We start from the raw sequence: 72,089 nt of genomic DNA on the forward strand, positions 1-72,089 counted from the left end.
GAGCCATGTGCTCAGGGGAGGAGGCGGAGAAGAGGCGGGGCAGGGGTGGGGGTTTGGAGAAGGGGTTGGAATAGGGGCAGGGAGGGGGCAGAGTTGGGGGGGACTTTGGGGAAGGGGTTGGAATGGGGGCGGGGAAGGGGTGGGAAGAGGTGGGGCCTAATGGAAGGGGTGAAGTGGGGGTGGAGCCGGGGGCAGGGGGAAGGGCTTTTGTACCTTTATATGAAAAGGTGTCAGTGATGCGGCCCTTGGGCCAATGTACTAGTCCTCATGTGGCCCTTGTGGTGATTCGAGTTTGAGATCCCTGGGCTAGCACATAGGGCAGGGGTGTTGGAGTCAGGAGCTCTGGGTTCTATTTCTGGTCTACTGAGACAAAGTGAGTGAGGTTATATTAATCCTGGGACCAACATGGCTACAGCTACATTACTTACAGCTGATCCGCTGAGTGAATTTGGGCAAGTCACCGAGTCTCTTTGTGCCTCCGTTTCCCTCTAGTCTCTGTTTAGACACTAAAATCTTTGGAGTAGAAACTATTTCTTAGGTATTGTCTATGCTGAAACACTTTGTCAGTTTAACCATACTGATGTAGTGGAACCAGCAAAACCCTGTAGTGTAGACACATACTACAGTGACAAAAGGGATTCTTCCATTGCTGTAGTAAATCCACCTCTCTGAGAGGCTGTAGCACCGTCTACACTAAGGCTTAGGTCAGGTTAACTATTTCTCTCCGGGGTGTGAATATATTTTTCACAACCCCGAGCAATGTAGCTGGGTTGACCTAACTTGCTAGTGTAGACCAGCCCAAAGTGTGGCTGCAGTTATACTAGGGTTTATACTGGCATAGCTATACCAAATAAAAATTCCACACCCCTAATCAACATATCTCTACCAGTAAATTTTAAGTGTAGACCAGACTTTACTGTGTGTGTGCAGCACCTACCAGAGTGGGGCTCCAATCTGGGCTGGAGGCTGGTGGCTCTTACACTAGACAGACAAGAGAAGCAAACTTTCTGTCCTTTTTAAGACACTTTCTTATGGGCACTGTGATGTTGCACCCCATAATGCTTTATAGAAATATGCTTATGAGTGTAAACATGACATAACTGGAATGTTTTATGCTAGATATGCCATGTAACATATCTCCGCAAAGGTTATGATCTACTGAATGTATTCATCCTATTCGTATGCATGGATCATTTTTATATCTGAAGTTATGAGAGTTGGCTCTATGCTTGTATTTAAAGTGTTTGCTGTAGGAAGCACATAAGGCAGATTTGGTTAACACAGTGTGAAGGGGTTATTCAAGTAATTGGGAGTAGTTAGCTAACAATGGACTTTGAGAGCTGATAGATGCCAATCCACATCTGAGCTTTGCTGGGAACATTCAAACTAACATGTAAACAATGGTGTCAGCCTGTAAAGAACTGAGTCCTGCATGGACATGTGATTTGCCCATGTGACTTCAAAACTCCATCTTGTAGCTACGATTCTGCACAGGAGAACACAAGGGGTTTCCACCCACAAGAGAAAGACTATATAAGGCCCTGGGAAACCCCTCCATTTTGTTTTCAGCTGGCTCAAGAGATAACCTCTCGACCCCAAAGAGATGCCTGAAAGAAACTGGAACAAAGGACAGTAACTACGGGGGTGTGAGTGATTCCTGGACCCAGACTAGGAGGAAGTCTAGTCTGTAAAATAAGCTTACTGGAACATCTCTGAGGGTGAGATTTACCTGCATCTAATTTCCTCCTGTATTAGGGTTAGACTTGCGTGTTTTATTTTATTTTGCTGGTAACTTACTTTGTTCTATCTATTATTACTTGGAACCACTTAAATCCTACTTTTTATATTTAATAAAATCACTTTTTACTTATTAATTAACCCAGAGCTAGTAATTAGTTCCTGGGGGAGCAAACAGCTGTGCACATCTCTCTATCTGTGTTTTAGAGGGTGAACAATTCATGAGTTTACCCTGTATGGGCTTTATACAGAGTAAAGCGAATTTATTTGGGGTTTGGAACCCATTGGGAACTGGGTATCTGGGTGTTGGAGACAGGAGCATTTCTTAAGCTGTTTTCAGTTAAGCCTGCAGCGTTTGGGGGACATGGTTCAGACCTGGGTCTGTGTTTGTAGCATGTCTGGCACAACCAGGCAAGGTACTGAAGTCCCAAGCTGCCAGGGAAATGGGCTTAGAGGTAGTCTCAGCATAGCAGGTGGCAGTTCCCAAGGGAGTGTCTATGACCCACCCCGTCACAGGCAGTATTTATTGTTTACAACAATGCCCACCGAAAAACCTCGAAACAAATTAAATCTGTCCAACTGAAAACACTAACCGTACCCCCCACCCCATCAGGCTCTCACCTGCCTCCAGCACCCAGAGGAGGAAGGCACACCCTTTGCATCTGACCTTCTGGACCCTGTTTCCTCTTCCTTATATACCCTGCCCAACCATGTGGCAGGCTGGGACCTCTTAATCCTTTCCAGGCTGCTGTTTTTACCTTGCTACAGGGTCTCCAAGCACAGGTAGAACAATAGCAGGTCCCATGATCCACCACTGATGGCACACTTGAAGATGTGGGCTCACAGTTTGCTGTTACAGATGCAAGAGCTTCTGCATTGAGTGTAGAAGTTAGCTGCCAAAATTCAGTCATGGTAAAGGACTCAGGTAAAGTCAGGAGGATCAACCTTGGTATTACAGAGAAAAATGTTGATATATGTGCATTTGGTCACCCAGCCATGGCTATCAGAAGTGTGGTAGCATCCTCTGGAAGAGGCAAGAAAGTTTAGTGATTACAGCAAAGGTCTGAAAGTCTAAAGAACTTGGATCTTACTTCCAAGTTGTGGATCTTATTCTACAGTTGTGGGCAACAAGGGATGGATCACTTGATGATTACCTATTCTGTTCATTCCCTCTGGGACACTTGGCACTGGCCACTGTTGGAAGACAGGATATTGGGCTAGGTGGACCTTTGGTCTGACCCAGTATGACCGTTATTATGTTCTGCTGCTGGATTATTGTGTAAACTTTGGTCAAACCAGATTGGGTCTGGCCCTACACCAATTGCAAGCGAGGGGAGAAGGAGCAAAGAATCTCCCACTTTTTTGCACCTACATGGAGGGTACAGACATCACCTCACTCAAGGATGCCTCTTCTTTCTAAATATTCTCTTTTTTCTCTTCTTTATTTCTTTTTAGAAAAAGGCATTAGGAAATTCCATACAAAAATCTTCATGAAGAGGACATTATAGCCGTACAATTACATCAGTAGGAAAACTGTACAAAATGCTTTTAAATCTGCATCATCTGTCTTGGCATTACAATATAGTCGTTGACTATAGCATGGAAACTGGTAATTAAATATTTCTGTGGAACCCATGAAGGATTTTTCACCCAGAATAACCCAGGAAGCTTGAACAGAAAAAATAAAATTACTTTGCAAAGATCTTTAAAGAAATGAATCTGTTCTTCTTGTGGGTCTGGGAACTGTGACACAGCCACTGAGAGTAACATTATCGATAGGAGTTGATACTTCAGTGTCCGGTGTGGTCAAATAGAATATGCAGAAACATAGTAATCCTCCGGGCTTGCTTCATTTTAAACAAACAAATAAGAAATTGTAAGAGTTGGTCAGGCAATTGGATGGGAAGAGTAGGAGAAACGGCCCACAGAAAAAAGCAAAGGGAATTCAAAGCAGCAGGAAATAACATAGGTTGACACCATTATGAGCAATTTGAGGCAGGGACTTTCCTTGTCTCTATGTTTGGCCAACCTGGTTGAGGCCCCGAGGTGGTACTGCAAATATAAATGTTGATTAATAATAAGTGGTGTAGACCCTGATCCTGCAAATGGACCCATGTGGGTGGACTCTGCTCATGTGCATCCAGTTCCAGGATGGAAGGCGTGGTGGACTCAGTTGTGCCTAGCAGCCCAGCCCATAATAAAGCAGAGCTAACCCCACACAGGGAGGCATTATGCTATAGGAAGGCGTAAACCCTCCTGGAGCTCCCCAGTGCCCAGTCCTATGCCCCACCCGCAAGATCACCTGCTGCAAAGGCTCTGCAGGGCCATGTTCCAATCTCTTCACCTTTTTTAGTAACTCACATCCCTGAGGGCACTAAGAAGGAGTGGTTGGGGCTGCGAGGGAGGGAAGAGTCCTGCACCAGGCACAAGCCAGCCCTGTGTTTTGTCAAGTTAATGGCTGGAAGCTTGGCTCTTCTCCACACCTCCTTTGGTTTACTTTTGTCTGGCAGTTCCCGTGGCCTGTTTGCAGCAGAATTTCGGTTTTGCTCTCTGGTAGGCACTGTATGGCTGAATTAACATCTGAAAACAAATAGGCTTTTTTCCTCCCCCTAAGTCAATTACTCAGTGCTATTCCAGGAAGAGAAAGGAGGTAGAAATTCCCCCAGCTGCTAAATCGCTTTTTATGCTGGTCAATGCTTTCCATTTTTGCTGTATAGCAGGATGTAGTGCTGGGAATAGCAGAAGATTGTCCCCATCAATTTCTATTTGATCTCTTTTTTTTTTATCACACTGCCTTTTAAAGAACTTTAAAGAACCCTCCAGTTGGCAACGTTATATAAATACTATGTGGTTCACTGTGCCCTCCTGCACCTTCCCTTCTTTACATACCCTACGACAACATTGCCAAATAAACTGGTTCTTTCTCAAGCTCCAGCCCCAGCTATTGGGGGATATTTTGCTGTGATGACCAGATCTGCCCTAGCCTTACTTCCTTTGTCATCTTGCAATCTACTCTGAGCAAGGAGAAGCCTGAAATTGATCTGAACTAAAAGCTAAGCAGGGGCCTGCCTATAACTCAGAATGTCCAGTGGGCCGTGCCAGGTGTATAAAGTGAGGCACATGTATAGGTGGTTGCAGGAGTGGGCTCTCACCGTATAACTGGATTTACCGTATTGCTTTACTGACATCAGTGAGTGAGTTAATGGCCAATGTTAGGCACTGGTCCATGGGGACAGACCCCCTGTGCAGAGTCAGATGAATGGGACCTCACATGGGTCCAACAGCAGGAACAGGGCCTTAAAGGACACTTAGGGATGTCCAGGTCCCTCTCTCCTTTAGAACATAAGAACATAAGAAAGGCCGTACCGGGTCAGACCAAAGGTCCATCTAGCCTAGTATCTGTCTACCGACAGTGGCCAATGCCAGGTGCCCCAGAGGGAGTGAATCTAAAAGGCAATGATCAAGTGATTTCTCTCCTGCCATCCATCTCCATCCTCTGACAAACAGAGGCTAGGGACACCATTCTTACCCATTCTGGCTAATAGCCATTTATGAACTTAGCCACCATGAATTTATCCAGTCCCCTTTTAAACATTGTTATAGTCCTAGCCTTCACAACCTCCTCAGGTAAGGAGTTCCACAACTTGACTGTGCGCTGCGTGAAGAAGAACTTCCTTTTATTTGTTTTAAACCTGCTGCCTATTAATTTCATTTGGTGACCCCTAGTTCTTGTATTATGGGAATAAGTAAATAACTTTTCCTTATCCACTTTCTCAACATCACTCATGATTTTATATACCTCTATCATGTCCCCCCTTAGTCTTCTCTTTTCCAAGTTGAAGAGTCCTAGCCTCTTTAATCTTTCCTCGTATGGGACCCTCTCTAACCCCCTAATCATTTTAGTTGCCCTTTTCTGAACCTTTTCTAGTGCTAGAATATCTTTTTTGAGGGGAGGAGACCACATCTGTACACAGTATTCAAGATGTGGGTGTACCATGGATTTATATAAGGGCAATAATATATTCTCAGTCTTATTCTCTATCCCCTTTTTAATGATTCCTAACATCCTGTTTGCTTTTTTGACCGCCTCTGCACACTGCGTGGACATCTTCAGAGAACTATCCACGATGACGCCAAGATCTTTTTCCTGACTCGTTGTAGCTAAATTAGCCCCCATCATGTTGTATGTATAGTTGGGGTTATTTTTTCCCATGTGCATTATTTTACATTTATCCACATTAAATTTCATTTGCCATTTTGTTGCCCAATCACTTAGTTTTGTGAGATCTTTTTGAAGTTCTTCACAATCTGCTTTGGTCTTAACTATCTTGAGAAGTTTAGTATCATCTGCAAACTTGGCCACCTCACTGTTTACCCCTTTCTCCAGATCATTTATGAATAAGTTGAATAGGACTGGTCCTAGGACTTACCCTTGGGAACACCACTAGTTACCCCTCTCCATTCTGAGAATTTACCATTAATTCCTACCCTTTGTTCCCTGTCCTTTAACCAGTTCTCAATCCATGAAAGGACCTTCCCTTTTATCCCATGACAGCTTAATTTACGTAAGAGCCTTTGGTGAGGGACCTTGTCAAAGGCTTTCTGGAAATCCAAGTACACTATGTCCACCGGATCTCCCTTGTCCACATGTTTGTTGACCCCTTCAAAGAATTCTAATAGATTAGTAAGACACGATTTCCCTTTACAGAAACCATGTTGACTATTGCTCAACAGTTTATGTTTATCTATGTGTCTGACAATTTTATTCTTTACTATTGTTTCAACTAATTTGCCCGGTACCGATGTTAGACTTACCGGTCTGTAATTGCCGGGATCACCCCTAGAGCCCTTTTTAAATATTGGCGTTACATTAGCTAACTTCCAGTCATTGGGTACCGAAGCCGATTTAAAGGACAGGTTACAAACCTTAGTTAATAGTTCCGCAAGTTCACATTTGAGTTCTTTCAGAACTCTTGGGTGAATGCCATCTGGTCCCGGTGACTTGTTAATGTTGAGTTTATCAATTAATTCCAAAACCTCCTCTAGTGACACTTCAATCTGTGACAGTTCCTCAGATTTGTCACCTACAAAAGCCAGCTCAGGTTTGGGAATCTCCCTAACATCCTCAGCCATGAAGACTGAAGCAAAGAATCCATTTAGTTTCTCCGCAATGACTTTATCGTCGTTAAGCGCTCCTTTTGTATTTTGATCATCAAGGGGCCCCACTGGTTGCTTAGCAGGCTTCCTGCTTCTGATGTACTTAAAAAACATTTTGTTATTACCTTTGGAGTTTTTGGCTAGCCGTTCTTCAAACTCCTCTTTGGCTTTTCTTATTACACTCTTGCACTTAAGTTGGCAGTGTTTGTGCTCCTTTCTATTTGCCTCACTAGGATTTGACTTCCACTTTTTAAAGGAAGTCTTTTTATCTCTCACTGCTTCTTTTACATGGTTGTTAAGCCACGGTGGCTCTTTTTTAGTTCTTTTACTGTTTTTCTTAATTTGGGGTATACATTGATGTTGGTCCTCTATTATGGTGTCTTTAAAAAGGGCCCATGCAACTTGCAGGGATTTCACTTTAGTCACTGTACCTTTTAACTTTTGTCTAACTAACCCCCTCATTTTTGTATAGTTCCCCCTTTTGAAATTAAATGCCACAGTGTTGGGCAGTTGTGTTCTTCCCACCACAGGGATGTTGAATGCTATTGTATTATGGTCACTATTTCCAAGTGGTCCTGCTATAGTTACCTCTTGGACCAGCTCCTGCGCTCCACTCAGGATTAAATCTAGAGTTGCCTCTCTCCTTGTGGGTTCCCGTACCAGCTGCTCCATGAAGCAGTCATTTAAAGTATCGAGCTTTCTGGAGCTATATGAGATGAAGGGCAGCTTAATGGTTAGTCTGCTAGCACGGGCCTGTGGAAGAGCTAAGATCAAGTTCTTGTTCTACTAAAGACTCTCGGTATACGTCTACATTGCAATTAGATACCCACAGCTGGTCATGCTTGCTGACTCCAGCTCGTGGGGCCTGGACTAAAGTACTGTTTACTTGCTGTGTAGACATTCACATGGGGGACTTCCAACTACTCAGATGTCTGTTGGGAAAATAACACAGTGGGGTGCAGATTATCCAACAAGTTCTTGGAATGTGTTGGAGACCATTTTTTATTTCAAAAGGTGAAGAAAGCTGCTAGGAGAGAGGCTATTCTAGATTTGATTTTGAAAAATAGGGAGGAATTGGTTGAGAATTTGAAAGTGGAAGGCAGCTTGGGGGAAAGTGATCATGAAATGGTAGAGTTCATGATTCTAAGGAATGGTAGGAGGGAGAACAGCAAAATAAAGACAATGGATTTCAGGAAGGCAGACTTTAGCAAACTCAGGGAGTTGGTAGGTAAGATCCCATGGGGAAGCAAGTCTAAGGGAAAAAATAATTGAAGACACTTGGCAATTTTTCAAAGAAACATTAATAAAGGCACAAGAGCAAACTATCCCACTAAGTAGGAAAGATAAGAGGTATGGCAAAAGACCACCCTGGCTTAACCAGGAGATCTTCAATGATCTAAAACTCAAATAAGAGTTCTACAAAAAGGGGAAACTAGGTTAAATTACCAAGGATTAATATAAACAAATAATATAAGTATGTAGGGACAAAATTAGAAAGGCTAAGGCAGAAAACGAGATCAAACTAGCTAGGGACATAAAAGGAAATAAGAAAACATTCTACAAATACATTAGAAGCAAGAGGCAGAGCAAGTCAGGGTAGGCCTGTTGCTCAATAACGGGGGAAAGACAATAACATAAAATGACGTCTTTGTTTCGGTTTTCACTACGAAGGTTGGTGGCAATTGGACATCTAACAGTGAATTCCAGTGAAAATGAGGTAGAATCAGAGGCTGAAATAGGGAAAGAACAAGTCAAAAATTACTTAGACAAGTTAGATGTCTTCAAATCATCAGGGCCTTATGAAATGCATCCTAGAATACTCAAGGAGCTGACTGAGGAGATATCTGAGTCATTAGCGATTATCTTTGAAAAGTCATGGAAGACAGGAGACATTCCAGACAACTGGAAAAGGACAAATATAGTGTCGATCTATAAAAAGGGAAATAAAGACAATCCAGGGAATTACAGACCGGTCAGCTTAATTTCTGGACCCGGAAAGATAATGGAGCAAATAATTAAGAAATCAATTTGCAAACACCTAGATGATAAATAACAGTCAGCAATGGATTTGTCAAGAACAAATCGTGTCAAACCAACCTGATAGCTTTCTTTGACAGGGTAACAAGCCTTGTGGATAGGGGGAAGTGGTAGTTGTGGTATATCTTGACTTTAGTAAGGCTTTTGATACTGTCTCGCATGACTTTCTCATAAACAAACTAGGGAAATACAACCTAGATGGAGCTACTATAAAGTGAGTGTGACATTGCACTCTATATGATTTTATGAAAATATGCTAATGTAACTGGAATATGCTTCATGCAAAAGGTCTCTTTTACTCTGCCTGCCCTCTTTTGTGCATTGAGGACTTCAGGCTGTAGGTTTATACATATTTGGAAATCTACTCCTTTTTCGTTCTATTGTCATAGTAACAACAAACTACTTTCTGTGTTGTCATAATAATAGCAATGATCAGCTTTGCCCTTTATATTCTTCACAAACAGGGAAGCCGCTCTGTTAATCGGAAAAGACGACAAAACACAATAAATAATTGCAATGAATGCTGTTCTGTGCATGGCAGTGTTTATTATTTTGCATTCCTGTGTGCTCAAATGGGAGGGGAAGTGGTTTATGGCACTAGTTATGCTACGAGATTGAAATCCTCTGAGAAACAGAGCAGCTCCTCATGCAGATTTAGTTGACAGTGGCATATTTAACAATAGAAGCATGCTATATTGGAAACCATGGCAACACTGGAACACTATGCCCATGAGTGGTTTGTCGGAGGTAAAGACTGAATCTGGGACCTTTGGGTATAAAAATACGAACCTCTCCTGGCTGAGCCAAAAGCCTCATCTCTGTTAAACCAAGGCTGTAGCAGGATCATCAACTCTGCTTGTAGCCCGGCCACCGCTAGAGAGGGACACAGCACCACACTGAGTGGATGTGGGTTAAATTGCTCGTTTAAGGATGTCATGGGCCTCCCTGCCTTGGAGCTCTGGATGGGAGGAGCTGTGAGGTTCAGGCCTTCTCCTGCTGGGAACTCCTGGCCCTCTTTCTGGTGTCCACATATCAGCTTAGCTTCTCTGTCTCAGGATCAAACCCCAAATGGCCCCATAAGAAGGGTGTCCTGTGCTCAAGTACTTCCTGCCCATCTGACTGAGGTATTTGTGTGGCGCCCTCATCACCATAGTGTCAGAACACCTCACCCTGAATAATGTATTTCTCCTCTTAACCCCCCTGTGTGGTAGGCCACCACATTTATCCCCATTGCACAGGGGGAAAACTGAGTCACGGGGATACCTGAATGACTTGCCCAAGGTCACACAAGAAATCTGTGGTAGAGCAGGGAGCTGAACACTGGTTGTTTGAGTCCCAAGCAGGCACCTTAAATCCTGAACAATCCTTTCTCTTCAATAGTGAGTCATTCTTCCCCTCTGCCTCAAAGCTTCCCTCCCTCTTTTCAGTCTGCGGCAGGGCACCCTGCACAGCCAACACTTCATGTAGCTGTGTCGGTCCCATTTCAGATGGCTACATTCAATACCTTCCATTGCTGTGGTTGTAGCCATGCAGGACTTAGTAACTGGAAACCACCTTCACCAGACAAGGACACTCCACCAGAGAAGTAGATTGCATTGTGGAATGGGCCACCCAAATACCCTGAGACAACCTACTTCGAGATGGAAATACCTCCCTCTGATCACATACCCCTAGTTATCACCTATCACCCCACACGGGAGCCCATACTGGGTATCATCAACCAGTTACAACCCATACTCGATGGAGATCCCATCCTGAAATAAATCTTTCCTGAACCACCTCTTCTGGCCTTCAAATACGCCCCCCCAAACCTCTCCAAGCTCCTCATCAGAAGCAACCTCCCCACAGATCAGGGATTCTTTAAGATGCCACCGGACTCCTGGTGTTTTTGTGGCTACAGACTAACACGGTTACCCCTCTGACACAGATCAGGGCAACTCAAAGTGGTACTAGACCCTTCCAGAACAAGAGATGCAAAACCTGCAGACAGATCTCCACTGCTACAATGATCAATACACCCCCACAACACACCTTTTAAGATCCATGGGCCCTACACATGTCTATCACAACATGTGGTGTCCCTCATTCAGTGCACTGAATGGCCCAACAACAACTATGTGGGTGAAACCAGACCATCGCTACACTCTCAAATGAACTCACACAAGAAAATGATAAAAGACAAAAACACCCTGTCACCTGTGGGTGAAATCACTCTATATCTGACCTGTCAGTCCTCATCCTCAAAAGAAACCAGCACAACACTTTCAAAAGATGAACCTGGGAGCTGAAATTCATAACTCTTGTGGACACTAAAAATCATGGACTGAACATTAAAACATTTTGTAACCCACTAACTCCCTCTTTTTGTCCTCTGACTGCAGAGGTGTCAACAGGCTACTCTACCTTGAATGGTCCCTTACAACATGAACTCCTTATACTAAACTAGCCGTTCCACCTTGCATTTAGCTGTGACCCTGGGAGTACCTTTCCCAGACCTGAGGAAGAGCTCTGTGTGGCTCGAAAGCTTGCCTCGTTGACCAATAGAAGATGGCCCAATACAATATATTACCTCATCCACCTTGTCTCTCTACTGACTCAACACGTCAACTTGTGCCAGGATTCCCCATGGGCTTGCTGGGGGGAATGATGGTGTAGATAGTTGCTATCTTGCTAACCTGTCTCCTCCACTCCTTCCAAAGCTGCAGAGGCCTAACCCTGAAGATGCCCCATTTAGGGGTATTTGTGGATTATGACAGAGCCTGCAAAGGAGTTGGCACTCCCCTTTTGACTGACACATCAAATGCTGTTATTCCACATGCGGCAGAAGCAGAGGGTGGCATTGGGTCCATTATCATCACCATCCAAGAACACTAAAAGCATTAGTGCTAAGATACTCGACACTGCCTATGTGATTTGTACACCATTATAATGAATTAGAACTGGGTGTCCAAACCACTTATGCTGCTTCAAAAAATCTCATCCAAGAGGTTCAAATACCACTATAATGACCATGGCAAATTAACTTAAATAGAATGGACGTTAGCAATGAGAACACTTTTTTCCAACAAGCAAAGCACAGACCTGTGTTTAAAAGTCTACATCACATATAGATCTGCATTTGCTTAGATTTTGTCATGAGCTACTGTGGTTAACAGGTGTTGTTTGAATTCTGTTGCCCATTTATTCAATCTCTCCAAAGGGTTGTGTTTATTTATAATTCTCAGTATGATTTTACTGCTCACAGGGTGACTTCCTGCTGTTAATTCAACATCTCTAACTTCCCCTAGAGGGCAATGAAATTGCATAAGATGGAGGAGAGAGCACCCATTCCATGTTCCACAGGGTAAGGTAAGGTGATGAGTCATCCTTGAACTAGAGCCTGATTCAGCCACATGCGGGGATGAGTCATTCCTGTGCTAGGCTCCAGCCAATCCGCAAGCCAGGAACTGGTCTGATGACGCTCAGGGCAGGTATATAAGCCTCACAGATGAGCCAGCAGCTCATCCTGCTCAATGTCGCTTTGTGGGTTGGAGCTTTCCTCTGCCTGATAGTGGTGATAGATGCCATAAGTCTTGCTCTTGCTGCAACCCTTTGCTAGATTCCTGATTCTGCTTCTAACCCCTGGGCCATACTGTCCTTGTCATGGCTTCTGACTGGTGAGTAATATTTTGTTCTAAAGACACTGTAAAACTATTAAAAGGGTCATAAGCCCTCAAATATTGTAGACAAATGGAAAAATTACTAGAGACACCAAATATCAGGGGGTAGCCGTGTTAGTCTGTATCCACAAAAACAATAAGGAGCCTGGTGGCACTTTAGAGACTAACAGATTTATTTGGGCATAAGCTTTTGTGCGTAAAAACATCACTTCTTCAGATGCATAGCAAGCTCTTTTACTCATGAAAGCTTATGCCCAAATAAATCTGTTAGCCTTTAAGGTGCCACCAGACTCCTTATTGTTTTTGTAGAGACACCAAAGATGAACACACACACAAAATGGGAACACCTTTTGAAGTTGATCAGAAACTTCCATCGGCATCTTGATTGTGATCCAACAGATTGACTAGAGTTCTGTGCTATTGATAGGGTGACCAGACAGCAAGTGTGAAAAATCAGGACAGGGTGGGGGGTAATAGGAGCCTATATAAGAAAAAGACCCAAAAGTCAACACCGTCCCTATAAAATTGGGACATCTGGTCACCCTAGCGATTGACCAAAGGGACAGGTAGAAGACTTTTGCCTCTTCTAGGTCCCTCTGGAGCATGTGGCAGTTCTGTTGTGTGGATGAGCTGTCTCTCTGGTGTTCCCAAATGTAAGGGGACTGTTGCCCCCTTACTAACGTTCAGTGGGGGTGTTCTGGTTGACTAGCTCCCAGTATTAAACGCTCCAGGTCAGCCTCAGCCTCTGAGCCTGACTGACAGGGTGGGAAGGCTAATGAGGGAATCAGGAGGCTGGGGGCGGTCCCATCCTCCATGTGAGCTGGAATTGCCTGGGTCAGACAGAGTGGAGCTGAGCTAAGGAGAAGGCAGAGGCCCAAGCTGAGCTGGGGAGCAGAGCTCTGCCAGAGCCAGAGGGGCCAGAAAAGCAGTTCAGGAAGCAGGTCAGAGTTGGGAGCAGAGTCACAGAAGCAGCCCAGGGAGCGCAGACCCTGTGCTGGGAGCAGGGCTGCAGCCACAGAGCCAGGTGTGGTGAGCAACCGGGGCCAGCCAAAGAGGGGACCTTGGGCAAAGGGCCCAGCGCAGAAAGACACCCCCAGCCAAGGGTCCCTTGGGGGATCTTAACCCAATGGGGGGCTGATGCTGGGAAGGGTCCCACCACCCAAAGCCTGGAGGTGTGTGGCCACCACCATTGCAAGTGTCCAACCTGCAGCGTCTCTGCAGCACAGCCAGGGCCTGAGAAGGAGACCTGGGACCTCCAAGGAACTGACTGTGAACTGCCCTGATGTCTAGAGACACCGTTCGTGATGTTTGCTGCCACAGAGCAGAGTGACGTGTTTTCCTTTAACCTTTCCCATTTTTCCTTATTCTTTTTTAAATTAATTGTTAATTAAACAACTTGTATTTGCTTGAAATTTTATGGAATGATCAGTGGGTCAGGGAGGTGCCTAGTACAGAGAGAGCAGCCCGGAGTGGGGACACCCTAGTCCTAGGTGACCACAGTAGGGTTGGGTTGAGCCCCACAGGAATCCTTGTCCCAGCCTTGTCGGGGTTACGAGGACTCTGCCAGACAGGAGAGTGGAAAGGGAGTCCTCGATGGCAGGGAGGCCTCTGGGTAATGGAAGTGGGAGTGAGGACTCGGAGCCTTCTGCTAGCCCATTTCACCGGGGTCGTGCAGAAGCCAGGAAAGTTCCCCACAATAGCAGGACCATTCCCCTGCTTACACACGGTTGAGTGGCTTTTTATTTCCCTCTTCTAAAAGAGAGGGGGAAGCTAAAACACAATGAGACTACAATAAAACACCTCCCTCCCTGTTAATCCTTGATCATCTCCTCTCGTCCTACCATCCTTTCCCTCCACTTCTGCTCTTCTGCACAAACCATTGTTCATTCCCACTAGGGATTTTCTGAAGTGCTCTGCATTGACCAACTTATTGAATCAACTGGGAGTGTTATCACTGACTTCAGTGGAAGCCGAGTTAGGCCACTGCAGACAGATTTTAGAAAATCTCATCCACCCTCTCTCTCCCCTCCCGTTCTTTACAAATCCCTTATTTCCCCAGCTTTCTCTCCTTCCTTTAATTACCTTGTCAGCACTCACGCATTCTCCCTCCACCTATTCCTTTATGTCCAATCTCTTTCCAGCTACAGCTTTCACCTCATTATCCTTCTCGTTACCTTTCCCTGAATCTTTCGTTCTACGTGAAGACCTCTTTCTCTTATTACCCACCTTACCCTGTCAGGTCCTGGGTTAGCAGCACCCAACAATGCACCACGGATTGTAACAGAAAGGGAAAAATTTGAGGAATGGTGGGCTTATAGTTAAGATCCTGGATTGGGACTCAGATCTGGATTTAATCACCAGCTGTACCCCAACTTCCTGTGTGATCTTGAGTAAATAATACAATTGCTTTGTGCCTTTCCTCCCTCTCTTGTCTAGCTATATTGGGCAGGTACTGTTTCTTACTATGTGTCTTTAGGAGCTTACAGCAATGAGATCCTGGTCTGTTCAGAGCCTCTAGTTACAACTGCAATATAAATAAGAATAACTGTAGTCTACTGAGACTGGGTAGAATTTAGAGGCAGAAAGTAATTATCCAGGTTGGATATTTCTATAATCACTTATTGTAGGGCCATGGAGATTTTGCTAGGTCTTCCATAGAAGGCAAAGAAAGCCATATCCTCAGCTAGTGTAAATCAGCATATCTCTATAGACTTCAATGGACTTGTATCTATTTGCACCTGCTGCAGATCTGCTGGGGCAGAGACCAAGGGCCAGCTTACAGTGGTAAATTTTAGATGTTATACAACGTGTGGGCGTAACAAACAGGGAGAGGATGGAAAGAAAGATGCAGGTAACAGCAATGGATTCAGTGTATCACTCAGATGATTTTGTTGTGAATGGAGAGAGTGTTCTGGCTGGGTGTGTCAAATCACAGTGCATTGGTTGCAGAGGGGTAGCTAGAAAAAAGCTGCGGAGATGCTTGTAGGAGAAATGGAGGAGTGGGGAGACCGAGACTGGCATCATTCAGTGTGGAAAGGGGTTGAGTGACCTGATAGACTAGAGCAGATAAGTAGGAAAGGTGGAATTATGATGAGCCTTGGAGCTAGGGTTGTCAACCCCCTGGAATTGTACTGGAGTCTCCAGGAATTGAAGATTGTCATATGATGAAACTTCCAGGAACAGTGTCCCCTGACACAACTATAAAATGATCCCATGTGAGAGTGCAAACATCTTGTTGAACAAAGACCAAGTACTATACAGTCAATATTTTATATTTCCTCTTGTCCTTGTTAATTGCATTGTTAGGATAAGAATGTTCCCTGGATTTTTCTTTAATGACACTGCTTCTGAGGAAGATTTCCTAGAGCAGGAAAATAGTCTCATTTACAGTTAAAATCAATGACCAGAGACTCTACAGACTGCAAGAAGTTTATTTAAAAAATAAAAAGGACCAGGAAATGAGCAAGAAGGAAAGGATGTTGCATTATTTTAAAAGCCAGAAAGGCTGAAGTAGCTGGCAGCAGTTTCTGTTCTGAAGGCATTGTTTCAGGATGTTGGAATTATTTTAAGAAAGTCAAAGAAGATGGAAAACTCCTCCCTGTACTGGCTGGCTAACCCAGGCTAGCCCAGTTTGGCTTTTTGTCCCCCTCCAGTGGCTAGATTCTGTATGGCAGTTTGAGTCATTGTAGTCTGAGCTACTGATCATGGGTTTCTAGCTTTGGCAGTCAAGGCAGATGCTTTAATATCTAGAGGTCAGGGATCAGTCCCCATGGATGACTTGACCAGGGGCATCACTGTTGTAGCTTACAATGCTGGGTCACCTAGATTCTCATGAGCTGTAATGCACTTGTCAGAGAACAGACATGAACATCACAAAGACTCCTGCAGGTGCTTCCTCTATTCACAAATACATAGCCAAGGGCCATGCTGTACTCTGTCACAGCCCAGCTCTCCGAAAGGGGGCAGCGAGCCCACGGAATGCTGGCCTTCACCTCCTGGAGTTGCTGAATAATGACTCCTGCAGCCTACAAAGCCTCAGATCAGAGACTAGGAGCCCCAAGCCCATGGAGGGGCTGATACAAAGGTGTTGCCTAGTTTCCCCATCTCTTATGGTTGCCATTGCTCCTCTGCCTACACCTTTTCCAGCCTCAGTGGAGGTGAGGGTTGGAAGCTGATGCCACTAGTGATAGCATGAACATCCACCCAGAGAGATGCCTGGGGCCGGATCCAAAGCCCAGTGAAGTCAATGGGAGTGTTGCCATTTATTTCAATAGGCAGGTCCTTGGCTAAGTGGGCCGACCAGGTCCTAGCCCCAGGGCCATGCGTCCCTAGCCCAACAGAGATTCTGTAACTGTATCAAGTGAGGAGATTACAAAAAACTGTGCAAGGAGAATGAGAGGCTCAAATTTCCATCAGGCTACAAGTGTTGGTGCTGTCAAAGCAGCCCCATGTGGATGTCGGGTGGGTTTTCAAGTATCTTAAATCAGCTGTGATCAGAAAATGATGTTAGTTATGTGGGGGGAGGGATCTGATGCTCTGAAACAGCTTTACTTCCTATTCCATGGGCAGCAAGAAGGGGTCTTGCCAATAGAGCTGGACTCAGAGGTATTAATCTCACTGGCTGCAGGCACTTCAGGACCCTGAACCCAGCAGGGCTTCTAAAATGATTTAGAATCAAATGCAATAACCGGGGAGGAGGCGAAGGCATACATATCTTTCCTTGCTAATTTATTTTTCTCTTTCCTGGCTGAAGTAATGGGATATAAACTGATGCCTCTGATCTAGTAAGCTGTGCTACTTGGAGACAGAGCTGAGAATGCTGATTAACCAATCAGATTGCTTAATTCTTCCCATTTATATTATGGTGTATTCTGCACAAGATAAAGGAAAGCAGGCTCTGGAATGCCTCACAGCAGTGTTTAATGAACATATTAGACAAATGTCATAAAAGAGAACCTAACAAATCATAGAATCTCAGGGTTGGAAGGGACCTCAGGAGGTCATCTAGTCCAACCCCCTGATCATATAAAATAAGGACCAAGCTCTCTGCCTGCATACACCAGCAAACTGATGTCAGTAGGGCCTACAGGGGTAAAAGTGAAGGGAGAATTTGCCCTGAAGAATTTTCAGGCACAAACGGTAAAGGGTGAGGATGATCTTGTGGTGAAGGGACTGATGGGGAGGTGTGGGTTCAATCCCCAATTTTGCTATAGACTGTCTGCATGACCTAGTATAAGTCAGTTGATCTGTGCCCCTATTCCCCCTTCAGAAAGCAAGATTAATACTATCTCACAAAAGTAGTATTAGCACCCAGAGGCCCCCACCAAGACTAGGACCAATTATATTGGGCATCATACAAACCCCTAGCAGGGGCGGCTCCAGGCACCAGCACGCCAAGTGTGTGCCTGGGGCGGCAAGCCATGGGGAGCGCTCTGCCGGTCGCTGCGAGGGCGGCAGGCAGGTTGCCTTCGGTGGCTTGCCTGTGGAGGGTCTGCTGGTCCTGCGGCTTCAGCGGACCTCCCACAGGCGTGCTGCCGAATCTGCGGGACTGGGCTTGGGGTGGCAAAATACCTAGTGAGAAACAGTCTCTGCCCTGAAGAGTTCCCATTCTGAATAGACAAGATGGCCAGTGTGTGGGAGGGCAAACAGGCACAGAGGGGACAGCCTTGCCCAAGATCATGACTGTAAGTTCTCTTGGCCATCAGTTCTACTTTGTCTAGATTTTGTAAGCGTGTTGATAAATGAGGCCTGGTCTACACTAGGACTTTAAATCGAATTTAGCAGCGTTAATTCGAACTAACCGCTCAACCATCCACACCAGGAAGCCATTTTATTGAGGGGGTTTGGTTTAGTTTACTCCACCCCCCTCACAGGTGGAGTGCTAAGAAAACGGCTTAAATTCGAGGCTAGTGCTAGGTGTGGATGGAAATGGAGAAAATCGAACTTAGTAGCTCCGCTGCTACACCACACTGCACCACTCTGTGACGCTCTGACGAGCTGACGAGCCAGCCAGCACAGCCACCCAGGCCGGAAAAAATTTGAATTCCTTTTCTTTTCTTTTTTGTTTCTCGGTTGGACATGGTTGGACACATCGGCAGAGCAGCACAGCAGCACAGCAAGCAGCAGCAAGCAGCAGAGGAGGAGTCCAGGATCATGAAAGGAATAGAAAGAGGGACCCCGGATCATCTGATCTGATGTGAGGGTGTGGTGTGAAGAGTGGCGCGAGGTGCGCTCCGAACAAAGATGCAAAAGAACAAACAGATCTCCAAAGACCCAAGACAAGATACAGAGCAGATGCAGCAGCCAGCGCGTGAAAATGCAGTGCAAGGAAAAACAAAATCAAAAAATCAAAAACCCAAAAAAAAAAAGCGGAAATCAACGCGCCTGCCCCACCCTGCCACCACACCACCGATGTGACAGTGACTGATGACGTGGATGATGTCAGACGGACAACGAGGTTCCAACGATGAAGACGGGGAAGGGGGGAAGGAAGGGGGGAAGCGGGGCACAGCGCCGCAGCCACCTCCAGCCGCTTTCTTTCTTCACGACATTCGTCCACTTCCACATCCCCACCCAGATCCCCCCCTCGGCCTCCCGCCCCTGAATCGGATCCGTGCTTTAACCATGTTAACTTTTATTCTTAATATAACCTTAATATTTTTATTCTGAGAAAGGAGGAGGTGAAAGAAGTGTGTGTGAATAATATATATGGTGATAGACTCCTCCCCTCCCCTCCTCTCTCCAGCTCTCCTCCTGTCATAGGAGGAGGCCAGCATCGAGGAGAGTCCCCAGGGAGAGCTGCCTTGGGTGGTGCTCCATGATCACACTTTTCCATTCAGGTCATTGCGGTATTAGGGAGCACTCATCAGAGGAGCCCGTGGTCACGGAGCACGTTCGTGTAGGTCCTTCGCATCATCCACTCTCTTCCTCTCTCTCTGCATCACCCTCTCCCTCTCCTCTCTCTCTCATGGGGAAGAACTGGTTGAGCTGGTTAAGAAGAACTATTTTTAAATATAAAAAAGTATTTTAAATAAATAAATGGACAGCAGCACGGCAGACACGCAGCAGCGCGAAGCGTAACGGAGCGTAAACGGAAATGGAGGGAGGGGGGAGGGACGGAGAGGAATCGGGTCAGCTAGGATAGGCAATGCTGTAGCTCCATTATTGGCATCTCCCTCTGCTTTCAAATGCTTGCACAGTGTCGCGCTGGTGGTCGGGGCATAGCTCGCAATTTACGCACCGTCAAACCGGGCCCATCTTAAAGGGAAAACAATAAGTGACTCTGTACTGTTTACCCTCTGTCTGATGTTACATGCTGCAGTGCAACAGCTGCACTCAACACAGACATCAACACAACATCCTGCCTCCAACAACATGCACCACAGCCATGGCATACAATAGCTGATGGGACTGTCAGACTGCTACAGCCTCTCATCCGGGGCACATGGGGCAGACTGGTGGCACATCCACCAGGGGGAAGGTGCAGTATCGCCTGGTCTTCCTTGGTCAGGTCTTCATGGTATATGGCTGTCCTAATTTCATCATTGCAGGCTGCCATATGATTGGCAGCCCCCCCTCTCATCAGAAGAAAAGCTCCCTCCCCTCCCTCCCACCTAAGAGGATGATTGCTGAGCTCCATCAGCCCCTGGCCCTCTCCTGGATTCTCTGTGACTACCTCCTCATCATCTCTGGATTTCTCTTCTTTATCTACCTTCTTCTTATCATAGCTGTCAAAATCACTCTCATTAAACGATTTTTCTTTGTGTCATATTCATGCATGGTATTGGGGAATCACAAGGCTGGGAGGGAAGAATTTGAAGAACAACTGGGGTTGTTAGCAGGAAGACAGAAGATGAAACAGCCAGAGCTTTAGTCAGGATGCCTCTCAGAGCTCTCCTCTAGGCAAGGTCAGCTGTGCTCTCCAGTTCCTAGTACAGCTATTAAGATTTTCTAGGCAGGAGCATTTCTGATTTTATTTGATACAGTTTTAAAAACTTTGATTGAATTTGGATGATTTCCTTTAATTTATTCTTTTTCTTGCAAAGCGCAACCCAGCAGGGCACAGGTTGGTGCTAACAAATGGTGCAGGTAACCATGACCAATGGTGAATGACCATCTACAGTATGATCTTATGACCTGGGTATGGTCTGAAGTGCTGGCATGCTATGGTGGCAGCCTGCACTGCTGCAAGCAAGCTGCTGTGCAGCGCTGTCTGTCTGCGGTCTAGTACCAGCAAAAAAGACATACCTAACATATATGTGCATACAAATAGTTCAATGTGGCGTAGCGTATGGCCATTCAAAAAGATGGAAAGGCGGCCGAATGCTTTGTTGCCCAGAATTGCTCCGCTGCCATGGAGACAGGCGACAAGGGGAAATGATAATTTCACATAAGCAGGCACAGGGCAGCAAAAAATTAAACAGGAAGCAAGCACAGCAGACAGAGTATAGTCCACAGTTAATTGTGTCCAAAGGTCTCTTCTAAGGTCCAGGAATTCACAACCTGCCATCTGCACAGTCTCAGTCACCACTGCAGCCACCTGAGCCACGGCAGAGAGAAGAAGAAAGAAGAGAAAGGAGAAGAAAAAAAGCAAAGGTGATGGGAGAAGAGTGTGGTGTGTGCTGCTACAGAAAAGGAAGGACCAGCAGAGCAAGTGAAGGAAAGTCTCTGAGGAGGCCTCCTACAGCTAATGGAGTGAGGTGGATCAAGGGTGCTGCAAGCGAGACTACAACAGGTGGGAGCAAGAGACTGGGAGCTGCACCGGAGCAACGCCACAGACTACTGCTTGCTCGAGACCCCAGACAGTCCCTCCCAGGACGCAGCTCCCAGCAACCTCTGCAGGACAGACCCCCCAGTGCCCCTGCCTCACCCAGTGCCCCCAATGCCACCCTGTGTGCACTCCCCCCAAATCCCCTCTCCCCCCCCCCAGCACTCACCCGCTCCTACGCTCGCACCCCCCTAAGTCATAAGTCCTTCCCTCCTTCCCCACCCAAGTCCCATCAGTGCTCCCATCATATTCAAATCCGGACTCAAACAAGTCCAAATCCCAGTCCTGTTTTTTCCGGGGCTGTTTTTTCACTGGGGTGGCGTTTTGTGTGTGCGCGGGGGGGTTCGTTTCAGAACCTGTCAGGACAGGGGGATTGAGGGTGGGGAGTGGGGGGGGGACACACACACAGAGCAGCAGTGGGTCACACACACTGTGTGGGGGAGTAGGTGGGGTGGTCGGTATGGGTGGTGGTTGGGGGAGTGGGATGTGGTGGGGGCGGGTATGAGAGGTGGGCAGGGCTGTCCTGTGTGGGCAGACATGCTTGTCCTAGGAGGCTGGAGTCACCAAGCAGAGGAATCCGCCACACACAATCTCCCACAAGGGGACATAGCCCCCAGACACACAGCAATCAAGGGAGAGGAGACCCACATAGCCTGACAGCAAGGTCTCATTCAATGAGGAGACTGAGGAACCAGAACCTGTCATTCCTTGAGTCCACAGTCAGTTCTAGGAGCAGCACACTTTTTAACTTGTTTCAAGATAAAGAACAGTCTCAGTGAACAAGTAACAGTGTATTTAGTCTTAACACATGTCAGTTATTGGAAGTGGGGAGGGTATTTTATTTTCTTTAACCCTCAGTAACAGTAGAAGTATTTGGCAAAAGAAAAGCCTGGAGTGTAAACAAACGGAACAAACAGAAAGAAGGCAGGTCTCAAGTCTGGTATAAAAAGACAGCACAGTCTGGTTTCACTTGCTGTGTAAAGGGCTTAAATTTAAATCCCAGGCGCAGGTATGTGAGCTCGATGCTATCACTATAGCATTCACAGGCATAGGCGGCTGGCAGTCTGAGCAAATGCAGCAGGCAGGCACAGTTCCAGCAGGAACAGTATAGGCAAATGCACATCCACAGTCCCCGAAGCGTGGTCAGCCAGCAGAAACTGAGAGCAGCAGGAGCTCGCCAGAATCAAAGCCCCCCATCCTTGGCACATCCCCGAGGAACCCAGCCCTTGCAGAGCCAGAGAAAATTGCATTGAGAGTTAGCCAAAAGCTGCCAGGAGGAGTGCGCGCAGAATGTGGAGCAGCGGGGTGCTTTGGGGTGAGGTGGCGGGTGCCGCGGCTGCTCCGCTGCAGTGTTGCTGTAGAGTGAGACGCGAACAGCCAGCGAAACAGCGGGAAACAGACGGGAGGGGAGGGCCAGGAGGAGGGACAGAGCAGATAGCGGGAGTTCAATGACCGAGGGTACATTTTTCCCCAGGAGGCATTGGGCGCTCCAAGCAACCAGAATGGCTCTTTTAAGCTGCAGGAACTGTCAGCGGGCCCCCACAGTTGTATGGGCAAGACACTACAATTAGTTAATGTGGACAAATCAATTCGAAATTAATGTGTCTGAGTAGCTGTTTAAATTAGTAGCACCTTACAGCATAAGGCAGAAGGAAGGGTTAGGGAATGAGTTATAAATGGGAGGTGCAGTTAGTGTCTGGCTGTGGCAGAGGTCACTGTCACATCATGGGGCAGGTGAGAGCAGGGCACATGGACTGGTTTGTGACTTGAGGGGCATGTACCTAACTACAGGCAGCCCTGGGACTGAGGCAGTGAGGCCACACCACTTCCTGGTGTGGCAAGACCTTCCAGACTAACCCATCAGTGCCCACCAGGCTTTGAATCCAGCCCATGATCAGAAGCTGTGACCATTGAATGATTGGCCTGTGTAAAATGAGTCAAAGATGTCTGCTCAGTTCCTAGTGGACCAGGTACCAGCAACATATAAACCACCATACCCACTGGCACTGGGTTTGCTGGCAGAATCATCAGTCATATCAATCCCAGCCATGACAAACTCCCCTCTGACTCAGCGCTGATCTAACTCTCCTTGACCTCCATAGCATCATTTGGGGAACACTATATGCTTTTGACAATTCCACCTTTGGTTTCCGGGCCTCTGCCTTAGCACCTTTCAAGAGGAACTTACAAGAAAATAAAATTTATTTAAAAAAAATGCAATGCAGTTGTTTATAGTCTGAGGAGAATGGCAGTTCTGCTCTTTGACTTCCCCTCACACACCATGCCTGCTGAGCTCCCTAAACTTGGGAATGAAACAGTCATCTTGTCATAATATTTAGCTGATTAAGTGTTGCCTGGAAATAACATCCTAACACATAATTGCCTTTTTGTCAGATTGTGTGTCATTTCTTCTATCCTATGCATTGCTATAACTTTAGAGAAGGAGGATTTATTGGAATAGCAATGCTTGGGAATAAAACCAAATCCTACAGTGATCTGAAATAATAGTCACATTCTTGATACTAGGTTTTTATCTATTTACTCTTATAAATGACTCCTTTCCATGACTGTTTTGTCTCCCACCATGTGGCATCTATTAGCTTTGCCCTGTCTTTGGGCCAGACTGTTTGACGAGCTCAGAGCTCTCATTTAGGCATTTAAATGAGAAGGGCCAAATTTTCAGATGCAACACAATGGGATCTTCCAGTGGCTGGGAAGTTAAAGCTGGATAAATTCAAGTTAGAAATGTGTACCTTATTTCTAACAGTTGTGGTTAAGCATTGGAACAAAATACCAAGGGAAGTGATGAATTCTCGATCTCTCAAAACCCTAGGATCAAGACTGGAAGAGATGTATTTGTCAAACACAAGCTACTGGGGCCCAGTATAGGAGTAACTAGATGAAATTGTGTGGCCTGTACTATACATAGTGTGATAGACCCAGGCCAGTTGGGAACAGCAGAGTAGTAGAAGGGAGATATACTGGCCACTGGATAAGCAGTTTTCTGTTCCCTGAGTGACCAGAGCAGGGTCTGCTCCAGGCTAATGAGAACATCTGACTCCAATTAACCTGCTAAGAGTCAGCTGAGGCTGTTAAGCACCTGACTCTAAGGCCCTATAAAAGCCTCACTCCAGGCAGGCCAGATGAGAGGAAGTGCACGCTAGGAGTTGAGTGGGAAGGTGTATTGCTGGAGGATTGAAGAGTTACAAGCATTATCAGACACAAGGAGAAAGATCTTGTGGTGAGGATAAAGAAGGTGTTGGGAGGAGGCCATAGGGAAGTAGCACAGGGAGTTGTAGCTGTCACACAACTGTACCAGGAGGCACTCTAAACAGCTGCAGTCCACAGGGCCCTGGGCTGGAACCCAGAGTAGAGGGTGGGCCCAGGTTCCCCACAAACCTCCCAACTCCTGATCAAATACAGGAGGAGTTGACCTGGACTGTGGCTTCTACTAGAGGGGAGGGTCTCTGGGCTGTTTCCTGACCCACAGGGTAAATCTGTGAGGTGAGCAAATACGCCCATAAGTGCAGGACTCAGCAAGGTAGAGGAGGAACTTTGTCACAGTAGGCTTGGAAGGATTAGGTTTTTAGTGAAAAATAGTGGCTTCCCCACACAGACAATGATAAATATTTCCATTGATCAAAGCTTACAGATGGGGGGGGGGAAATAAGAAATGCTGCTTGGGAATGTCTTAGTTTTCTTTAGGAATATTGACTCTCTGACATGTGATGTTGACAATTTATGTATTAACAGTTATAAAGCTGTAACTTTATGAATCTCAATATCTACACTGAATTCTTTTTTGACCCTGCCCCCATAACTTTCCTACAACAGTGAAAATTTAAATAGATTAAAATAGGGGAAAAACTTTAAAAGTAAACATTGATATCAATGAATTATTTAAAAAAATCAAATTCTGCATAGCTAGGCTTGGCAGAAAGGTCCAATTAGATCATCTGTTGGTCCCTTCTGACTTTATAACCTATGGACTGCTGGGTGCTGTTGAAAATCTGGCCATTTCATTAGGTGCCTACATGGAAGCTGTGGTCTTCTGGAAATCTGGCCCTTAAACTCTGGGGCATGGCTTTAATTTTAAAAAAGTTTTATAACTTTGCATAGAGGGGAATGGGTCCAATCTTCCCTCACTGAAGCCAAAGGGAGTTTGGAATGAGTAAGGATGTCAAGATTGTGTCCTACGTTCAGTCAATAAAACATCATTAGCAATGAAATAGCTCCTGGAAGCCCCAGCTGTGATCAGAGGCCCACTGTGCTGGGTGCCGTATATACCCAGAACAATAGATCAGGGCTTCTCAAACTGTGGGTTGGGACCCCATTTTAATGGGGTCACCAAGGCTGGTGTTGGCCCTGGGCACCTGCAAGTCTGAAGCCCAAGCTCCACCGCCCAGAGCTAAGGTTACATGTCCCCAACCCAGGGCAGAAGCCCTTGGGCTTCAGCTTTGCCCCCGGCCTGGAGGAGGTGGAGCTCAGGTGGGCTCGGTCTTCGGTCCCCACTTCTGGGGTTGTGTAGTAATGTTTGTTAGAAGGGGGTCATGATGCAATGAAGTTTGAGAACTGCTGCAATAGACAATCGTGACCCTGAAGATCATTAATCTAAGTAGACAAGACAGACAAAAAGGGGGAGGCAAGGAGTCTTAGCCTTATGTTACAGATGGAGAACTGAGGCAGAGAGATTAAATGATTTCTGTGGCAGAGCTGGGAACTAAACCTGGGTTGCCTCAACCCAAAGCCCATCCTTCCTCCTAAAATAGCTTTTAAAAAGTAAGCCCCATTCTGTTGGAATTCCTCATTGTCTGAATGGGTAGCTCAGCTGAGGACTGTCCTTGAAACACTTGTTCCATGCAGGTTTGCTTTGAGATAAAAATAATCCTTTCCAAAATGCCAAAGAGCCCAGCCTGCTGGAGGAACTGCTTTCTTGCTGGCATTGATAGTTGGTAGGATGAAAGGGGACCTCATCCTTCCTGATCTTTCTGTTTGTGCCTGCTGGCCTCCTGGCTTAAACAAAACAGGGTCTATGCTTGGGAAATAAACTCTACAGAGGCCTCCTTAGCCTTAGCATTGCTGAGTGTTGTGCAGTAATTTAGTATGATGTGTGCCTTTGGAGAAACAACTTCCTCCGAATCACATGTGGTCTCATAGCTGAGTACTGCTTGAACTGCAAAGAGATCTGTAGCAAGGACAGCCCACTGATGTGCAAAGCCTGCCCTGAATGACACTTGTAGGGCACAAGTCACAAGAGAGCTCTGTCTTTGCCTCAGTGATGTAAGTTATCCATATGAGACACTGCTGGTTGTGACATAGGAACATATCCTAGAAGACTGCCAGAAACAGCTGTAGGTTTTCCAATGGGCACATGGATCAGAAATTGGTTGGTTCCCTTTCCTGCAAAGTGTAATCTTGATTTACAGATCCTCCAGATAATGGCCACACTCTCAGGAGGAGACCTCCTCTCAGAACTCTGCCTCCATTTGAAGTGGAGGAACGTCTTTGGCTTTGACTGTATTTCTTGCATATATTGTGGGTGGGATTTTTCAGAAGTGCTGCATGTTGGCCTAACTCTGTTTCCATTGAAAGCAACGGTAACATTTACCTTAGTGGGAGCAGAGCTAGGCCGAAGCTTGAGAGCATTTGAAAATCCTCCCCATAACTTGTCTTTCCTTGAATCAGTTGTTGTACATATGCGTGTATGTATAGGCAAAATTTTCCTTACCTGAATTCCATATACCTGCCTCTATTTCTCCTCTGAAGCTGGCATGCCTCAGTGAAGTTTACACCAGCTAAGGAACTGTATAATTACCACTGAACTCAATGGGAGCAGTAGTGGACTGTACAACTTAGCATTGTGGTCAATGGAAGAAGTGCAGGAGGGGACTCTATGGGAGCTACTGTGCATGTATAGATCAGCCTCCCAAGAGGAATCTAACTTTTGTCACTTGAAACCTTAAAGGATTTGAACATTGGCTTCTGGAAGCAGCACTATCAGTGTCAGTAACTCACTGTGCCACATCCCGAGCAGGCGAAGGCATTATATACCATGCCAAAGACTTTAAACCACACCCCCTCCAATGAAATATACTTACACATTTATGATCAGGTCTGGCTCTTTTTTCTTAAAATGACACATCAATCCCCATCGGAGACCAAGTACTTCAATGAAATGTGCTCACATGCAATTCTTAAGTGATTACAAATGACAAACATAACTGCCCCAAAAAAGCTGTAAAGATTTTTTTTACAGTATAGCAGTATTGATTTTGGGGAAAAATCTGTTTAATTCTATGCACAATGGTCCCATTTAAGTTACTGTTGGTTCTAGATGTATTGCCAGACCGAAGAGTTCTCTCCATTTTTTTAAGACGACCGTTGTGATCTAGTCTGACCACCTCACGCTAAGTCTGGCTTGAACATCTAAATGCACCCACATGGTTTGGCTTTTAAAAAAGATGATCACCTTTTTATTTCTGTTCCGTCTCTAACAGTACTGTATTGGTGGTGTCCTACAGTTGGTGCCAGCAGGAATGAGTACTGTGCTTTATAAATTAAGGACCCAATTCTTAAAAAGCTACATTAAAAGAAATTAACATCAAGCAGTCAAATCAGGAAATGCTAGAATTAAGTTTACCCATGCATCCATAATGTGTCCCCCTTGTGCACATGCTTTCCAATACAGACTTTAATTAAGTGATCATACTACTTTCTCTACAGGAACATGCATGGGGTGGAGTGGGCTCACTGAATAGCCAGCTATTCAATATTTTTTTATGCTTTTTATTCGCTGTGGTCCAGGCCTTATTCACTGCACACCATTCAAATCCTGCACTGAGTCTGGACTATTTCCTTCTGGCCACTACTACAATGAAGAGTGCCATAGCATCTCAATGCTTCACAAACATTAATGAATTTATCTTCACAACACCGCTGCAAGGGGGCTGAGTATTAGCTCCATTGTATAGATGAGAAACAGAATCATGGAGATGTTTAGTCCAAAACTGACACAAATGGCCACTAATTTTAAGAGCTTCAATGAAGTGGGTGTCTAGGGCTTTTTCCCCCAGCAGTGAAGACTTCATTCAAATTTCTTCCTAGATTCCAAGGCCAGAAGGGACTCCTATGATCATAGAGTCTGACCTCCTGTATAACACAAGCCAGAAACCTTTGTCTGCAGTGGTGAGCAAAGTTACACAAAATCTTTCCCAGAAAGTTTAGTTACCAAAAAATGCAGTTTCTGTTGACCAAAATCATTGTGGCCCCAATTTTTTTAGGGCTTTTGATGTGTTTTCACCAGATGGTTGGAGGATGTTCTCCCCCTTTTCCCTCTGTCATTAGCCCAATGCTTAGAGCATTCACCTGACATGTGGGAGATCAGAGTTCAATTTCTCCCTTTACCTTGTGAGGAGGAGAGATGAATTTTAATCTCCCACATTAGATGAGCACCTGGGTCAGCTCTGGGTATTTGGGGAGGCGGGGGCTTCCCACTTTCTCGTGTTGAATCTGTTCTACTCTTTAAGTAGTGTAAGTAGACCAGGAACTCTCATGTGCTTGGCGAATGCCTTCATCACCAGGCTAAAGTTCTCACTTTTTGGTATTATGAATGACTATATATTGCCACTCAGAATGACCTCTTCCACCATCTCCTTGTCCAGCCAGTGTGTGACTCTAATCCTTTAAAAATATGAAAACATAATATTTTGGGTCTGATGTGTATTTTTAGCCCCAAATGGAATGTTTTCAATTTCAATTGCTGAAACTCTTCTTATTCAGGTTCAGTTCCACCTGTTGCTGATGTTTTTCATACTTGTTCGCAAACTAACCGTTGTCTGCAGAGCTCTAGTTGTGAATACACAGCATTTCTGAAAGTGAGACATCAGGTGCCCCAACTTGGGTATCCAGAGAATGAGGAACATACAACCAGTGAACCACACTCAAGACTTTGCTTACCATCACAAAATAGGTATCAACCCTCTACTTCAGTCACTACATGCATTCCAGTCTCTGCTGCACTTGAGGCAGGATCATAAGACAACAGCAAAAGACCCCTCATGACTCTCCTGTTATCCAATTTTGAAGTTCCTGTTCCAAACAGTAGATTCTTGTGATGTGGCAGGTTTTTTCTGTTTTGATGTAGGCAGCCATGCATCATTACAATGGCATCACAGAAGAAACTCATAACATGAGGGATAGCTCAGTGGTTTGAGCATTGGTTGTAAGTTCAATCCTTGAAGGGACCATTTAGGGAACTGGGACAAAAATCTATCTGGGCATTGGTCCTGCTTTGAGCAGGGGGTTGGACTAGATGACCTCCTGAGGTCACTTCTAACCCTAATAGTCTACCATTCTATGAAATCAGAATTCATTCCAAGTAGAACACTTTTCATTGCCAGTAATTGGTAACAAGCCTCTCTCCAGGAATCAGAACAAGTTTTGCTTATTTGCTTCCATCTGTTGTGATCTGAATGCACAAGGCACCCAAATTGATTGATCAGAGCTAAATTTGGACTGCCTGCTTTTTTTGAAGGTGTCCCCAGTTTAAACATCTAATTTCTTTACTGGGAATCTCAGCCCTTCATAAAAAACCTGCAAAAGTATACAATGACCTACATTTCTATTTGAAACAGTACTGATTTTCTGACTTGTCCATTCCTCTAAAAGTCACTGTTAGAGACATCTCTTGTGTATAGCACTCTGTGCATGTAGACAGTTGGCTAAAAATATGCCATCTACTGGCACACACAGCTAGAGTTCCCCCAAAATAGGTGAGGGTGATGCAAGTATAGTCACACCCAAATTTAGGCACCAAGAAAAATCACTGGGATTCACATGGCCTGAGTCTGGCACCTTGGCTCTGTGTACAATGAATGGGGAGAGATGGGTGACTCAGAATGGGATTCATAGAAGCCAGCACACTGGGCAGCTTCTTGCTTAAAGTAGCCAATGCAATAGTGCCAAGCCAAGGGGTATGAGAACTCTCCCCCCTTCTGAAAGGTGCCTAAATCCAGGCTGCAGGGAGCCTCCTCCCTCTGCTTGGGAATGTCTGATATAAACCCTCTGTCGAGATCAGGTGCCTGAGCTGTCTCAGCACTTTGGGTAAATAATGAAAGAATCATTGGCCAGAGAAAGCACCCTGGTGGCTAGAGCCCACACGTGGAAGGTCCCCCTGCTCTCATTACTACTTTTTAAAGTTATTTCAGAATGGAACAGCTTAAACATGAGACTGAGGGGACTCCCCCCCACATCAGCATATCCCTTAGCCTAAATGGCAAGAGACTCACTGGACAGAGTAGGTCCATGTTCAAATCCATTTTCTCCTCAGGTGGAGGGGGGACTTGGACTTGGGGGGGGGCAGTTCTGTATCCCAGCTAAGTGTCCCAATGGCTGGGCTAAGAGGCAACTCCTGCCTTGGTCATTCTGTGTAAGCTCCTCTAGAGGGGGCCCTGATCCAGTAGGCAAGCTCAGATCCTACCTACTGGCTTGGACCCCATAGGCAATGAAGGAATGCCCATCTTTCCCCAGTTGTACTGCTCTGGACCTTACCTGGATTCCTGGCTTGGGGCTGCAGTGCACATGGGCAGAGGCAGAAACATAGACGCCCAGGGACCATTTATTCCAAACATTTAGACACCAAGCAAATGTAGGTGGCAGGTGAATGGGTGCTTTGTGAATCCCAGTGGGGCCTGATTCTGAGATTTAGGTGCTTAACTACCACAAGTCCTTTTAGGACTCTAGCCCATAGTGTGTAGCATTCATAAATCAATAGGTTCAATAAAGTTGTGTTGGTCCCAGGGTATTCAAGACAAGGTAGGTGAAGTAATATATTTTATTGGACTGACTTCTGTGGGTGAGACAAGCTTTCACGCCACACAGACCTGAGGACATCTGTGTAGACGCAAGGAAGACCTCTGTGTGACTCGAAAGCTTGTCTCTTACCAGCAGAAGTCAGCCCAATAAAATAGGTCACCTCACCCACCTTGTTTCTGTAAAGTTGTCTTGGTTGGTTGGTGTTCACTGCAGCTGGTATCTGGTGTGCAGCTCTTAACAGAAGTGCTTTACAAATTTTATCTGGAGCAGTGGACCGGCAAACTCCTCAATGTGGGGTGAGGGGGAAGCTTTCAGTGAGCAAGGGTTCTTGAAGTTTTAATCCTCAGGTTTTTTCGTGTGGAATGGTTATACTGAGCACATGGAGTTAAATACTGACCCTACACATGCATAAGTGTCTGCAGAATTGGAGTCCTAACATGCTCTTTGAACTCCTGAAATCTTTGGAGTCCAGCCAGGCCTTAAGATTGATTTCAGCCTGGCAGTCATCAGCAGTGCTCTGAGAAGGGAAAGAATCTCTTAATTCCCTTTCCATTAAGAGGAGTTAGTGAATAGCACAGAGTTCCCTCTTCAAAGGGCTGGATGCTATACCCCATGATCCTTGTTAACAAGACATGACTGTGTAATAATACAGTAATCCCTAGCTGTTATCTTCTGCTTTTCACCAGTAGCTACCAAAGTACTTTACAAAAGAGGTCGGTACCACTGTCCCCATCTTACAGAGGGACTAAGCTCAGGCATGGGGAGTGACTTGCCAAAGGTCAAACAGCAGGCCATTGGTACAATTGGGAATTAAAAAGGAGTTGCCCATAAATATTGCTGTAGCATTGATTTCCTGTGTTGTAGACCTGTAAATCTTGCTGTTGTGCCCTGCAACTGGCTTCCTTTGTTCAGAGTTAATATAAAGAGCTCTTTGCACAATCAATAACCACATGCTAAGCACCACTTACACCGTTATGAGATACCAACACATAAACAGTGTCATCTAGGAACACTTTGGATTTGCTCATGTAAACTTGGCAGGGGGCTGATCTGGAATGTCTTAGGAATTGTAGCCAATGGCAGAGCTGACTAAACAAAGACAGGTCATTCAATGGTAACACATTTCTGAGGAGCAAAATGAATGACTTAGATCTTTCAGAAAACATCTGTCTCTTGACAATTTGGACATGGCATTGAAGGGAACACTATTCATGCATTTGATAGAGGGGTGATCTTCTCTCATGGGTCAATGATGTATACAGCATGAAACTTTTTTGTGTTCAGCCAACACACAGGTTGGCACAGTACCAAATTGCTTTGTCATTACTGTTTTGTTTTGGACACGTGCTATATTACATTTTTTAGAAAATGTTAACCCTTATTCAAATACATAGAGTTAGGGGCTGACTAAATTCCATAGTTATGCTAAGGTAGCTTGTCAGGTCATGTAGGCCCCAGATTTATGTTTTGTAATAAACCCAACTCATATAAAATTGAATATGAACACAGAAATATTCTTATGAAATTGTAAATCATTGCAATGAATATTCCCCTGCAGTGTTGTAGATCCAAATAGAACACGGAGTGTAGTGTGGGAGAGCCAGAAAGTTAAACTGACCTGTCTGTCACTGACCTACCTGAGGTGAAGGAATCAGAGAAATGGTGAAATGAATTTTATCTGATTAGTTAAGAATCTAACGTTATCAGTAACTAGACCACTGCCAGCCAGGCAGTTGCTTCCAGGGATTAGGTGTGAAGGCCTGGCTGTGGCTGCACTACTAGGCACAGCCAACTATCAAGACAGCTGACTTCACAATTTCATCTTGAAGCAGCATCAAATGCTGACTAAAGCCAAGACACCTCTTTTCTGAAATAGTTGCTTCTCTCAGTATATCAGGCATGACCTTTCTAAGGAGCTGCAGCAACAGGTGGTGTGGGACTAGATCTTGGCTCAATGGTTCACTTCTTGGCAGATAGACAGCTCAGGTCTGCATCTCCTAACCTCTCTGGGTCAGCTCTTGCATGCCTCTCATGTGGCTATTCTGATCTGAAAGAGCCTTCTTTGTTACAACAGGATATGTTGTGGTCGTGGGCAGTTTAACTTACGTCCTTACTGTTGGGGTTTCTGGAGCTCCTTGATCTCCAGATCAGGTAGCATGCCATATGGTTCTGGACTGCCCTCTCCATCACCTGGATGGTGGATGGATGTGCTTGACCTCTGGAGCATGCCATCAGAAGCCAGATGCCAGAAGAATAGCTGGAGCCAGCTGAATAACTTCTTTGATGCATTTCACAATGTCTTTTTCAAATTAACTATTTGACAATCCCCATCATTATTCATGCTGCTTCTTGTGTTAATTACAGTAGAGTCTAGAGGATCAAACTAAAGTCAAGGTCCTTTGTACTAAATGTTGGAAAAATACATAATCCGCCCTTGCAGAGCTTGCAATCTAAATAGAGCAAAGGATGGGGAAGGTAACTAGCAGTGGAAGAACTTGTTCGAGGTCACACTGCCAGAGCAGGGAATAGACACAGGTCTCCATGGTGCCAGGCCAGCCGCCTAGCCCCTGTAACATACCAAACTAGTTATTTTGCAATGTAACAGTTCACCCAGCTGCATTGGGAACCAAAGGTAAGGATTTCTTCGTTAACTAGTAAAGAAAACTGAAAAGGACCTTGCCCACTCACATCCAGAGCCATGTGACCAATAGCCTACAATATGTAATCTAGCTGATATGGGTCCGGATGCTGGTGCTTATGCATATATGGAATCCTCTTTAAACCAATGGGACTCTGCACAGGCACAAGGATCTACAAGCATTGATCCAGTTGTGGGATCTGACTAAAAGACAAGAATGGGATTAAATGGTTGACTTTGTCAGCATGGCAAAAGGTTAACAGCTGGGTGCATCAAAAGCTTGTATTAGATGCAGTGTGGTTTAAAATGTATATTAACCCTCTGGTAAGGAAGGGGGTAAGAAATAAGGTAGCAAAATAGTCAGATCAGACTAAGCTTAGTCATGTACAGAGCCTGAAGAACTTCACAGGAACTTAATAAAGGTAGGTGAATGAGCAACACAACTTAATAGGAAGTTCTGTGTTGATAAATGCAAAGTAATGCATGTTGGAAGGAAACATTTGAATTATTTACCTTAAATAAACTGTCAACCCAGGAAAGGGACCTGGGCATCATGGACAACCTAGTGAAGACTTCCGCTCAATGAACCACTGTAGTCAAAGTAAAACCAGAAATAGGATAATAAATGATATAGAGAAGGAAGATCAGGAGCTTTGTCAGATAACACAAGGGGACATTCAATTAAACTGAAATGTGGAAAATTCAAAATCCATAAAAACAAATACTTTTTTCACAATGCACTGTTTTCCTGCTGAACTTTGCCACAGGCTTCCACTGACCTCATGGAATTAGCAATAATCAAAGGATAGAATATTTAGATGGATAACAATATCCAGAGTTAAAATTAACAACAAAGTGGGTATGGGGAGAGAGAACCTCAAGTTTAAGGGTTGAAACCAATATCTAATTGAAATTGGGATGATCTTTATGCCCCTCATATGGGAGGGATGAATTATCCACATCTGCCTATTGCATGGTTTCTTGCAGCTTTCTCTGAAGCATCTGGTGCTGCTGTTGGAGACAGTCCTGGAGCAGGTGGATATTAGGTCTGTTACAGTATGGCCGTTCCTATGACTGGTGCCATAGTGCGAGACTTTGCTCTTTGATGCACCTAAGCCTTTTGCATCATCCTGACTAAAATGTCAGACAATTTAATGTATAACGCAGATCACTACATTTATCCTGTACTGAGTCCAAGGACTTTAGCCACCTAAGGATTGAAATGCTTTGGTCTAAAGTGCATGCCAAAAGCAAAGAATGGCAGAAATCAAGATGCCACCAATACCAAAGGCCCCTGCAACCCAAGGATGGCATAATTGTTTTCACAGGTAATTTAGTTTTTGTATATCTTATGGTATTTGTCATCTTGCAATTGCAGATAGTATATAAATTTCAGTATTTTGAGTTTCTGAGAATTCAATAAATTATGAGATGTAATGATTTCAGTTAAAGTAATTTTGAAGTAAGTTTGCTATTCTCTCTGCACTGCGATTGCAGAATGGATCATAATGGGAGTATGTTATCATTCTTCTGTTTGTTTTGGCATGCTATTTTAAAAAAAAACCCAATCCTCTGCATTCTTGTTTAATGACAAACTTAGGGAAAACTTTCCTAGTATTGAGTAGGATGTCTGCAGTTGAATTTAAGGCAAAATAAATCTGAACTGAATGCAAGTAACGTGTGTGTCTGTATATGTAAAAATAACCTAAGATATGCACACTGAAAAACATAGTACATTATATGTAGATCTATATTTTACGGGGGAACTGAAGGCAACACCTAAATTTAAGGAAGTCACATAGTTTTTTCCCTTTATAAACCCTGTGTTCAGTTGTTTTAACTTTATTAAATTTTAACTGTTCTCTCTGAAGTCTTCCATGGTCTCCGCCTCTGGTTTCAGCAACAACAGTTCAACTGTTTTGAGAATGAAGTTAGGAACCAATAAGTGACTTTGCAATGTTAACCCATTTTTCTAATGAGTTGTGAGGTGTACATACTGGAGTCCCCTTTGGAGTAGGGAATCAAAATTGAGAGAGTCTTGCTCAGGTATCTTTCCAGTCACCGTGAAAGTATACTCAGTTTCCCACGTTAAGACAGAAAAGATTCACCATTTCCACATGCTTAACAGCACTCGTTAGAGGTTTGCTGCTAAAATCTCAGTATTCCCTCTTCACTCAGCATGTTCCCTGTCCACCTGGACTCTTGAAGCTGCCATTCTTTGGATTTACATGTACCAATGGCTGCATTTTTCCCATGTCAAAGTGAACTTTAGCCTGAGGGAAGCTGCACTGGGCTGGGTGCCTGGTGTTTATGGTTTACTTAATCTACTGATCTGTCATGCACTTTATACCACTTTTTTTTACTGAGTAGGGCCTCATAACTAGAGCTGGGTTTTTTTTATTTCTCTCTTCCTCCCCCCCCCCACATGCAGAGAGAATGTTTTTTTTTTCCCTGGGAAGAAACTTTAATTGAAAAAAAGTCTGAATTTGAGTCAAATCTGGAAAATTTTGGCTGAGTAACAGTGGAGAAACAAATTTTGAAATTGAAACATTTCATTTTGCCACTTTCAGTATAAAATATTTCAAGTTTTTCACTAAAATGTTATGTAACTTTGCTATGCTTTAAAGGTAAAAACACCTGAAAAAAGAATAAATGTCTCTTTATTTTCATTTTGTAGAGGAAAATGAAATCAGTTTGATCCAAAACAACTTTTTTTCTGGTCCAGTGGCTGAACTCCCCCTTGCCCCCCAATACAACGGAACCAATTATTCATAGCACTCTGCTCATAACCCTGACACAGGCAGGAGCCATGTATCAGTTCTTCTCTATCCCATTGTACATTAGGAGCAATGGAGAGGTGTCACCAGTAAGGCTGGGAGTGGGGGGGAGCAGGGGAGACTGAAGATTATCCCTCCAAATGGAATAGGAATAAGCTGCAGGACCTGTCCATGAACCAGGGAAGTGGGGAGCCTGAAAGACCCATGCATCCATTTCAGCTCAGGACTCTGGCTCTCATAAAGCTGGATTGCCAGGGATTCCCACTTTCTTCTTTAATTCGAGGGTCCTGGCTGCAGAGAGGACGTTGCAAGTAGATGATGATACAAGCAGGAGCTATGAGATTTCTCTGTAGCCCTCACAGTGCCAGAGATGAGACAAAGGCTTGCCTAGCTTTGCCCCCTTCTTGCCTCAGATGTACATGGTCTCCATGGGACCTGAAGGAAGCAGGGAGGCAGGACAGGAGGCCTGTCTTCACAGTGAACAATCTCCGCACAGCAAAGAGTTATTGCAAATACTGTTCAGCATGTCTAAGGGTAGTGGCAGATCTGGCCCATAATGGGGAGTCCAAGAGGTGTTCTACTGTCACCTAAAATAGGTGACAGAGCAACCTCACCAAAACAAATCCTAGTCTCCTCATACAGAATCACAAGCTGATGGCCATGCCTCTCACCCAAAACACTTAAATTAACCTTAGCCTTTATTTATATTCTCTAGGTTCCACACCGTTAGGTTTCATTGCCTCCGTTAGTCACACCTCTCCAGTCAGACTAGCTGAGCACGTATGCTCTGTCACCCTGAAGGAAATGTGGGCCGTCTGGGGATACACTAATGAAATGATGTAATTAGAAGGGTCGCTAGGCAGCCTGGCCATAAATCAGTACATGTAGGGCTCCTTGACTGTTCCCTGGCTACAGAAAAACATGAAACCTTGGAGCTGTTTTAAGTCTGTTTGTTTTCAATGAAGTATTATTGATGCATGAAATTATTGAAGGATCTCAAGGGACTTCCATGGGAGAATGCTACTATTGTTAGGGCTAGCACTTACGACAGGTGAGGAGGTAGAGGCTAATTATTGACCAATTAAACTTTATGGAGTAGTGCAGAATATCATCTGAGGGGTATTCTGAAAGAAACACAAAACAAATCCATTTCTGGGACTGTGGCTTTTGTGAAAGAACTGATGTTGAATGAGTTACTGTGCTTTTATAAGGGCATGGGTTGCTTAATGAGAACTGGGTCATAAGACAAACCCACTGGACTTCTATTCTAGCAGTCAGCACGGGGGAGGCAGGGGAAAGTGGGGTATATGCACACAGCATGTAATAGCACAAACACTTTTTAGTCTAATAATTTCTCTAAATCAGTCTCTCTCTCTCTCTCTCTCTCAAGAGAATACTATAAAATGGAGTTAATGCTCAAAATCTAACTTAAACTTGAAGTAAAAAATCAAGATCACTGTTAGCATGAAAGTATCAGATGTATTTTAAATTGATTGATTAACCAGCAAAAACTATTTAATTATAGATTTCACTGAGCCAGGGCCCCATTCCACAACACTTGCATACCTGCTTAAGTCCATCCCTATTCAGTAAAGCATTTAAGCATTCACTTAGCTTTACTGGTATTTAAGTGCTGTGCTGACCAGGGAGGTTTGCTGAATCATGGCCTTAAACTGGCCTGGTGATTTATACCTCTCCTTTCTAACTAGGGAGCACCTCGCTGTTTGCAATGGAAAATGAACTTAACTAGTGACACAAGCAAATATATCAAGAAATTTCCTGCGATTGAATTTGATTCTTAGTTCTCAGATATGGATGGCTAGAGGCCTCGGAGCTGATTCTAAATGTAAACCAAATCCCTTCTTGTTTTTAAAGGTGGTTTAGTTAAGATGTGCCCTGAAGCTATATCTGGTCATTTGTTATCTATTTCAGTGAATGTCATAGAGAAGCACAGATTCATTTGGATCCTTTGCTTGCTTGTCTTCTGGAGGATTGCTTTTTCAACATATCGATCAAAGTATTAGTGCTGAAGGTGGGTTTGCACAGGCCTGTATTTCATTAATTCAAATGCACAGCGTAATGCAATACAAACCGTAGTAATTGCAGCTCTGTAGAGGAGATATTGTACCATCATGAAACTTTATTCTTAAGCTGCCCACATGTAAATGAATCATTTATTGTCCAGAGCTCTTATTTTTTGTCCTTGTCCCTAACCTTTGGAGCAAACTCCATAAAGGAAAGTAAACTGTGGAACACAAATGGAATTGCTTGTACATCAAGTGAGATTAGAGAACTAGGAGGGTTAGAAAAAGGAAGGAATTGAAGGGCAAATGAGGGGAACAGAAAGCGGAGAGAGGGATGGGTGTCTTCCCACTCTCTGCAAATGAGTTGGTGGAAACCAGAGGGCAGTCTTCTAGATAAACAGTCTATAACCAGCCCTTGATCTTCTTAGATGATCTTGAAATAAACTAGGGACTGTCTTATTGTGACTGATTCAGTCTCCGTTGTTGTACATTAAAGATCGTGAAGTGCTTGAAGATCTGCTAATGAAAAGGGCTATATAAGAACCAGATATTTTAGTATTGGCATCTGCATCATTCATTGACTTCAGTAGAGTGAAGTTCCACTGCTTTACACCTGAGGAGGATCTGGCCTGAAACTTTCCTTTGCTCAGTGACTGTAACTAAGCACTCAGCTGCTCCCAGGGAGCGTTTACATTCCCATCACTTGTGCCATAATCCCCGCCCACCCCTCCCCAAAAAAGAGAGACTATAAAATGGCTTGTCACCAGATTGTGCCATAGGTTTGGGTGGGTGAGTTGGGCCTTTCAGCAACGAACACCTCTGCTCCCTTCAAGAAGGGGAAAGGCTGCTCAGTCTAATCAGTTTGGGTACATACAACGCAGCCTCGTTTCACAGTTGCTCACAGGGAATAGGTCCTAGTCCGTCTTCCCCAGTGAGGGATGGAGGATGAAGCTGTTTGGGGTTCTGTCCCTGTATCTAGGAGCAGCATCTAGAGTGGATGATCCAAGGGGCCTGGCTCTCCAGTCAGCACAAAAATGCTGCTTAATCCTAGTCTCCAACAATGACTGTAGGTTTATTCATGTTTTCAGTCTGAAAAGTTTTGAGATTTTTTTTTTGTGTTTGTCCTGATCTGGGAATGGGAAATTCTCACTGGATGGGAAAACCATTTCCCATGCAGAGTGAATAGCATGCTTGTGGTGAAGTGCTTTGCTGGTGAAGGGTGGGGCCAGTAAACTCAGCACCTTGCAGGATCTAGCCCTATAAGTAATAGTAATAATACATGGCACTTGACTTGAAAAGCAATATAATTAACATATCTATCTGACTCCATGGGGCTATTACAATAGAAAGACACAGACTAGGAAATATTCCACGTTAGACCTCTTCAATGTATTTATGTTAATACCATCAGAATTTTTCTAGCTCTATAAAAACATACTGGGTATTAGAATGTGGATATTCCAGACAGTAATACCTTAAATCAAGATCCTCAAAGGAACCATATCATACTACATGGAATAAAACAATAAGGAACAGAATCTTTGTATTAATAAAAAAACTCTTTGGTTGGTTTGGTAGGCTGCTCCTGTGCAAAACCTCAGATTGAAAAGAACAGTTCTCCCACAGTACCAGTTATAGGTACCTGACACTGTAAAGTATTAGTGCAGCAACATATGGCTTCATCTTTTCAGCTGCAAAAGAAAATGTGGCTTTTTAAGAGTGGAAATCCATTTGCAAATCAGCCAGCAACCGTCTCAGTCCCTAAACTCCAGTAACAGGGCCAAACCATCTGCATTGTGTGCAAACTGATGACTTTGGCTTAGCGCCTATGACATTATTTCCCATTAAATTGGTGGGAAGAAAATTATTCAGGAATTACAAGTCACTTTGGAAACTATACAAAAGCGTGTGTATTTTTTTTTTCATGGAAAATCAAAGATGCAAGGTATCCATTTACTGCATATAATGATCTGCATTAAGACCCAGGGTGAAATCCTGGCCCCACTGAAGTCGATGGCAAAACTCACATTGATTTCATTACATCTAGTTTTTTTTCTTCTTCCTTACCCCCTGCCAAGTCTCACTAATGCTTACATACATGGAAATGCAGAGAAAATGACAGAACTGGAGCTTTTGCTGTGTGTTTTTTCAGAATATAAGACCCATTCCGATGTGACTATTTTGATACTCCTGTCATACCTGTGGTGGTCTTTACATTGATACTAGGAGAGAGCATGTTCATTAGTACAAAATTACATTTGTCCTTTTGCATTGCCAGCTTTCATGAGATTATAGTGAGTCTTGTGATCTTTAAGATGAGAATCTGGGCTGAGCTGCTAAAATGAGGTGCCCATTACTTACACTGGGGACCTAGCTTTGGGAGGTTGCTGTACAACTATTTTCCTCCATCCCATTATAGTGCTTCTACGTGTCACTAAGGGGTCTGAGCAGGGATGATGTCATCCTTAGTGGCTTTTTTCCTTAAAGCTCTATCTCCAGGAGTCATGTGATGGAGAGAATCATTGGTTGTATTTTATAAAGTATGCTTCTAGCCCTCACGGCTCCAGAGAAAACCTAGAAGAAAATATAGTACCAATATGTATTCAGTTAAAAATTAAACCCCAGGATTTAGGGGAGGGGCTGTCTCAAGATTTTTGAGCACTTGGGTTTGGCAGCCACTCATGTTAAACATGTGCTGAAGTGCTTTGTGGGATTGGGGCCCTGAAGTGGAAATTCGGTCATTTCACTTACTCAAATTAAGTTTCTGTTTATTGCACTGTTTGTACCCAGGTAGACCTGACCTGGGTGGCCAGGTTGATTGGAGCCATGGGGATTTAGCTGGGGATTGGTCCTGCTTTGAGCAGGGGGTTGGACTGGATGACCTCCTGAGGTCCCTTCCAACCCTGAGATTCTATGGGTTAGACCAAGGATTGGCAATGTTTGGCACTCAGCCCACCAGGGTAAGCCCCCTGGCAGGCTGGGCTGGTTTGTTTACTTGCCACACCTGCAGGTTTGGCCAATCGCAGCTCCCTCTGGCCGCAGTTTGCTGCTCCAGACCAATGGGGATTGGTCCTGCTTTGAGCAGGGGGTTAGACTAGATGACCGCCTGAGGTCCCTTCCAACCCTGAGATTCTATGACCTAGCAATATGTCTGTACTGTAGAAGCACCTTGTGCCTGGCACTGTACAGTGTAGTACCCAAACAGCTTTCAGTTGGCTAGGCAAGACCGACAAAGAGTGGCTTATGAAACAGAGGCATGACGTCACACAGCAGGTCAGTGGTCGAACCAGGAAAACAACCAGTGTTTGACTCCAAGGTCAGTGCTCTAGGCACCTTACGGCCTGGCCAGTCCGCCTTTAATAGTTGTTTGCACTGTTGTAGCTGTGGTGTTCCCAGGATATTCGAGGAACTGAGGGGGGCGGAGGGTACATCTTGTATAGGGCCAACGTCTGTTGGTGAAAGACAAGCTTTTGCGCTTACACAGAGCTGAAGAAACTCCTGTGTAAGTTTGAAAGCTTGCAGAAGCTGACCCCATAAAAAAAAAATTACCTTATCTGCCCTGTCTCTACTAGTGCCCAATACCTAATCCCCTCCCCATGGAAGGGGAAACAACCTCATGTGTTTAGCAAATTGCGCACTGTTCACCTCATCCTCAGAGTTGATCAGCTTATGCTATGAGGCATGAGGGTTAATTACTCATGTCATTATTTTAACTATCAGAAGTACCAACTTAATGGTGGTGATCAAGGAATTCAGCCCCATGTAATGCACTGTCAGACACAAGTATCAGTCTAATATTTAATATGGGAGATGCTCTTGCTGAATCTAAGCAGATGTATATTGTAGCAGTGATAGTGTAATACTGAAATGACTATTACAAATTATCCTCCCCCAACGCCCCCCCAAAAAACAAACAAAATTAGTGAAACATTTGTTTTGCTATTTAATACACACAATGTGAATAACAATAATGTCCTTTCACTGATCTGGGACAGCTTTCAGGAGACTGTCTGAAATTTAAATATCCTCTGTACCGTTGTCTGCTATGTAAGGGCCTGATCCTTCAGATCTTAGTCAGGAGAGCCTGCCTTTGATTTCAGTGAGTTCTGGCTAATGGGACTACAAGAAAAGGCCGTTAATGAAGATGGCAATTCTAAGTCGGGGTGCTTTCAGGGGTATCATGGTCTCTTCTGAGGTTCTTGCACTGTGCTCCCAGGCTGTTTGTCCCGCTAAAGCAGCTTCCAGTCTCTCCTTAGCTGTGGTGCATAGAGACTATAAGAAGGAAGTGCACTGGAGTCAGTGAGGCTTTCCCTTGACTCCAATGGGCTTTGGATCAGGCCTTGCTGCTACGTTCCTACTATCACACCAATTGCACATACCACACTGCTGACAGCTGCTCTGGTTGCCAGGCGCAGATGTAGAAAGCTCAGTTCCTGTTCTGATGCAGATGATGCCTCCTCCATGGGCCTATCCAGGAGTGAGATAAGCTATTTGTAAACTGCTCATCTAAACAGAGCTCCACTGGCCATCACATACAGTCCCCAGCTAAAACCTCTCCAGCGCATCATCAGTGATCTACAACCCATCCTGGACAATGATCCCTCACTTTCACAGGCCTTGGGTGGCAGGCCAGTCCTCGCCCACAGACAACCTGCCAACCTGAAGCATATTCTCACCAGCAACTGCACACCGCACCATAGTAACTCTAACTCAGGAACCAACCCATGCAATAAACCTCAATGCCAACTCTGCCCACATATCTACACCAGTGACACCATCACAGGACCTAACCAGACCAGCCACACCATCACCGGTTTATTCACCTGCACGTCCACCAATGTAATATACTCCATGTGCCAGCAATGCCCCTCTGCTATGTATATTGTCCAAACTGGACAGTCCCTATGTAAAAGGATAAATGGACACATCAGATATTAGGAATGGCAATATACAAAAACCTGTAGGAGAACACTTCAATCTCCCTGGCCACACAATAGCAGATTTAAAGGTAGCCATCCTGCAGCAAAAAAAACTTCAGGACCAGACTTCAAAGAGAAGCTGCTGAGCTTCAGTTCATCTGCAAATTTGACACCATCAGCTCAGGATTAAACAAAGACTGTGAATGGCTTGCCAACTACAAAAGCAGTTTCTCCTCCCTTGGTGTTCACACCTCAACTGCTAGAGGGCCTCATCCTCCCTGATTGAACTAACCTCGTTATCTCTAGCCTGATTCTTGCTTGCATATTTATACCTGCCTCTGGAAATTTCCACGACATGCATCTGAAGAAGTGGGTATTCACCCACGAAAGCTCATGCTCCAATACATCTGTTAGTCTATAAGGTGCCACAGGACACTCTGCTGCTCTTACAGAACCAGACTAACATGGCTACCCCTCTGATACTTATTCTGTTAGTTGCTGGGACAGTGCATCCCTGTGAAGAGGATTATACTGCAGTAATAATCACCTCCCTTTTTAAAGAGCTTTGAGATCTACTGGTAGAAAAGCATTATATACAAGCTAAATGTTACTGTTCAAAATCTATTTGAGGTGTTGCATGCCTTATGGCCTTGACGCACCTAGCGCTCAGTTATGCTGCAAGGGGTCAACCTGCAATAATTACTGTCAATTAATCCTAGCTGCCTTCATGGCTTTGGGGAATCCGTTGGGATCAATTGCCAGCAAGCTGGTGACTTTCCAAAGATGCTTGAAAGCAATTAGCAATGGCAGTGTCCATCCGCTCCTTGTGCTAAGCAGTGGGGCTGGGTAGTATGTGTGTTCAGTCCAACTGCCTAGCGACAGGCTTTCCAGCAGGAGGTGAGCAGAAGCCCAATGGTTTCCCCTGGAAATCTCATTGCTAGGGACTGGGAGTGCTGTGTAGTGCATGTGTGAGCTTGCAGTGACAGTCATTCATCTGGGGCTAGGAAAGGTGACTAGAAGTGTGCTCATATGAAATGCAATTAAAACTATCTGGAATATCCTGCATGCAGCATGTTTATGCTTTAGGGTAAATCACCCACACTGCAGGTAATGACACAAAGGGCCTAATGGGTCATGGAAGGAAAAGCACAGAGCTAAATGCTGCAATTCTCACTGTCCTATTTCAGATCCTTCCTCTGCTGCAATGCCTATAAAACCCCAGTACTGGCCAGGCAGCTGGTGTGCTGTTCCCATGCCTTCCAGGCTGACCAGCATTGTCATGGATTCCTTGTGCTCCCTTGCTGTATCCACCTGTTGTCTCTTGTCTTATACTTAGCTCCTGCCCCAAAAAGCTTATACCACCAAGTCTTTTTCCCCCTTATGTATTTGTACAGGGCCTAGCACAATGGGGTTCTGATCCAGTGTTACCCAGGATTTTGCTGAACCCAAAGCTCTTGGAAACTTTACTCTTTGCAAAGGTGGTGGCAGGAAATACATCTATGGGGACACAGTCTGTCCAGCCAGTAGTTGATGCAACCAGGAAAACAAAGGTGCTTTTACTCAAAGCTTCTACTTTAACCTCCAGCACTTAGACATGTTTGTTAAGTTAGTGGAGCACCCCAGATTAATATTTATCTAGGAGTCGAGTGGATTCCATCCATCTGCAGGGGAACTTGGTGTCTGAGTGGTCAAATATCCACCGAGCTCAGATTTCTTCCCCTTTTTTTTATACCCAATTTGTTAGTATTACAGAGCTTGTTCATCAGTTTAACTTCTGCTCAGCAGCCTTAAGAGTGGAGTTTCCCATCCGTTAACCTATGTGAAATACAACTGCAACAGTTAACTATTGCCAGACTTTCCATCTTGCAAAACCACATGCTTTGGCAAAAAGCTCAAGTCAGGAGGGCACAGGGTCATGTTTACTCCTCTGACATCATTGCCCTCCTTCCCCCTGACCTGTTTAGGCTGTTTCTGAAGCATAACTTTCTAGCTGCTTTCAGCAAGGAGCATAACCAGGGCCGGCTCCAGACACCAGCCTACCAAGCACGTGCTTGGGGCGGCACCTTGGGACGGGGCGGCACTCGGGGTTTGTTTTTGGTTTTTTTGGTTCGGCCGGGCAGCACTGGGGGGAGGCTTGGGAGGTGTGGCACCATGCTGGGGGGGCGGGGACTTGGGCGGCGCAACGCAACACTCGGGGGGGCAAAAATGTTAGAGCCGGCCCTGAGCATAACAATTGGTATTCCAGCTGCAGGCAGTGGTCTAGACACAGGGCCGCTGAGAGTGGGTTCAGGCCCTGGTGAGAAATTTTTCAGGCCCCCCAGCAAGGGTGGACTGGCTAAACAGGGCCGGGGAAGCCGGGCCCCGGGCCCCCTTCTGGACTGCCAGGCCTCAGTAATTTGTACCAGCTTACCTCCCTCTCATCGGCCCTGTCTAGGCATGTTTCTGGGCTCTGGGCTACCAAACATCTCCCCCTCCTACAGCAGCAGTGGAGCTTGTAGGTGCTACAGCAGTACAAAGCAATAGTAATAACTTAATACTGCCCTGTTTGACCAATACAAATGTGTCTAGTCCTCATGTTTCCATGTGCCTCCACTGTTTGGTCAAAGCACGTGTGCAGCACTCGCTCCCATGTTGTGGTCTGACTTGCACTGCAGCTGTAACACGTGATATGCATCCCCTAGTGGTTTGGCCGCTAGCCAGAGATCCAGGTTCAATTCCCTGTTCCACCATTGACTTGCTGTGTGACTTTGGGCAAGTCACTTAGCATCTCTGTGCCTCAGGTCCCCCACGTGTACAGCGGGGATAATAGCACTGTCCTGCCTCATGGGAGCCTTGGCAAATACACTAGAGATTGTGAGGTGCTCAGATACCACTGCAATGAGTACCTCAGATAAAGGGTTGAGCACGGCATGAGATTGATGAGCTCCATGAACAGGGTAGCACCCAGCTAGTAATATTGCCATTTGCTTATTGCCGAATCCTTGCTGCAATAATCGTCTTTCCTAGCTAACAACTGAACTCCTGTTGCACAGAATCAGCAGCACTATGCTTGGCAGCTTATTTTAGGCCTTAGGGTAAGAGACCCAGAGTACAAATAAACTCAATATTGTGCATGCTGAAAGGCTTTGTTCTCTAGACAAGTAAATCTGAGTCTTTCTTCTATTTTTTTTAAATGTTGTCTTTGTATCTACACAGCACTGCCACCTGCCTTGTCCACTGTAGACTGGGAAAGGTATACAAGTCTTTATTGTTCCGGCTGCCTTACAGAGGAATTGCCCATGCCTGTAAACCCATGTGAGTGCTTGAGAGAGTTGAGAGTTTAAAGAGAAGGCCTCAACAAAGACTTGCTGTCAGCAATCACTGTCTCTCCCCCCACTTCTTCTGTGGCGAGGACACACAGGAGCGATAGCTAGCTCCTCCAGCCCTGGCCTCAGAATGCTGAGAGCTGGGGGAAATGGTTGGCAGGCAAAGCAAAACTCTAACCTACACTTATGCAGAACTTATTTCCTTCTGGTTTTCAGAAAAAGGAGTTTTTTAAAAAAAGGGGAGGAAAATCATTGTGTAGGAAACGATTTGGCTGGAAAACCCCAAAAAGGGAAAAATTTTACATCACCGGGTTGGCCCAGACTTCCACAGGACCTAAGGACCATTACAGACCTCCCCACCTTCCTCTCCAAATCCCAGGCACATGTCTGACTGGCCTTCTCTACGGCAACCTCAGCACAGGGATAGTTAACTAAAAACCCTGCACTACACACACTTCTCCTCCTGAGAGAGGGTGAGAGAACATGAACCACACACAACAGATGTTTGCCTCCCAGTCCTGCACTAAGGGAAGGTGGCTTTCAGATACTGTGGTTGTGAGATAGAATAGAGCAGAACCAGGGCATTGTGTAAACTGATAAAGCAGCACCAAATTCCAGTGCACCACCTCCTAGATCTGTGGCAATGTTTTAATTTATTCCATGGCTCACACAGCTGTGGGTCAGAATTAAAAAAAATATAACCCTTGCTGGGGTGAATTTCACCCTAGATTATGTCCCACAGTGATTGCTCGCGACTGTGAGGTTTTTAACTGTGTTCTCCAAGCCACCTGGCACTCCAGGTCTTGGCTCCCCAGTGCTGGCTAAGCAGCCCAGCAGAGAAGCTCCATTAGGGAAGCTTGTAGGCTCTTTCGGGGGCTTGTATCTCTATCTCCCTGGGCTTTGGCTCTTGTGCTGTTCTCCAGCTAGCATCGCTGGCCTGAATGTCTGGCTGCCCTGGATGCAAACTGGATTTCATCTCTGGCTCACCAAATCCTGGCTGCCTGGCTCCATTGGGAGCCTGCACGCTAATCCAGTTAATTCCCTCATGCAGGGAATGCTGGGGAGCAGTAGGAAAATGTGGGCAGGTCCTGATAAGGCAGGGAGACAAAACAAAATGGCTATAGCAAAAGAGCAGATAGTGTGGCAAAAATACTGAATTTTGTGGCCTCTTGAAAAAGTATGTGGCTGTGGAATTGCCCAGAGCATAACCCCTATTAGGATAAATGGGGCAGCTGAGATTCTGAGTAACTCCATGGCAAATGCAGGCCCCTATTTATAAGTATTGAATACTGCAGAGGTCCAGAAGGATGAGAATTGATGCCTGCCATCTATCCATTGACAGGAGGAGACCATCCATCAATGCTTTTAAAGCTGTTTCTGTTCCGTGTCCTGAATCCAGATTGTGCCAGATGGGCTTGGAGAAGGCAGCCAAAGGCAGACTGTCACTTGCTCAGGCATGGAAGGTATGACAGTGAGTGGTAGTTGGCTAGAACCAGTGCATCCAGCATGAGTTTCTTCAGCATTGGGGATTATGTGTTGGAAGGAGGAAGGGAATAGTCCCACTCTGAATGAGGTTTGGCTATTTCAGTCAAGAGTGGCATCAGTTGTTCATGACTTTGACAAGCCAGGAAGGGGAGAGGTCGGATTAATTCGTGGAGGTTAAGTCCATTAATGGCTATTAGCCAGGAATAAGGTGTAAGGAATGGTGTCCCTAGCCTCTGTTTGCCAGAGGGTGGAGATGGATGGCAGGAGAGAGATCACTTGATCATTACCTGTTAGGGTCACTCCCTCTGGGGCACCTGGCATTGGTCACTGTTGGCAAACAGGACACTGGACTGGATGGACCTTTGGTCTGACCCAATATGACCATTCTTATGTTAAGTTTTGGCTCAAAACTCCTTTTGCGGGAGATGAGACTGTCTCACTGAGTGAATGTACTGATCTCTGGGAATGCAAGCGAGCAGCTGTTTGGTGTGGGAGGCCCGTGTGCTTTGAGGAGGCTTCCCGAACATGTGTGATCAGTTCTGCTGAACAGGATGACGGTTCTTTGAAGCACTTGGTACTCAGCTCTGATGCAGGCTGTAGGCATTCAGGACTGATGAAGTGGTTCATTACCCAGGATAGCTCTTCAGGGCAGGATTTGGTGACCTTGCTGATGGGAAGGACCTTTTGGCCTGTAATTCTGCCTCAGCAGAGATGTTGAGGAATTTGGTATGTTTTGTCCTGTGTGAATCAGCTGTGATTTCCCCCCACCACCATTGGCTCTTGAGTTTCCACCTGTCTTCATGCAGTGCAGGGGGTCAAAAAACCAAGGAGATACATGTGGGCAATGAGGAGAAAGGGACATTCAGGGCCAATGTATGGTCAAGGCTAGCCACAGCAATAATGATTCATTAGATCCTTGACTACTTATCCTGTGAATGGAATGGTGCTGTCCTTTAGCAGGCTCTGGAATCTGATGCAATCCATGAATATTCATGGTCCAATCAGGGTTCTGGGGGTGTCTTGTTGCTTGGGAGATTTGAATGTCTGACAATTGCCTTAATGAGGTGATGTCTGTCCCAGACAGTGTCTGGGTTGTGATGTCCTCAATCTTAACAGTCCATCAGAATGTCCCATCCAGGGTGTGATGGGCTGTGGAGGTTGGAGCAGAGATGATCTGTGAAAGGCAGGGGAGGAGAAGAGCTTTGGGGTTTTTGTACCTGAGGCAAAGCTGACTTGAAGTCTCCCAGGATGACAAGTCTGGAATATGTCACCAACAAGGTACCAATGAGCTCCTTTCCCATCTTGGTCTGTGGTGTATTCAGCCTCTCCAAAGGGGAGAGGGAGAGGAAGAGGAAATGGGCTAGCACAGGGCTCTTTGTGTCATCCAGCCAGGTCTTGGTAATCTAGGCTATATTGGGGGTGGGGGGAAGGGCTCAATGATGAAGTCATTTAATGTTTGGTTGACTGCAGATCTTGCATTGATCAAAATCATCCAGGAGCCACAAGACCATCCCTTCTCAAAGCCCCTGTTTCTTAACATAAATCCACCCACTCCTGTCTCTTCCCCCCACAATCACACTACATTGCCTGGTTCTTCTCCCTGTTAGTCTACCCTTTTCCTGACCATCCTCTCAAACATTTTTAACCCATCTGACTATGTCAAATCCTCAGGGCAACAGAAGCCAGGCACAAAAGGTGCAATAAACAAACACAACTTGAAAAAATTGTATCCAAATAAGAGTCTGGAGTGACCCTTTCTGCTGGATTTTTTTTCTACAACCATACTCAAATGGATTTGGGTTTTCATGTTTGGATCCCAACAGTTTTCTTTTTTCTCTGAAGGTTTCTTGACCTTCCCCAGAAAGCAGTAGGACTAAACCTCACACCAAACATGGAAACCTTTCCAGGATTTTACAAACCATACATCACTTAATCAGCAGCCTCTGTGGCCATGAGGAAGGAACATGCAAATTTCCCATTGAAATAACTTTTTTCAGTAACTGCTGTTGCGGAGAGGAGGTAGAGGAAGGGGCTTGTGCAGAATTGTTCCCTATAGGAGGATAATCTTGATTTTTAAAATGCTTTGCTCCATCTAGCTTTAAAGGTCTATAGGGACAAAGCTTCCACCATGTCTGCTGAGAGAGTTTCCAGTTGATCTCACTGCCAGGAAGTTTTTTCTTAACTGATCTGTCTGGATGCAGCTCTTCTACTTACATAGTTTGGATCTTTCTTAATAAAAGCAGATGCTTTGTAACTTGTCTCTAGGGTCAATACTATAAATGTAACAGAAATGCTCCCTTCCATGCTCCCTTCCATGTTCTACAGTAGTGCAAACATCTGCTGTGCCATACAGTATAACCGTTCAGTGTTAATGTCACCTATGGCACACACAGTGCTGCATCATTCAGTTGATAAAGCTTTTTCTAAATGTCAGCACTGCAAGATGTCCTTGACAGACCATAGTTGTCATGTGGTCAGCAGTCCAGTCCCATAACTGCTGGATCCAGACCAGGATCGGTAGAAAAAACCTGTATGGCAACATGCCTGGCAACTAAAAGTCTTTAGAGGGGTCACTCCCAATAATGGCAGACTGTAAGGGAACAAATAAAGCCCATTCCAATATTCTGAACTGCAGAATTTTATCCAACTATTCCCACTGCAAAGTCAAATCCAAGAGGAAAAATATGCATTGGACATGTTGGCCAAAGCAGTGGGGCAAACTGAATCTCCCAAAGGTTTATGGAATTGTTAATATCCAAGCAGAACAAAAAGGGAGTTTGTTTTTAAGTTCTTTTCCAGAAGGTCTTCTCCCCTTTTAGAATGATGAAGGTGTGATTGGCTCTGCTGGAATTCCCATTCATTGGAATGGAGCCTCGTTCCTTTAAACATAGGGCATAAATACCAGATGCACCTATTTGGACCAGCTATTAGAAGGCACAAAGACGCATTGTCTCCTAGCATGGGTTCCATATTGCCCGTACTGGGGGAAAGCATCTGGAGTGTGCCAGAATACAAGCTGCACTTTGGTGCTCTCTTGGAAACCATCTGTGCTTGTGCCATTGGTATGATTTGAACCTGGGACCCTCAGTACTGGATGTGGGGGACAGACCTCACCCCACCCCAGGAACTGAAGTTTTGAACATTCACATCTGGGTGGTGTTGGCAAACCATGCAGCATGCACATTCTGCTCTTTCAAAAATCTGATTGTGAAATTCAGTTCGATGATGAGCCATCAAAGTCTTGTCTGCTCCTCCCACATGGGAGTCAGTTCACCTGGGGCCTGTACCCATATCCGGTTTTGTATTGACACTTAGTCATAAATTTTCTTGACAAACCTTTTGGAATTCCACTCTCATTTTGTGTGATTTAAAGAGATAGTCATGCCGGGGGTGGGGGGAGAAAGATCAGAATTTTACTCCTTGCTATTGACCATTTAAACTGACATGCCATATTTGTAGTTCACTTAATGAAAGAACTGCTTCAGTGATCTCAGCCACAAAATGAGAATTTACCAATGTTCCATTTGCTAAATGTACCAAAAATCTGTTCATTGGATTAAAATAGTGGGCTTCTGTATGTTGACCTCTTTCTTGTTCTTCTGGCAAGGATATAAAAATAGATTTGTTATCCAATATACTTCACAATAGGTAACTTGGGAACAATCAAGGGTCAGAAATGGCTGGGGTTATAAATGACTACACTTAAGGACTTGTTGAAATCTAGGATTGCAATCACGCAGAGATTTTTTTCCCCCCATGCCCATCTTTTTGCCTACAAACATTTGAATCTCTCTGAAGTCTGCGTGAGAAGATCGTGAAATGCTGTTCCTTTCAGACAGTGGGGTATTGGAATCCTGCAGCCGCAGGGAGCATGCTAATCAGAACTAAAACTGGCTGTGTTCAGGAGACAGGCACTACACTTTAATCCATTAAACAGACACACAAAATCATACTTCCTATTAGAAGAATTATACAGGAAACTGACTGACTTCCTGCATCTTTTGTGAGCTAAAGAATTCATGCACTGAAGGTGTTAAAACGTGGTCTTTTCCATCTTCACTTCCTTGCAGTCAGAATAGCCCCAGCCCCCTAGCTGTAGACAGATTGGGGCATGCTTCTGTTTGGGAGTTGTGCATTAGTTGTAATTATTACTATTAGCCATTATGACCCTATTGCCCTGTGGTGATGCCTAAGCAGATCCTTGTGCTGGATTTGTTATGATGATTACACTTCTCAAGGATACACGAGACTATATAATGTCCCTTTTGCATATCAATGATGTTATACAATGGGTTTCTGTGTCTGATATTTCCCCCACTGTTGAGGTTTATTTTAATTAAAATAGATCAACCCAGGGCTGTAGCAACCTAAAATCATTCCCAGTTAGAGGCTGTTGGTAGCTTAAAGGAAGTCCAGTGAGTTGGTCCTCTTAGTCCAGTGCTGGCTGAGCAACTGTCAGAAGCAGGAACTCTGCCACCGAAACCGGCACTCCTGGCAGTGTCTGCAGAGGTCAAGCAGTGCCTCACTGGGAACTGTATCCTGCCCTCCGTGCCCAAGAACTGCCTCTTGCAGGGCTGGGTTGAGGCACAGAGGATGAGACTGTGATTTTAGATGCAGCCCTGAGCAAAGGGTGGTTTGTAAGCTATAGGGTGCCTCAAACAGTGCCCCTTCCCCGCTCCCCAGAGGCACAAGTTCCTCCCTGCTTTTCCCTTGCTCAAGGCGACAGGAATCTACCACTCGCTTATACCAGCAGCAAATGGCACCACTCCCTGTGCACAGTCAGCTGCACTGATGAGGTGTAGGGACTGAAGCCAATGTTCTTCTATTCCCCACCAGCCCCACCCACCTCTGTCCTAGGTTCCCAAACCCAAGGTCTGGTTGGCCTCCATGGAGGGGTATTCCCATTTAGCCCCTGGCATGGACACATTGTCCCTGGGTAGGACAGCATGTGCAAAATGGCAGTGCTGTATCCCTTCTATGCATATATAGAAGAGAACTTCTGCTTCCAGGTTTGTTCAAAGTTGGATGAGGAGGGTAGCTGGTCTAGTGGTTAGGTCCCCCAAAGCGCCAGCTGTCATCTTGGTCACCAACTGAGCTGAGTCTTCTGTCAAGAGGAAGGCTGTCCCAGGGGCTAGGGTGTTAGCTAGTAGTCAGGAAATCTGGCATCACTTCCCTGCTCTACCACAGGTTTCTTGGGCAAGTCACTTAGGGCAATGTGACCAAAGGGATTTAGGTGCCTGCATCAGAACTTGAGAACTTCAAAATCCTAGTCTAACCCTACAGGTGTCTAAAGTTTTGCTTCTGACCATGTGCACAGCTGCCTAAACCTTGATGCATAGGCATCTAGCTAAAACCTAAGCCCTGGAGGGATCCTCGGACCAAGTGGGCCCCCATCTAACTGCTCTGCAGGATCTGAGCCTGTAGATACTTTCAGAGATGGATCATGTAGATTCAGATGCCTGCTCCAAAAAAGGATGAGGGATCTGAACCTGGGTCTCTCCCATGCTGGGTGAGCTGTCTGATCACTGAGCTAAAGGCTAGAAAGTCAGTGGTGGTATGTGTGTGCGCCTGCACTAGCTTAGGTGCCGAACTCCTGAAGAAGATTCACAGCTATGAATCCCCAATGGAGATAGGTGCCTCCCATCAGCCCAGACTTCAGTGCCTAAATTCCTTTGAGGGGCAGGGCTTAGAACCCACCTCTCGCCTCTATTTGCTATTGGCTAGCTTAGGCATCTGCCCTGCTCAGCTTCCTGGCTTTTAGGGTCCACTAGGCAGCAAGGTGCCTAAGCATTCGACATTGCAATGCCGAAAAGTGAGTCCTCTGTGTGGCTCTACCACCTAGCAGGTAAAGAATACTTGGGTGGTGCACCACCTAACTCCTAGGTGCCCTGTCACCCAGTGCTATCCTCAGACTGTGTCAGGTGCCCAGGCTCCCTAGCCTATACATGGGAGTTAGGTGTCTAAGAATGGAATTTATATGGAGATGGTTATTTTTTTTTTGTCTACTATAAACTCAGTCAAAGTTTTTTGGGAAAAATAAACAACCTCACAATATTGTTCATGCTTGTAACAAAAAATTAGTGCGTGTTGAGCCCTGGAAAATGGAAACTACCTCAAAATATCAACATCTGCCTTTATTTTATTTTCACTTTCTTACTGGCTTACTTTCCTTTGGTGGAAACAGAAGAGAAGCATCAGAGTAGCTCATCTCCAATGGACAGACTGGTATTATCCAGGAACCTGCCACTTCGGCTGCTTGGCTACTGTTGCCAAAATGGCTAACAAGTCATTAAAGGCCAGAAGAACAAGCTGGAGTCGAAAGCAATCTCTCCAGTAACATACTCTGAGCAGAGGTCTTCCCTATGTGAAAGGGCATCATTGTGCTTCCTTTTCCCACCCTGCCCTTGTCCAATGTCTCTAGTTTAATACACTATGAACTTGTAGCTTCTGAGGCCCTGTCCCATGCCTTGTCCCAAGGACCCCCCTTTTCTTGTGTGGCATATGGGGAAAATGTGTAACAAAGTGGATTATAGGGATGGAGTACTCAATAATTGCCCTGTTCTGCTTAGTTCCTTCTGAAGCATCTGGCATTGGCCACTGGCAGTATAGGGGGCTAGATGGACCATTGGTCTCATCCAGTGTGGCTCTTCTTGTGTTAGAATAGTGTGTCCATCAGAGGAAGTGAAGGGTAGTGATGTGTGAGCCTCAAAAGGTTCAGCATTTAGGTTTTTAGTTCAGACATGTCTGATCCATTCAAACCATGAGCAGCTAATAAACGGAGTTGGAAACTAAAAAGAAGGGCCTATCTAGGGGTATGTCAATGCTTCGAATTCTGGGCAGGTTGGCAGGGGCTTTGTTCGTTCCGAGTAGGGTGTGAAATGCATGAGCACTGCCCACACTGGAATTTGAAAACAGCAGGGTAGGCTCAGGAATACCAGTATATGGCAGGATGATCTGCTGAACACAAGAGAATTGGGAGGCATGGTGTCCCACTTCTGGACTCTGAATACTACTGAGAGTTTGAGAGTGATGGTCAGGTACTTTATCTGTTTAAATAGCCACACCGTTCACCTACTCATCAATACCTTGTCAAATTGATTCCTGTTCAGTAATATCTAAACACATTTGACAGTGCACAGTTGAATCAATGGGTTATGTATCTGAAAGATTATACATTCCATAGCTTATTGTAAGCACAGATATATAGCAAAATGAGATCCACCAACCTATGACTATAATACAGACACAGAACCGTTATGGTACTCCTGACAATCACATTTTCACCTGTTTATGTGCTGTACCATCTGTGGCTTGTTAGCAGTGACTTTGTAGGCAGCTCACAAGATTTAAAACTAACCTTATATCTTAGTAACCTCACAAGATTTTCTCTGAGACTTTGAGCGCTCCCAGGTGCAATGTAAAACTGCCTCAGTGGCAACCTTATAATGTAATTTACCCCTAATTTTAATGTGCTAAATATATACAGAAGCCCAGAATTGGGGGATGATAAAATGGAAAGTCTTGGCACAGAGGCAGAGTTCAGGTAAAAAGGCTCATGAATCAGGGTCCCTGGATGTTTTGTACTGCAGCCCAATATCCTACTGCTTGTCAATATCCCCTGTGGTTGAAATTGACAAGCCTGGTGTTTCTTGTAATTGTGATACATAGGTTAAAATTCAGAAGACTCTCTTCCATCACGTCAGGATACAAGTTCAAATCAATAGCTGTTCTTTAGATAAAGAACTGATCCCTGAGAGTTCAGTTGCAGAGAGCAATGATATTCTAACAAAGGGAATATAAAATATTCCCCCTAAAGGAGTCTGTTACTGATTCCCACACTCACTCTGATATATAATGGTAACGAATCCATATAGATTCATCCATGCACTGACTGAATTCCCATCTATGAACCACCACGACTGCAGCACTCCAGTGCATATTGCTAAGGTCAGGATGAAGTGAGAACTGGGACAAAGTGTTCTTGGTTTAGGGTCTGGCTAGGGCAACAAACTTCCACAGGAGATCAGGCACAGCCAAAGTCTGACTGTCTTTAGGAAACTCTTCGCAGACGACTTCTTTGAAAAGGCCTTTGTACCATTAGAATAACTCTCAAAATTGACACACCCTCCTCCCGTCAAAACCCAACGCACCCCTAAAAACAAATTCTAAAAAAAAATCAAACCCTGGCCTAAGCAGAGATTTGCCCCCCAAAACTGAAGTGCCATGATGCCCTCTGGGGACTCCACCATTGCTACTTATTTTATTTGGAAGGTGCTCAGATACTGTGGAGATGGTCAAAAGTATGAACCCCATCGACAGATCTGAGCAATGATTGCTGGGCACTGCCACCAATATAGTTTTAGTTACGTAACACACTAAGGCCCACCAGAAACTTTGAGCCTCCTGCTGGTTGCTCCAGAAATTAGCTCTGTCCATCAGCAGGGCCCGCTCTGGTGGTGTTTCAGTCTCCGTCACTGCTTCTCTACCACTGTCTGTGGGGACCCGCGTTGCTCCCAGACCGTTCTCTTCAGGGCACGGCCCTCCAGCTCTGCCCCAACTGAATTGTCTCCCCGCTTCTGGGGGAACCGGCAGTCCTTCACCTGGCCTTTTGCCAAAGGGGAAACCGCAATCCTTCAGCTGCCCACTTCCTTCGGCTGCCAGTGGGGGCAGGCCCAGGCCCTCCTGCTACTCTGGGCCCCAACCCAGGGACCTTATAGCTGGCAGCCTCTCCTTCCCATCTGCCACTACCTGCTTTCCCTGGGCCACTTCCCCATAGCCCCAGCACCTATTCGGCCCCTGTGTCAAGGCCACGGTCTGGGAACCAGCCAGGCTGGAGCTCCTCTTGCTTCTGCCCAGCACTGCTCTGCCCCAGGTACTTCTCTCTACAGGCAGCCAGTCCTCCTCCCTCAAGCTCCAGGGAGAGACAGCTCTTCTTATAGGGCCCAGCCTGGCCCTGATTGGCTGCTTCTAAACCTTTCTCTGGTTGGCTGGGTTCTGCGCAGCTGCTCCAAGTGCTGATTTTAACCCTTTGCCAGCCAGTGAGGGGGCCACTGCCCTGTCACAGTTAGCACTTATATCCCATAGCATTTAACATTTGTGCAGCATTTTGGGGATGTTAACTGACCTAATTTTTACAGTAGAACCAGTACAGACACCTTGGGAATGGAATTACGGACACCTCGGGAATGGAGGTGGTTTGTAACTCTGAACAAGCCGTTATGGGATGCTCCTCAGGGTGGACTGCTTGGAGCAGGGCTCCCAGCTCTGCAGTGGCTGCCTGGCGAGTGGGGGTGGGGACAGGCAGCTGGTTCTAGCCCCCGGCTGCAAGGGTGATGAGTGGGGCATCCTGTGGTATTGCAGTGTCAGTGGGTGCAGGATGTGGCCCTTTAAAACTGCGCCGCTCCCCAGAGCACAGCCTGCAGGCAGGAGCTTACACTCCAGGCCAGGTTTCTGTAGCAGCTCAGGAAGTTCCTTTCCCAGGCTCTGAGCTTGCAAGATTGTCCCCCTCCCATCCAAGGGGGAAGGAAGGTGGGGGGAAACAGCATTTACCACCTCCTACCTGTAAGTGGGTGCCCTGTGCCCTTGTGAGTAGGGGTGGCGATGGGGACAGGCAGCCCAGATGTGCCTACCTTAAATACCTACAGTATTTGCTGATTTATTTGTTTTTTGTCTCTATTGCTTCCTGATTGGTTACTTCTGGTTCCCCATGGTGACCGGTTGACTGGTCACTCAGTAACTCTGGTGTTAGGGTGACCAGATGTCCAGATTTTATAGGGACAGTCCCGATGTTTGGGTCTTTTTCTTATATAGGCTCCTATTACCCCCCCTCCCCCCGTCCCGATTTTTCACACTTGCTGTCTGGTCACCCTATCTGGGGTTAGTATCTTTGCAGTTCTACTGTACACAAACTTTGTGGGCCTGTTTGGGAGAACCTAGTTCCCAACCCAATGTTTAGTCCACTAGGCCACAGTCCCTGTCCTGGGGCCTGATCCAGCTCCGCTGAAGTCAACAGGAGTTGGCGCAAGCCCATATACCTGCTACTTTTACAGTTTACTTACAAGGGTGCTGTAGTTTAATGAGGTGTCAGAGTGGTATATTTCTCTCCTCACAGCATGTAATTTAAACTTTAAGCTTTAAACTAAAGCCAAGAAGGATTTGGGGTTTCCTGGTTCTGCTGTTTGCATTTTCCAGAGCAGGTGGGAAAGAGACACCTCAGTAAAAATAGAAGACTAGATTCTGTTGTCAGTTACACTGATATGAATCCAGAGCCTTCTTTGCATCAGGCTTCCCCCACAAGATTTCTCACATGCTGTGGGAGTGATCCCTGGTTCTGGGAGTCATGTTTCAACTGAAAATCCTGGCATGCTCTCACCAGAACTTCTGGAGAGATGAGCTAATTGTATCCTATTCTCTCAGAATAATACCAGAACCCTGGCATCCCACTGTTTATTCCATCCCAATGATTATTCCATTGGCTGTTCCGTGGCAAGTGCTCTGTATCATATCTGATGACAGTCCATAAGAGACCCATTAAAAGCACAACGGCAATGGGAGAGGAAAGATCCCATTAAAAATACCAAATGGATATGAGATGGAAACAATATTTTGTGGCAATGAGCACCCTCATACTGAGATTGTTTCTGCTTAGCATAACTCACCACTGTGCAATTTATAAACCTGACTGTTGAACTGGGAATTGGGATAGTTTCTCAGGCTGACTAACATCCAAGTGACTAAACGGCAGCTACTAGCACTATCTGTCACTTTCCATGAGCACAAAATCCATCTCAAAAAGAGCAGGCAATTTCTGATGCTTTTTTAATGAACTGTCTCAGGGAGAGAGGAAAAAAAAATGTCTGTTCCTGAGTTACATAGTAAAATGTCTGCTAGAGAGAGCTCTGGCTTTCTTTTATGTTCGCTTCATTGTATGTAATATCACTGGGATTCCACTTTGAGGCTCTGTAGCTAATCTCACAGCCTCTTAAACACAAACATTGAATTTAGAGGCATTTTTTATTGGAAACACTATGAAAAAGAGAGCAAGGAGATAAACACAGAGAATCGTTTCAATATTTTGACAATCAAGTGTGTGAGTTATTACCCCGTTGACTGGCAGCTCGCAATCAAGTGCAACCGGAAAGAGAGAAGGAAAGACAGACCGAAATGGAAGACTAAAAGCAGACAAGAATGAGCTAATCCTCCAAGAAACTGGAAGAAAAATATACCATTCTGCTAGTGTGGTCAGAAATCAGAGGTTTTTTCTATAAAGACTTTTATGAATGCTGCTATTAACGAAGCAATGGTGCATCCAATGCAACTCAACATCAGCTGTTGAGTATCCTCATGGGAGCTATAAAAGCATAATGCTAATTTCCCTACATCTGTCTTTACTGCTTTGCTTATTATCCCAAATCATGGTCTTTATCCTTTTGCAGTCACCTTTAGTTAGGTCAGAGTTAATTTGTTCACAGGAATGGCAGAGATTATTATTAAAGGCTAGAAATTACAGTTCCTAAAAATTACAATCATGGTGCCACTAGATTAAATGTTATAGCTGTCACCACAGATGGCATCTGGAAAGCAGCTTCTTCTTTAGCTCTCATTCACCTTCTGCCAGAGACTTTCTCTCCTGCTGTAGGTATTGGAGCCCAAGGTACCTAGTTACTAGGGGGGAGAACTTCAAAAGAATTCAGGGGAGGCTTTAAGTCCCCAGCACTCTCAATTGAGACTAGATTTTCAAAAGGGCTGAGCACTTCTGGAAATCTAGCTCTACCTGGACACTTATTGAGAAGGGGTGAGTAGATTGGAGTGGTGAGCATTATTCGCCTTCCACTGTCTCATCCACAAGAAAAATTCAACTGATTCGCTGCATGCATGATATTTAGGGGGACGGGATGGCTCGGGGGAACAGTTATGTGACACAGAACCTTTTGCAACTACAGTAATAGTCTGTTTTTAATTCAGTCCAGATGAACAGTGACCAAAAGTTGTTGCTGTCTATTGCTGATTGACATAAATCAGTCCCCAGGGTTAATCAAGAAAGAAGTTATTGTGTTCAGTACATTCTTTTATTCCTAAGTTTCAGTCATGGAGCACAAACAGGAAACCAGAATATGCTGTGGAGCTGCAGCCTCTGTATGAGAGTGAATGTCTTTGCAAGGGATTTATTTTTGACTTTGGTAGCCATCTTCTACATGCTTGTATAAACCACCCACACTGAGTGTGGCGCTCTGTTCCCTGCAGACGGTGGCTGGGCCATGCATAGAAGATAACGGAGCTGGAGCATTTGCTAACAGAGCTGGAGCTGGGTCTTTCAGCTCAGGTAGAAGAGGCTCCTGCTTTAACAATCAGAGTTCCCACATTTGATCCCTGCAATGCACAATCCACCCAATGTGGTGTTACCCTTACACAGAAACGTGTGCTACTCAGCACAGACACATCAGGTGCAGCAGAGGCACCAAATACTGGATGGACGTGTTGACTCAACTTATGGAAGTGACCCATACAGGTCAGTGGGAGGAGACATGCTTGAGAGCTGGTGTGGGAAAGATTACAGACATGCCTCTACCTGCATCTGGACAACCAGAAGAAAACTCCCTTTCTCCAGGGCTATGAAACCAGCACTAATTTCACTTATAAAATACTTGATCATAGATGGCAAAGTTTTGAGCAGGTGGGTGTAGAGAGGTGATGGGGCAGTTTGCTTCCAAATCTAGATTACTTTCTTAAAATGGTTTGCTTTTGGGCAGCTTACCCTTAAGGGCACGATCTGCTCTATTGACACCAATGGATTCATTCCCCAGATTTCAATGGAATTTGGATCAAACCCTGACAACTTCCCTATACATACGTATCTTTTCCTCCATCTCACGCCTTGCGTCCTCCCCATATGCTACAGAAGTATCCTTTTAAAGTAAGTTCCTTTATTTGGTGCCAGACCTAGTACTGAAAATGAGTAGTTTTAACTAAAAAAGTCTGGGAAATGTTAAAGCAGGGGATATAAAATGAATAATTGAGGACGTTGCCCCAGTGCTGTTAACATAACTTAGCACTGGGGCATTGGTACTGGGATACAGAGGGTGATGCCACTGGTTTGAATCCAGGCCAGATTACTCATGGCAGCATTCTCTTTGCCATCTGATGGCTGTTCTGTGGCCTTTGTGTGATGTGTGGGTGGGCTCAGTCCATTGTCTGGTAGACAGGTAAGTCATGCCCAGTGCGTGGTGGGCTGCACATCCTGGCTTGCAAATCAGGACCTAAGACGGCGAGTTTTAATAACTAGCGCATGGAACCTGTTTGTGTGAGGCTCCAGCACACAGTGCAACTGGTGGGATTTTTTTTAGGTCTTGCAGATCACCTTGGAAACCACAGCACTTACTGCACATTGATCAAATAGCCCTGCCAGCTGGCTTGGTTATGTAAAAGTTTAGCAAGATGTGGGATTGGTTAACCCCAAGCATCCTTGTGCTCTGAGTGGGGTTCCAGAGTGCAGAGCTCTTCAGAGCTAGCAGGCCCTGAACCCTGAATGGGCTGTGTTCTAGACTTGGATTTCACCAACCGAGTAACAAGCGTCAGCTCCTTAAGTACTACACTGGCCCTACCATGGAGTCACACATTCCCGTGAGGACGCTGATCTATCTTCCACCCACGCCAGGGCCGGATTAACTTTGGCGCCAGGCCCACAAAAACATATTTGTGGGCTTCTCGGGGAATGATTGTAAAAGGGGCCGGGGGTAAAAGCACAGTGGGGTGGGAGCTAGGATTGGTCCCTGGAGCAAGGGGTAAACTGCAAGTGCAGCAGGGCTGGGGAGGGGGTAAATAGGATCCTGCCCACATAGAGCAGGTACCTATCTGGTTCTAGCCCATTCTCTTTGTGTGTCTCTCTGCACTGAGCTGCCCCTCCTCCTGCAGCAGCAGGACAGATTCTCTTCCAGCCCTCTGGGGTGGGTGTTGGGAGTGGGAGGAGCGGAGGCTAATGTGGTTACTCCTATAACTGGACTCTTAGGGCTTGGCTACACTTACAAATTTGCAGCGCTGCAGCAGGGTGTGAAAACACACCCTCTGCAGCGCTGCAAATTGCGGCGCTACAAAGCGCCAGTGTAGTCAAAGCCCCAGCGCTGGGAGCCGCGCTCCCAGCGCTGTCCGTTATTCCCCACAGAGAGGTGGAGTACGGACAGCGCTGGGAGAGTTTTCTCCCAGCGCTGGCGCTTTGACTACACTTAGCGCTTCAAAGCGCTGCCGCGGCAGTGCTTTGAAGTTTAAGTGTAGCCATAGCCTTAGTTTCCAGTCAGCACTGCTAACCGGACACTCAGGTCCCGTTTTCTACTGGAGTTTCCAGTCTAAAACTGGATACCTGGCAACAAGGCTGCCAGAAAAGCCTGAGGGGGGAGGGGCAAACAATCATTTTTAAGCAGGAGGGGAGTAAGTGGTGGGTGGGCTGGGGAGTGGAGAGGAGCTAGTGGGCAGGGTCATGTCTGCTGTACTGCCCAGGTAGGTTGGAGACTGTGGGGATCAGCTGACACAGTATCCCCACCTCAGGTGACGTGACGGTCAGTGGTGGATTTAGAGTTAATGGGGCCCCCCAGCCCTGTGCTCAGCTTCATTTTGGGGGGCCCTCCTTGGGACCCAGCCAAGAAAAAGAACATTCTCTCTTATCTCCCCCCACCCCTGTTTTCATTCTTTTTTTCTTCATCCTCCTCCTGTAAGTAATAGCAAGTAAATGAAAATAAAGTGAGGTACCTTGATTGTTCTTGAGTCCAACTTATTTTTCCACAGACCACTTGAAAATCGCGGATGGGCTCGATGGACCACTTAATGATCTTTCCAAATATTCTTTGTTCTGTTAGCTAACTATTGTAAAGTGCTTTGGATAAGAGCACTTTGTAAAAAAAAATTTTGGGGTGCAGGGTCTGGCCAGGAGCTAGGGCGAGGGAGGGGCTCAGGGTTGGGGCAAGAGGTTGGGGTGTGGAGCGCTTAACTGGGGCAGCTCCTGTTTGGTGCTAGGGGTGCAGATGGGAGTGAGGGGGGTGCAGGAGTCAGGGCAGGGGGCTGGGGTATGTGAGGGGGGTGCAGGGGTCAGGGCTGGGTGTGTGTGAGGGGGTGCAGGGGTCAGGGAGGGCAGAGGGCTCTGGGCATGACCTGGGGTCGTGGGGGTGCTCAGGCAGGGGACTGGAGGGGGTATGCCCCTTCTCCAAGGCCCTGCCTCTTCTTCTCCTCCTTCTCCCCCCCAAAGCAGTGAGCATGCTGAGGCTCTGCTCTTCCCCCTCCCTCCTGCTGGCAAACAGCTGATCGGTGGCAGGGAGAGGGGGAGGGGAGGGAATGTAGCACCCTCCGAGCAGGGCCGACTCCAGGGTTTTTGCCGCCCCAAGCAGCAAAAATAAGGGGGTGGGGGGGAAAGCCGTGGTCGTGATCTGCTGCACTACTGCAACCACTTCATTCTTCGGCGGCTGGTCCTTCGCTCTGACACATCAATAAAGGTTACCCCCAGTGCCAAAAGACTAGTCACTTACCCAGGTCAAGTGCACCCTAGATCTCTCGCCAAAGACCAGGCTTGTAGCCAATCCTATAGTAAACTAACTAAATGTTTATTAACTAGGACTAAGAATTGAGTTATTTACAAGGTTAAAGCAAGGAAACAAACACACACCAATGAGTTTGTCTTAAGTTCAAAAGGTAATAGAAGTTGCTACTAGAAGTAAGGTTTTATGTCTTTAAGGGCTGACCCATGCCAAGTAGTATGGGGAGCTGTGGCTTACGTTTAGGAACCTCTGCCCCCTGTGGCTTATGTTTAGGAACCTCTGTTCTGTTTGCTGGCTTGGTGTGGAGGTGGCTGGGTGGTGGTCAATGGACTGTGCTGTACAGGAGGTCAGACTAAATGATTGGATGGGCTCTCCTGGCCTTAAACTCTACGGAGAGGGGAATCTAAACAGATCAGAGCAGCTCTAGAGAAGTAGCTAGAGTTATACAAGCATCCAAGTTGGGATGATTTTCTGTTGTTCCTGGATGAATGGGCCATCCACACATCCAACCTCCTCCTTACGTTAATAGGAAATGAAAAATAGCCATGCCTGTGCCTCCAATAAAGAAGGCTACAATGAGCTTAATACTCTCTCTGGAATCATTCCAGGTGGACCGAGGTGTGTGTGTGTGTGGGAAAATATGGTAAATCTGAGAACTGTTAATGCAATAATGATAGTTCTGTTGGTTTTGGCTAATCTAGCGAATGGCATTCTAATATAAGGTTAATGTCACAGCAAAGGAAATAAGGTTGATGGCATATCGTGCCCCAGAGGAAGATGAAGTATGCATGGGTGAAGGTCTAGGCATACTAAAAAAATATCTTGGAGTGTGGAAGAATCTCGATGGGCCAGTGGAGAGAACTTTTATGGAATATCATCTGTACATTTGCATATTCTGTTACCCGTGCATTGCAGTAATTAGCCTGGGAACCTGAGGAAGAATTATTAGCTGAATTAGAGAAAGCACAGAAAGGCACATTGGATATATAACACCTGTCACTTGATCCAATGAACCTTAGCAAAGCCTTTACATCTTTAAAGATTTTTTTCCCTCAAGGATTTCATTCATTATTCATTTTTTCTCACTGAGAACCTGATTTTTAGGCACTTCAGGCTGCAGACAGACACATAGTGGGATTGTCATAGGTCTCACCCTCACTCTGAACTTTAGGGTACAGATGTGGGGACCTGCATGGACACTTCTAAGCGTAATTACCAGCTTAGATCTGATCTCGCTGCCACCATCCAGAATTTCTGAGTATCTGGATCACTCCCTTCCCCCAAAAACCTTCCCCTCCCTGGGTAGCCTTGAGAGACTCCTCCACCAGTTCCCTGGTGGACACTGATCCAAATCCCTTGGATCTTAAAACAAGGAGAATTTAACCACCCCCCTCCTTTCCCCCCACCAATTCCTGGTGAGTCCAAATCCAATCCCCTTGGATCTTAAAACAAGGAAAAATCAATCAGGTTCTTAAAAAGAAGGCTTTTAATTAAAGAAAAGAAAGGTAAAAGGAAAAAACCTCTGGGAGACAGCATACAGCTGACCTCACAGTCAACAGATAAAAAACACAGGATGTTCCCCTGGGCAAAAATCTCAATACACACAATAATACCCAATTTGATAATTCCCTTAATAGCACCAAGCCAAGTTACAAAGAAAATAAACATAAACCTATTTATCCCTTTCTAAAACTTACTACTCTGTTAAGAGGCTGATTTCTTGATCTTTTTCACTCCGGCTGAAACTGACTAAACAAAGGAAACTTCCCTCATTCCTTTTGAAACATCTTGTTCCCCCAATGGTTCCTCTGGTCAGGTGTCAGCTAGGCTAGGTGAACTTCTTAACCCTTTACAGGTAAGAGGCATTAACCTTTAACTATCTGTTTATGATGGGGATTTTCTGAGTTAAGCACCTGGGTGCTTTGGAAAATCCCACTGGGTGTTTAGCTGCATCTTTAGGTGCCTAAATGCCAGCTGACCACACGGGCCTGTTTCTGTGAGGACATGAGATACTGCGCACCATCATCACCAAGTGAAGGCAATGGGAGTTGGTGCTGGGCACCCCTTAAGAGTTGTTTAGCATCCTCATAGGACTCAGCGCTAATATGGTATTTCCAGGACTTGGAATGTACCAAGTCTTAGAGGCATTTTCCTTATAGGAATATAGTAGTAATGATACTTTGAACATCTGCAATGCCTTTATTCCAAAATGCTTTAAACATATTTGTAAGCCTCAGAACAACCTTCTGAAGGATTTGTTTGGGCCTGCATCTTGCAAAATGATTTTGACTTTTGGATGCTGCAGTTTTTGGGTGCTGAACTTGAGACCTCTTATTGAGCTTGATTTTTTTTTCAGGCATAGCTGAGCACCTGCCTTCTGAACATCTGTCCCCTTTAAGGTGTCTCAAGTGGGGCAGCCAGAAATCGAGGTGCCCCAAAATCACCAATCATTTCTGAAAATGTACTAGTTCCCAAGGGGTGCTAGGTGTATTAAAATAGCTGTGCAGTTATCTGACATGTCCTGGTTATAGACTATTCCCTTTTCGTCTGCTGCTGCTTCCCTTGGTCAGATCCTAACTTATCTTGGGTCACCTTGTTCCAACTCTGAAGCTGCGTGCCCTCCTCAACCAACTCGCAGGGTATGTCTACACAGCAGCTGGGAGATGAAATCCTCAGCTGAGGTAGCTCTGTTTGAACTAGAGAGTGTCTACCTGAGTGGCTGTGTAGGGAACTGCTGTAGATAACTACCTTCAGCCTGGTGCTCACACATGGAACCACTTTCTCCATCAAACACATTCTCCATATCCCTAGGGTCAGGATTGCCAACTCTCATGATTTTATCATGAGATATGTGATATTGGGTGCTTTTCTTAAAGCCCCAGCTCCTGGAGTCATGTGAATCTCAGCTTTCATTTAAAAAGGAAAGTCTTTAGTCCTCATGTTTACAGAAGAAAATGGAAAACATTAAATGATCCCTAAAGGCTGTGAAACCAGAACAATAAAAAGAACCTCAATGTAATTATTTTTTGAAAATATCTTTTTTTTGGGGGGTACTCATGATTTTTTAATACTTTTGGTTGGCAATACTGTAGTTGGCCACAGCCGTTTCCAGGTTTTTTGAGTAACAGTGCCCCCTACTGGCTGGATGCTGATTATCTCCAGCCACTCCTGGAATGACTTGGGCCCCAATGCATCTCTTCCAGTGCATTCTGTGATATGTGTGTTAGGGGCATAATCAAGCATCCAGCAAGCATCCATTCATTTACACAATGAATTCTAGCTGGGAAATATTTCCTTAAAAACAAACATCCTGTGTCTTGAGACCAGATTAAGACTCTGTTGCTTCTAGTAATACGTTAGTGAGATAATATAATTTCTGCTTGGAAACTGATTGGAAGGCAGCAAATTATCTACAGTATTTGGTTTCAAATAATTGTTTTGTTCCCCCTTAAATTGAATTAGTTATATCTAATTATAGGTACAGTTAGATATAATCAATTTAAAGCATAATCATGAGAGTTGCCGCTATACATAAAGAATGTATTCTATTGAAGAGCTTTTGGGGTATTTTGAAAGCTGCGTGATTTTCGTTTATGATTTGATTACATAGGTAATTGAAATGTGACCAGTTCTGATTTGCTTCGAACAACTTAGTGAGTTTCCTTGTTTGCCTTCACAAAGGCAGCAGAGATAGATTACTGATCTTTTTGCCATGCAAAGTGACGTGAAGCATTTAATCCTTCTGTGCTGGGATCTGTATGTATTTTTTCCCTTGTGATGTCCATTGGAAGCCAAGAACATCATTGCAGCCACTGCTGTTGAAGCTTTGCATGGCAAAACAGGGAATTATCATGGAATAACTTAGACTCAAATATGTTGCATTTATGAAATATTACTATTTAATGCTATTATTACTTAGTAATTTACTGAAATCAAACTGTAAATCATTCAACTGTTCAGTTACTATATATCTTATTCTTATTATTTAAGAATCAATAAACATTACAAATTATTTGTTTCGAAGAAATTAAATGATTTAAAGTATCCATTGTGGCTGAGAGAGATCTCAATACAATTAAATGCCTGTAGCACATCTGGAAAAATAAGAAGAATCAAGCTAAATAAATAAGCCACAACACCATACAAAAGCCCATAAAGAAAAACAATAATTGTGTCTTCAGAGCAGGGTTTGAACAGTGTACAGTGAAAAAGGCCCAGGCCACACATGAGAAGAAAACAAAATATTGATTAGCTGCTCATTAAGTGATCATAGTCAATTTCATGCACTGAATGAGGCAGGGGCTCTGTGGAAAAAAAATAATAGTGATCATGTAATTTAAGATTGCAAAGGGGGCTGAATAAATCTCAGGCAACCATAGTTCTGGCATGGCCTAATTTCCAAATGATTGACTCTGCAAGTTTAATGTTCCCAGGTTACTGGGGGGAGGATGATGAGGTTGTGTGTTTGTGTTCCTATAACAAGATAAATTAAGGTTCAGAGTAGATATCAGCAATTGAGGGTAAAATACATTTGAGATATGGTAGTTCTCTTCAAAACAAGGTTATAAACTCAGGAAATTCAGTTATGATTCAATTTAAAATCCAGACAAGTTAAGCATGAAAATGCACAGTTAAGGCACTCAAATAACCTTAACTCTGCTATAATGACGCCATTCAATACCCATATGATTATGGTTATACGGTTAAAATCCTGGAGGTGAATGCCTGGCTGAGAGGATGGTGTCTCCAGGAGGGCTTTGACTTCCTTGACCATGAGATGCTGTTCCAGGAAGGAGGACTGCCAAGCAGAGATGGGGTCCACCTATCGAGGAAGAGGAAGAGCATATTTGGATACAGACTGGCTAACCTAGTGAGGAGGGCTTTAAACTAGGTTTGAAGGGGGCAGGTGACCAAATCCCACAAGTAAGACAAAAACATGGAGACCCAGGAGAGGAGTCAGAATTTTTGGTGAGCATGGGCTGTGATAGCAGGGATAAGGGAGAGACAAGACAGAATGAGGGGGGAATCAAATCAGTATCTTAGATCTCTGTATACTGATGTGAGAAGTATGGAGAATAAGTGGGAAGAATTTGCAATGCTAGTAAATAAACAACTCTGACATAGTTCGCATCACAGAACTTGGTGGAATAATATGCATGACTGGAATATTGGTATAGAAGGATACAGCTTGCTGAGGAAAGATAGGCAGGGAAAAAAGGGAGGTGGTGTTGCCTTATATACTAAAAATGTATACGCGTTTACTGAGGTTGAGATGGAAATAGGAGACAGACTTGTTGAAAGTCTCTGGGTAAGGATAAAAAGGGTAAAAAAACAAGGTGATGTCATGGTAGGGATCTACTACAGACCACCTAAACAGGAAGAAGAGGTGAATGAGGCTTTTTTAAAATAAATAACAATCATCTAAAGCAAAGGACTTGGTGGCAATAGGGGACTTCAACTACTCAGACATCTGTTGGGAAAAGAACACAGCAGGGCACAGATTATCCAACAAGTTATTGGAATGTATTAGAGACAATTTTTTCATTTCAGAAAGTGGAGAAAGCTACTAGGGGAGAGGCTGTTCTAGATTTGATTTTGACAAATAAGGAGGAACTGGCTGAGAATTTGAAAGTGGAAGGCAACTTGGATGAAAGTGATCATTAAATGATAGAGTTCATGATTCTAAGGAATGGTAGGAGGGAGAACAGCACAATAAAGGCAATGGATTTCAAGAAGGCAGACTTTAGCAAACTCAAGGAGTTAGTAGGTAAGATCCCATGGGAAGCAAGTCTAAGGGGAAAAACAATTGAAGACAGTTGGCATTTTTTTTCAAAGAGACATTATTAAGGGCACAAGAGCATCCCACTGCATAGGAAAGATAGAGAGTATGGGAAGAGACCACACTGGTTTAACCAAGAAATCTTCAATGATCTCAAAATCAAAAAAAAGTCCTACAAAAAGTGGAAACTAGGTTAAATTACAAAGGATGAATATAAACGACTAACATGAGTATATAGGGACAAAATTAGGAAGACCAAGGCATAAAATGACATCAAACTAGCTAAAGACATAAAGGGTAACAAGAAAACAGTCTATAAATACATTAGAAGCAAGAGGAAGACCAAGGACAGGGTAGGCTCTTTACTCAAGGGGGGGGGTAGGAAGAGGAAGACAATAACAAAAATGTGGAAATGGCAAAGGTGCTTAATGACTTATTTGTTTTGGTTTTCACCAAGAAGGCTGGTGATGACTGGACGTCTAACATAGTGAATGCCAGTGAAAATGAGGTCGGATCAGAGGCTAAAATAAGTAAAGAACAAGTCAAATTAATTAGACAAGTTAGATGTCTTCAAGTCACCAGGACCTGATGAAATGCATCCTAGAATACTCAAGGAGCTGACTGAGAAGATATCTGAGCCATTAGTGATTATCTTTGAAAAGTCATGGAAGACAGGTGAGCTTCCAGAAGACTGGAAAATGGCACTATATTTCCCCATCTATAAAAAGGGAAATAAAAACAACAGGCTTAACTTCTGTAGCCAGAAACATAATGGAGCAAATAATCAATCAATTTGCAAAAAGCCTTTGTGGTCGCCCCTTTCTCCCAGTCCATCCCCGGATTGTTTGGAGAAGAGGGCAATCTCGCTCCACCTATGCTGCCAGGCTCCTGGTCCCAGGCCTTAAAAGAAACAGTGCCTGTCTTTCTCCCAATCCCTACTTATTCCAGGAACTGCTTCCTTTCTATCCCTACCCCTCCTTAAGTGCTTTGTATCTTTATTAGGCCTTTTGAAATCCCGAGGAGCCATGGCAGCTGGTGGGATGGGCTGACCAATAGGCAGTACAGACATTGAGGGCAGGCCATCCCATAACAATGAATAAGTAGATTTGATGAGCATCAGTGTGAAAAAAATAGATATGAAAAGTGCTATTCAAAAGCCAGCCTGTACCAATGAAATCCAGCTTGTAACAATGTCTCACAAGGATAACTAGGAAAGCAAAAACACCTTATTGACTGTACCTACCGATATGGGAACAAAGAGGTGAAAGGCTTTCATTATGTCAGTGCAGAAGGTGACAGGAAACACTAAAGCTTAATTCCAACCTTTCAAGTTTACTTCCAGTAAAATTGTGGCTTCTTCAAGCCGACAATGGAAACTCGAGAGCCTGCTGCCAATCTCAAGGAGGGTTATTCTTTATTCATTCAATAGTAGTTGCCTAATATATTTGAATTGCTTTTGATATTTTTTTTACAATATATTTGAAAGATCTTTCATAATTTTGATATTATATTCTACTGTATAAGGAATAAGTGCTGGAGACACCCAGATGGCATCAGCTCCTCCTTTGCTCCCTGACCTGGGTCTGGAATTGACAACATTTAGAAGAAAAGAACAAGCTTTTCCCCTTAGCTTATCTGTACAAGCACTTGCTTACAAGTGATGAGGATCCAGGTTCTGGTTTGACTTTGACTTTACCCCATAAATCAACCTATGAATTGGTCTGTGTACCTGCTTGTTTATGGCCAGATCCAACTGCTGTAAAAGAGATTGGAAAGATACCTGTTGACTTGGACAGAAGCTGAACCAATCCCTTTGTGAGGCGCGTGGCCAACCTTGCAATTTGCAGAGGAAACATCTTGCTGGGGTGAGAGGTCGCCCCCTCCTGCATAAAGTGAGCTATAACTGACAAAGGGTTGGTTAGGCAGTAAAGGCCTGTGTGTTATTGGGAATTCCACCAGCTGGGGTTGTGAGTTAGGGAAGGTATGGACTTTCAGACCTCACTAATGGAGACTGAGCCCAACTTTCAAAGGTGATGGCTTAAGTTAGTCACTATATCAGCCCAAATACCAGCTTTCCAGAGCCCAAACCGAAGTGCTAAAATAGGTGCTCCAATTTAGGCATCCAGTTTTGAAAACTGGGCTCCCTATTCTGCTTAACAGATAATTCTGAATAGACCATACAGGTAATAAGAGAAAGTACCTAGATCTTAGATACTTGATTCATTGCCTCATTACTGTAGTATCTGAATATCTCATATATTTCAATGCAGTTCTCCTCACAGCACCCATGAGCGGTAGGGAAGTGCCAGTTGTCCCATTGCACAGATGGGGACCTGAACCACAGAAAAGCAAAGTAAACTCATCCAAGGTCACACATGGGCAGAACAAAGAATTGAACCTCAGTCTCCCAAATCCCAGGCTCATGCCCTAACCACTGGACCATTGTGCCTCAAATTCATGGTTCCCTTTACACC

General features: G+C 45.0%; 1 long non-coding RNA gene across 1 annotated transcript; it reads left to right on the forward strand.

Moving 5' to 3' along the window:
• Window positions 1-12,184: 12,184 nt before the first annotated feature.
• LOC120407043 lies at window positions 12,185-46,822 on the forward strand. Its single transcript, XR_005599762.1, has 4 exons — window positions 12,185-12,279; window positions 38,518-38,617; window positions 44,923-45,078; window positions 46,724-46,822. It is a non-coding gene; the product is annotated as an uncharacterized LOC120407043 (long non-coding RNA).
• The last annotated feature ends 25,267 nt before the right edge of the window (window positions 46,823-72,089 follow it).

The sequence above is a fragment of the Mauremys reevesii genome, linkage group 5, assembly GCF_016161935.1.
Source record: "Mauremys reevesii isolate NIE-2019 linkage group 5, ASM1616193v1, whole genome shotgun sequence".
NCBI classification, from domain to species: Eukaryota; Metazoa; Chordata; order Testudines; family Geoemydidae; genus Mauremys; species Mauremys reevesii.